The sequence below is a fragment of the Coregonus lavaretus genome, assembly GCF_964263955.1.
Source record: "Coregonus lavaretus genome assembly, contig: HAP1_SCAFFOLD_1072, whole genome shotgun sequence".
Classification (NCBI taxonomy): Eukaryota; Metazoa; Chordata; class Actinopteri; order Salmoniformes; family Salmonidae; genus Coregonus; species Coregonus lavaretus.
Genome location: NW_028162142.1, coordinates 30,994 through 103,082, shown reverse-complemented (window position 1 = coordinate 103,082; position 72,089 = coordinate 30,994). Strand labels below are relative to the sequence as shown.

Sequence of the window (72,089 nt, the reverse complement as noted above, 5' to 3'; positions counted from 1 at the left end):
TCCAGCAGATATCAGCTGTATAACTGGGTTATCATAAGGTCCGGTGGTGAAGTGCTAGTGAGTAAGAGGCCACGGCTAGCGTGTGCTACGTCCGTTTTGTTGTAGCCAGCTGGTAGCGAAGAATCCGGAGTTAAAGGTCCAGTGATTCCGGCGGAAAAACTGATATGTTCTGGGTCGATAACGCGCAGTGCTGACTGGCCGAATATCCGGTGATCAAAGTCCAGTGATTAAAATTAATCCCGCGGAAAAAAATCAAATGTTCTGGGTGAAACACTGCTAGCTGTGGCTAATAGCAAGTAGCTAGTCCAGTAGCTAGTTCAGTTTAGTGAGTAAGCGTGTGCTAACGGGCCAGGGCTAGCAGATGGATGGAATCTTCGTGGTTACGTCGTAACCACATCAGACGATTTCGTCGGCAGACCAGTCGTGTAGGATCGGCGGGGCTCCGTGTCAATACTATGTGGTCCCGTCCGGTTGATAGAGAGGTAGATAGCCGGGAGATGGGCCTAGCTCAGGTTGATTAGCCAGACCACAGCGTCCGTTTTGTTGTAGCCAGCTGGAAGCGATGAATCCGGAGTTAAAGTTCCAGTGAATCAGTGATTCCTCGGAAAAACTGATATGTTCTGGGTCGATAACGCGCTGTGCAGACTGGCCGAATATCCGGTGATCAATGTCCAGTGATTAAAATTAATCCCGCGGGAAAAAAATCCAATGTTCTGGGTGAAAACACCGCTAGCTGTGGCTAATAGCAAATAGCAAGTAGCTAGTTAGCTGGCTAGCTAGTTTCAACTGGAGATTCTAGATTCTAGATAAAGGTAAGTCAATAATAGAATCCGTTCCACATTGAGTGAGGCGGGTTGCAGGAAAGTATATCTTGTAGAAGGATGAAAAGTCTGATAGGGAAATATGTATGAAAAATGTACGAAAATAGGGTATTTACAGGCTATTTACAGACAGACGATAAAAACACAACTGCACTACTTCGCCATCTTGAATCTGCAATAGGTAAGCAGCTTGGTTTGAAGAAATCAACTGTGGGAGCAATTATTAGGAAATGGAAGACATACAAGACCACTGATAATCTCCCTCGATCTGGGGCTCCACGCAAGATCTCACCCCGTGGGGTCAAAATGATCACAAGAACGGTGAGCAAAAATCCCAGAACCACACGGGGGGACCTAGTGAATGACCTGCAGAGAGCTGGGACCAAAGTAACAAAGCCTACCATCAGTAACACACTACGCCGCCAGGGACTCAAATCCTGCAGTGCCAGACGTGTCCCCCTGCTTAAGCCAGTACATGTCCAGGCCCGTCTGAAGTTTGCTAGAGTGCATTTGGATGATCCAGAAGAGGATTGGGAGAATGTCATATGGTCAGATGAAACCAAAATAGAACTTTTTGGTAAAAACTCAACTCTTAGTGTTTGGAGGACAGATAATGCTGAGTTGCATCCAAAGAACACCATACCTACTGTGAAGCATGGGGCTGGAAACATCATGCTTTGGGGCTGTTTTTAAGCAAAGGGACCAGGACGACTGATCCGTGTAAAGGAAAGAATGAATGGGGCCATGTATCGTGAGATTTTGAGTGAAAACCTCCTTCTGTCACGAATTCCGCCGAGACTGCTCCTCCTCCTTGTTCGGGCAGGCTTCGGCGTTCGTCGTCCCCGGAGTACTAGCTGCTACCGTTTGATGTTCTCTATGTTTGTTTGGTTTTGTCTGTTTGGTGCACCTGTGTCTTATCACTTATTGATTATGTCACCTATAAGTTTCCTTTGGTTTTGTTTGTAGTTGTGTGTTGTTGTCCGCCTGTCCGTTGGGGTTTTGGATTTTGCTCTGGTGTATTTAAGTGTATTGACGCACTGTTTGCGCATCGCTTATATTTCGTGTTTTACGGACTGTTTGCGTATCGCTCACCTCCGTTGTTTGAGGCCCGTTCTTTTGTATTGTCATTTTTCTGACTAGTAAAGTCTGTTGGACTAAGCTTCTGTGTCCTGCGCCTGACTCCAACACCACATCCACTTCAAACACTGACAGAACAACACACCATCAATGGAGTCAGCAGGAGCAGCGGCGGCGACCGAGTCGCTGGAGGATCGGGTCAGCTGCCAGGACGCCAGGATCCAGCAACTCGGCTCCGCCATGCAGGAGGTCATGAACACCCTGCGCCGATGGGAAAGGGGAGGCGTGCCCACACCTCCTCCTACATTACCACCACCATCGGCCAGTCCCACCAGACCGGTTCCGGAATCCAGTGGGATTCGGCTCTCGCTCCCGAGGGCTTATGATGGCACAGCAGCCGGGTGTCAGGGGTTCCTCCTTCAGGTGGAACTCTACCTGCCCACCATACACCCGGCGCCCTCGGGATACGAGAGCGTGTCCGCCCTCATCTCCTGTCTCTCCGGCAAGGTGTTGGAGTGGGCCAACGCCAAATGGAGGGGAATAGACGCCGCCACCATCAGCTACGCGGAGTTCTCCCGCCGCTTCAGGGCTGTTTTCGATCACCCTCCTGAGGGTAAAGCGGCGGGGGAGCGTCTGTTCCACCTCCGACAGGGGAAGAGGAGCGCACAGGATTTCGCCCTGGATTTCCGGACTCTAGCGGCGGATGCGGGGTGGAATGAGAGGGCCCTCATCGAGCACTATAGGTGTAGCCTGCGAGAGGACGTTCGTCGAGAGCTAACCTGCAGGGACACCAATCTGTCCTTTGACCAGCTAGTGGACATGTCCTTCCGCCTGGATACCCTGCTGGCCACCCGCGGACGTCCCGAGATGGGGCCGTCCATTCCATTCCCCAGCACCTCCGAGCCGAGCCCAATGGAGCTTGGGGGTGCTGGCGCTAGAGGGAGAAGGAGAGAGAATCCGAGGGGGGCTGTCCCCTGCACCAGCTGTGGCCGTGGAGGACACACTGCGGCTAGGTGCTGGCGAGGGTCTCCAGGGAATCGGGACAACAGGTCGCACACTGGAGAGTCATTTCAGGTGAGTAGGCGCCCCACTCACCCAGAGCTCTCTGTTGTTCACTTTTGTATACCTGTAGTATTTCCTCATGTTGCATCTCATTCCCAGCATAAGGCGCTAGTCGATTCAGGCGCAGCTGGGAATTTTATTGATCGGAGATTTTGTTCTAGGTTAGGGATTCCCCTCCTGCCCGTTGATGCACCCTTTCCTGTCCATGCCCTAGATAGCCGCCCGTTGGGGTCTGGGTTGATTAGGGAAGTCACAGCGCCACTAAGATGAAGACGCAGGGGGGTCATGAGGAGATTATTCAGTTGTACCTAATTGACCTTCCTGCGTATCCCGTGGTGCTGGGGCTTACTTGGTTAGTCACCCATGACCCCACCATTTCGTGGCAACAGAGGGCTCTCAAGGAATGGTCTGGCCAGTGTGTTGGGCGATGTCTAGGTGTTTCCGTGGGGGCGACCACGGTGGAGAGTCCGAACCAAGTGCCCGCAATGCACATTCCCCCTGAGTATGAGGATTTGGCACTCGTGTTCAGCAAGACGAGGGCGACACGATTGCCACCGCATAGGCAGGGAGATTGTGCGATAAACCTCCAGACAGGTGCGGCACTTCCGCAGAGCCATGTGTATCCTCTGTCTCAAGAGGAGACGGCGGCTATGGAGACATACATAGCTGAGTCCCTGAAACAGGGATACATACGGCCCTCCACTTCCCCTGCGTCCTCGAGTTTCTTTTTTGTGAAGAAGAAAGATGGAGGTTTGCGCCCGTGTATTGATTATCGTAGTCTCAATCAGATCACTGTGAAATACAGTTACCCTCTTCCTCTGATTGCGAGTATGACTGAATCATTACGCGGGGCGCGGTTCTTCACAAAACTGGATCTCAGGAGCGCTTATAACTTGGTGCGCATTAGGGAGGGGGATGAATGGAAGACAGCATTTAGTACCACCTCAGGTCATTATGAGTAACTTGTCATGCCATACGGGTTAATGAATGCTCCTTCAGTCTTCCAATCATTTGTGGATGAGATCTTCCGGGACCTGCATGGGCAGGGAGTGGTAGTGTACATTGACGACATCTTAGTGTACTCTGCTACACGTGCCGAGCATGTAGCCCTGGTACGCCGAGTGTTGGGTAGACTGTTGGAGCATGACTTGTATGTCAAGGCAGAGAAATTTCTGTTTTCCCAGGAGTCTCCTTCTTGGGTCATCGGTTGTCCGCGTCAGGGGTGAAGATGGAGATTGACCGTGTGTCAGCTGTGCGTAACTGGCAAACCCCAACCACTGTGAAAGAGGTGCAGCAGTTTTGGGGTTTTGCCAATTACTACCGGAGGTTTATCGGGGGTTTTGGACAGGTAGCAGCTCCCATTACTTCCCTGCTGAAGGGGGGCACCGGTGCGTTTGCAGTGGTCAGCCGAGGCGGACATGCTACAGCTGGCCATGCTGAGGCATTTTGCTACAGCTGGCCATGCTTTCCATCTGGCTACCACTACCCCGGCCACCAACTCTGCACCCTCTGCTGCAACTTGCCCATGCCCCCCCCGTTTCTCCTTCACACAAATTCAGACAGCTGATGTTTTGAAAGCGCTGCAAATTCTGGACCCCTACAAATCAGCTGGGCTAGACAATCTGGATCCTTTCTTTCTAAAACTAGCCGCCGAAATTGTCGCAACCCTAGTCTGTTCAACCTCTCTTTCATAACGTCTGAGATCCCCAGAGATTGGAAAGCTGCCGCGGTCATCCCCCTCTTCAAAGGGGGTGACACTCTAGATCCAAACTGCTACAGACCTATATCCATCCTGCCCTGCCTTTCGAAAGTATTTGAAAGCCAAGTTAACAAACAGATCACCGACCATTTCGAATACCACCGTACCTTCTACGCTATGCAATCCGGTTTCCGAGCTGGTCATGGGTGCACTTCAGCCACGCTCAAGGTCCTAAACGATATTATAACCGCGATTGATAATAGATAGTACTGTGCAGCCGTCTTCATCGACCTGGCCAAGGCTTTCGACTCTGTCAACCACCGCATTCTTATTGGCAGACTAAATAGCCTTGGTTTCTCAAATGACTGCCTCGCCTGGTTCACCAACTACTTCTCAGATAGAGTTCAGTGTGTCAAATCGGAGGGCCTGTTGTCTGGACCTATGGCAGTCTCTATGGGTGTGCCACAGGGTTCAATTCTTGGGGCGACACTTTTCTCCGTGTATATCAATGATGTCGCTCTTGCTGCTGGTGACTCTCAGATCCACCTCTACGCAGACGACACCATTTTGTATACATCTGGCCCTTCATTGGACACTGTTTTAACAAACCTCCAAACGAGCTTCAATGCCATACAACAATCCTTCAGTAGCCTCCAACTGCTCTTAAACACTAGTAAAACTAAATGCATGCTTTTCAATCGAACGCTGCTGGCACCCGCCCACCCGACTAGAATCACCACTCTCGACGGGTCTGACCTAGAGTATGTGGACAACTACAAATACCTAGGTGTCTGGTTAGACTGTAAACTCAACTTCCAGACTCACATAAAGAATCTCCAATCCAAAGTTAAATCTAGAATCGGCTTCCTATTTCGCAACAAAGCCTCCTTCACTCATGCTGCCAAACATGCCCTCGTAAAACTGACTATCCTACCGATCCTTGACTTCGGCGATGTCATTTACAAAATAGCCTCCAACACTCTACTCAGCAAATTGGATGTAGTCTATCACAGTGCCATCCGTTTTGTCTCCAAAGCCCCATACACTACCCACCACTGTGACCTGTACGCTCTTGTTGGCTGGTCCTCACTACATGTTCGTCGTCAAACCCACTGGCTCCAGGCCATCTATAAATCACTGCTAGGCAAATCCCCGCCTTATCTTAGCTCATTGGTCACCATAGCAGCACCCACCCGTAGTCTGCGCTCCAGCAGGTATATCTCACTGGTCATTCCCAAAGCCAACACCTCCTTTGGCCGCCATTCCTTCCAGTTCTCTGCTGCCAATGACTGGAACGAATTGCAAAAATCTCTGAAGCTGGAGACTCTTATCTCCCTCAATAACTTTAAGCATCAGTTGTCAGAGCACCTTACCGATCACTGCACCTGTACACAGCCCATCTGAAATTAGCCCACCCAACTACCTCATCCCTATATTGTTATTTATTTTGCTATTTTGCACCCCAGTATCTCTATTTGCACATAATCTCTTGCACATCTAGCATTCCAGTGTTAATACTATTGTAATTATTTTGCACTATAGCCTATTTATTGCCTTACCTCCATAACTTGCTACATTTGCACACACTGTATATATATTTTCTGTTGTATTTTTGACTTTATGTTTTTTACCCCATATGTAACTCTGTGTTGTTTTTATTGCACTGCTTTGCTTTATCTTGGCCAGGTCGCAGTTGTAAATGAGAACCTGTTCTCAACTGGCTTACCTGGTTAAATAAAGGTGAAATAAAAAATTAAAAAAAAGGCGGACAGGGCATTTTGTAAACTGAAGGACCTGTTCACCTCGGCTCCGGTGCTGGCGCACCCGGACCCCGCTTTAGCGTTCCAGGTAGAGGTGGACGCGTCAGAGGCCGGTATTGGGGCAGTACTGTCGCAACGCTCAGGCACGCCACCTAAGCTCCGTCCCTGCGCTTTTTATTCTAAGAAGCTCAGCCCGGCGGAGCGTAATTATGACGTAGGGGACAGGGAGCTGTTAACCGTGGTTCAAGCCCTAAAGGTGTGGAGGCATTGGCTTGAGGGGGCTCAACACCCTTTTCTCATTCTGACCGACCATCGTAACCTGGAGTACATCCGGGCAGCTAGGAGATTAAACCCTCGTCAGGCTAGGTGGAACATGTTCCTGACCCGGTTCGTTTTTAAGATCACGTACATCCCAGGGTCCCAGAACGGTAAGGCAGACGCCCTGTCCCGGCGGTATGACACAGAGGAGAGGACCATTGAGCCCACTCCCATACTGCCGGAGTCTTGTCTGGTGGCACCGGTGGTATGGGAGGTCGATGCGGAAATTGAGCGGGCGTAACGCACCGACCCTACTCCCCCAGAGTGTCCAGTGGGTCGGACGTACGTGCCGCTCGAGGTCCGTGATCGGCTCATTTATTGGGCTCATACATCACCCTCCTCTGGACATCCAGGTATTGGCCGGACAGTGCACTGCCTTAGTGTTAAATACTGGTGGCCAACATTGGCTAAGGACGTGAGGGTTTATGTCTCCTCCTGCGCGGTGTGCGCTCAGTGTAAGGCGCCTAGACACCTGCCCAGGGGGAAGTTACAACTCCTGCCCGTTCCACAACGGCCGTGGTCTCACCTCTCGGTGGACTTTGTCACGGACCTTCCCCCCTCCCAGGGGAATACCACTATTCTGGTCGTTGTGGATCGGTTCTCTAAGGCCTGTCGTCTCATTCCTATGCCGGGTCTCCCTACTGCCCTACAGACCGCTGAGGCTTTGTTCACCCACGTCTTCCGGCACTACGGGGTTCCCGAGGATATAGTGTCTGATCGGGGTCCCCAGTTCACCTCTAGAGTCTGGAGGGCATTAATGGAACGCTTGGGGGTCTCGGTTAGCCTTACCTCGGGTTACCACCCGGAGAGTAATGGGCAGGTGGAGAGAGTAAACCAGGATGTGGGTAGGTTTCTGAGATCCTATTGCCAGGGACGGCCGGAGGAGTGGTCGGGGTATATCCCCTGGGCAGAGATGGCTCAGAACTCTCTCCGCCACTCCTCTACTAACCTGACCCCTTTTCAGTGTGTGTTAGGTTATCAGCCGGTTCTGGCACATGGCATCAGAGCCAGATCGAGGCTCCTGCGGTGGATGAGTGGTTTCGGCACTCGGAGGAGACGTGGAACGCTGACCACGTCCATCTGCAGCGGGCCATCCGCAGGCAGAAGGCGAGCGCTGACCTCCACCGCAGTGAGGGTCCAGTCTACGCCCCTGGAGATCGAGTCTGGCTCTCGACTCGAAACCTGCCCCTTCGCCTGCCCTGCCGGAAGCTTGGCCGGCAGTTTGTGGGGCCATTTAAAGTCCTGAGGAGATTGAATGAGGTGTGTTACAGGTTGCAACTGCCCAATGACTATCACATTAACCCCTCATTCCATGTGTCTCTCCTCAGGCCGGTGGTAGCTGGTCCACTCCAGGAGAGTGAGATAAGGGAGACCCCTCCGCCCCCACTGGACATCGAGGGGGCTCCGGCATACTCAGTCCGGTCCATCGTGGATTCGAGACGTCGGATGGGGGGTCTACAATATCTCGTGGAGTGGGAGGGGTACGGTCCGGAGGAACGGTGCTGGGTGCCTCGGAGGGACATTTTAGATCCATCCCTCCTGACTGAGTTCCATCGTAGTCATCCTACGCGCCCTGCTCCACGTCCTCCTGGCCGTCCCCGAGGCCGGGGTCGGCGCACGGCTGGAGCCGCGCGTCAAGGTGGGGGGGGTACTGTCACGAATTCCGCCGAGACTGCTCCTCCTCCTTGTTCGGGCAGGCTTCGGCGTTCGTCATCCCCGGAGTACTAGCTGCTACCGTTTGATGTTCTCTATGTTTGTTTGGTTTTGTCTGTTTGGTGCACCTGTGTCTTATCACTTATTGATTATGTCACCTATAAGTTTCCTTTGGTTTTGTTTGTAGTTGTGTGTTGTTGTCCGCCTGTCCGTTGGGGTTTTGGATTTTGCTCTGGTGTATTTAAGTGTATTGACGCACTGTTTGCGCATCGCTTATATTTCGTGTTTTACGGACTGTTTGCGTATCGCTCGCGTCCGTTGTTTGAGGCCCGTTCTTTTGTATTGTCATTTTTCTGACTAGTAAAGTCTGTTGGATTAAGCTTCTGTGTCCTGCGCCTGACTCCAACACCACATCCGCTTCAAACACTGACACCTTCCATCAGCAAGGGCATTGAAGATGAAACTTGACTGGGTATTTCAGCATGACAATGATCCCAAACACACCGCCCGGGCAACGAAGGAGTGGCTTCGTAAGAAGCATTTCAAGGTCCTGGAGTGGCCTAGCCAGTCTCCAGATCTCAACCCCATAGACAATCTTTGGAGGGAGTTGAAAGCCCCAAAACATCACTGCTCTAGAGGAGATCTGCATGGAGGAATGGGCCAAAATACCAGCAACAGTGTGTGAAAACCTTGTGAAGACTTACAGAAAACGTTTGACCTGTGTCACTGCCAACAAAGGGTATATAACAAAGTATTGAGAAACTTTTGTTATTGACCAAATACTTATTTTCCACCATAATTTGCAAATCAATTCATTAAAAATCCTACAATGTGATTTTTTGGAGAAAAAAAATCTCATTTTGTCTGTCATAGTTGACGTGTACCTATGATGAAAATTACAGGCCTCTCTCATCTTTTTAAGTGGGAGAACTTGCACAATTGGTGGCTGACTAAATACTTTTTTTCCCCACTGTATATATATCTAGTGTCCTCTCAGATGCTCTGCACCAGTCTGTCCCAACCCTGGGTCCCCTAGCCAATGGGCCAGCTAAGTGTAAAAATACATGCCCCACACCCAGCATAACATTTGACATTTTATCCATTTATCAGACGCTTTTATCCAGAACGACTTATAGTTAGTTAGTGCATTCAATTTAAGGTAGCTAGGTGAGACAACCACATAATCCTGATATGAACGTCTATGATAGAACGGTTGTTTATCTTTTATGACAAGACAACCATAAGAACTGAGGACATAAATACACTGAAACAGACAGACAAGATACAACACATTTAGACAAGAACAGTTATAAGCATTGCCATGGTGTAGCCTAATACAAAAAGAAATAAGGACAAAACATTGTTAGCTTACATTCCATGGCATATGGAACATTTTTCCCTTACAATAACTTATATATGCTTTAATTAATATTGTTCAATAGAACTCTAGTCGACTTTGTCAAAGTTGGTCTTGTTACCTCCTTAATCAGTCTTGGCATTTTCCTCGTCTTGAACAAAATCCTCTTCATCTTCTTCTCCTGATCCTTCAGGATCTGCAAAACCAGAGCCAACCTGGCTCCCAGCTCCATCACGTAGTCTGTCTGGATCGCCCTTTCCTCCAACCGACACTCACCCCTCCTCTATGTCAGCGTTGAACCCTCCATGTCTTCCTCTTAGCTAACAATAACTCTGGAAAATACATAACGTTGTAGTAAGTGGGTGTTGCTAACCAAATAATAATGCATCTCTTTACAATGTGCACACGTTTTCTTCCCAGCTACTTACAATTAAGCAAGTGAGAATCCTGCTCCAGATATGTTTACGCAATAGGCTTATCTGATTAACTAGTAAAAAGTTGGCTACTGGAAAAGCGACCAAGTTCAAATGAATCGATTTAGGCTGTTCTTATCATTATGTGAACAATATCCTTTATGACATCATTATTGTGATGCAAGGCGTTGCCATTGGAGATGAAAAAGCACAACACAGACTTTAAAAAGCAAACTTCAGGCTCTTTCTGTACCTTACTATTGAGCCTTATTCAACCCCTCATGTAGCTCTACTCCATATTGGGCCTGGTTCTCACAAACCACACTAATCAGTTCCATCATATCATTGAAAACACTGTGTTTCGGGTAGAAAATGACTCTATATCCATGCAGGACCTAACTTGTACAGTTTCATCTATTTTAAAAACCAAGGAGGTAAAAACGCCAGTCTTCTCTTTGAGTGCCCCTGAGTGCACCTCAATTTAAAGAGGTCTATCAATTCAACCATTTGAAATAGATGTCCATTCAATTAAGAACATATTATTCTTATTAGAAATGAATCAGCTACAAATTAGGTAGGCGTACTTGTTTTTTTACACAACCTACACATTTGGTACATATTTATTGAGATAATTGATTACAACATCTGTTGGTGATTAACACAGAGAGAGGTATTTTTTTCTGTCATCAATAGAATGCATTAGCCATTAGGCTGGCTCACTACAATTGTAACATGACATCTCAGGTGTCAGGATGAAGCATTTTCTCACAAAAAGAGGACTCAAGCAAACTATCTCTCTTCAACAGTTTCACTAGTCATGTTAGGTCTACTTAAAATGTCACATTCATACACAAGTAATTTGAAAATAAGTTATACTACTGAAACACATTCACAATAAGTTATATTACAACCTACCTCTGAAGTAAGCAGTGTGTTCTCTCACTAATGAAATAGGACATTAATAATCTGTCAGTGGTTAGTTGAATCAGTCTCTTTGCACTGTTCAGTTTGTCTGTGCAACAGGTAACCTTCCAGAATCGGAATCTTGTGATGTCACAATGGAGTCCCCATTGCCATGGTTACCCACAGCAGCTTTCATGTGTAATCAAATGCTGGCACAATTTTATTTTAGATTTTTTGTACCTATGCAGCACAGTCATACCTAATATATACAATGAATCCATATAACCAAATTTTTTATTAAAATAAAATGCTGTAACTCATATCAAATGGTTGACCATTCAAACGACATGTGTTTTGCCTAATTAAAAGTCAATATGTTTTAGATATCATAAATAGCAGCCAGGCTTACTTAGGTTGTTTGTTCGATCTCAGCCTACCACTAATGTCAATAGTCATCATCATCATCATCATCATCAATAAAATACATAGGCTACCTTACTACAGTAAAACAAGTCTTCCATAGTCTATGTCATCTCAGTAACAAAGTTCCAAAAAAGAAATGAGGGTTCAAGAAAACATCTCTCTTCAATGGCCTCAGCTATTAGCCATATGATCAACAAGGTCAAATGCAGCACTAAAATCAAGAAGCAGCTCATCCACAAGTTTATCTTGGTCAAGTGACCTGAGCCATTGATCGATTAAATCAACCAGAGCTGTTGCAGTCGAGTGATCCTTACGGTATCTTTACGGTACGCATGCTCATAGAGGGATAAAATTAGCTGGATGTGTAATTATATAGGCCCAAAAAATGATTATTTAATAAGGAAAAATAAATTATTAAATAAGGAAATCAATATCAGCTGACTATAGAACAGTATTTGTAGACCTGCCAACAGCGGCCATTGTTTAAAAATATGTTTGAACATTTTCTTATCCATGTCTTTCCAGTTGATATAACCAAACAGACAACCTTTGTTGCTCAAGAGCGTCACACATTCCTCCATTCATTCTCTATCATATTCCCCTCCATCATATTCCTCTATCATATTCCCTCTATCATATTCCCTCTATTATATTCCCTCTATCATATTCCCCTCCATCATATTCCTCTATCATATTCCCTCTATCATATTCCCTCTATTATATTCCCTCTATTATATTCCTCTCCATCATATTCCACTCCATCATAATACTCGCTATCATATTCCCTCTATCATATTCCTCTTTATTTATACAGGGAATCCCAATTGAGACCAGTGTCTCTTTTTCAATGGTGCCCAGTGTTATATCAATGAACAATCCAAACAGCTTAAATAGATAAAATTACATACAGAGCAGAAAATATATAGAGCAAATTATTAGACTTGAACACATATATTTCACAATGAACAGGTCTTGTATTTAACCAGTTGAGCTGACAACCATTTTGCACTGTTTCACTAGGGCTATAGTCATCAATCTAGCAAGAGGGCAATATTTTATTAATGTAGTGGTGTCCCTCCCCCCAGGAAGCTATGACCTTTAGCTTTCACCTGGAATTGTTCATTTATGTCTGAGAAAAAAAACACTTTTCAAACCATATGATCTAGTACACAAGAAAAGTATAATACAACCTTCTTTACTACTTTGCCAAACATTTCATGACATTAGTGATAGTCAAAATCTGTAAAATTTGTGAATGTCTAAATTAACATTTGGGCCATTTAACCAGTGTGCATCCCGCCTATAGACAATGGGAGAAGGGCTATGTAAAGGTCTCGATTTTGTCGTTCTGAACAAATGTTTGACTTCCACACAAAATTACTTCTTGACTTGTTTTAGGTTTAAGGAAGTGTATAGGTCGCATTCTTTATAGTAGAGCTATGAAAGTTATGTATTTAGCTCTGCCTGCTCGAGACAAATTCAGTGATTGCTTTGCCATGTCTGTGCCGTGAAGCATTCAAGCTGGATAAATGTTTTTCCTGGAACGCCCCTTTGACTTAACGTTGCAGTTAAGTGATATAAATGGATGTAATGATACAGCCGACCACCAGAGGGAGGCAAATACAAGTTTATTCGACAGAGGACGTTTACGTGGTCTGGATGGATGTCTTCTGAAATATGAAACGGTGGGAAATCAATCAAATAAGTCATGTAAACATTTACATATTTTTTAAAGAAATTCTAGCGCCCGATTTCGGGGACTGTCAGCCTAAGAGGTTTTAAGTCTTAAAGTGATCTAATGAAACAAATCCTCTCTGTCACATTCCTCTCAATATATTCCCTCTATCATATTCTCCTCAATCCTAATCCCTCTATCATATTCCTCTCTATCATATTCCTCTCCACCCACTCCTCCTCCTTCCTCCTCTCCCTCATCTCAGTGCAGCCCCTCTCCATCCACTAGAGCAGGAAGTCTCTGGGCTCAGTGAGGTCCAGCTCAGACTGAAGAGAGGCCGTTTTAACTCTCTTCTCCTTTAGCTGTTCCTCCAGCCTGGCAAGTACTATCTCCTTGTCAACCAAGCAACCTGATCTGGACTTTGAGATGATCTGACGTCTCTTTTGCTTGAGACATTTCTCTTTGCTGCTCATCTCTTGAGTATTCCAGCACAATAATGTCCTTCTTGAAGTAGCATAAATCTGAGGCTACCTCTTTTTTCAGATCCTCATGTGCTTCTCTTATACGTTTGAATGTGTGTCCTCTGTCGTCTCACCCATCTCTGCAGATCACAGAGATCAGCTTACTGTCCGTCTCACAGAACAGAGGCTCTCCATGTTCACAACATTCATCTCTCTACTGTTTCCTCTCTCGGCTGTAGCTCTCTGTCTTTTAGCATCTTCCTCCAGTTTCAGCTGGTAGGCCACGTTCCTGATCAGTCTGTTGATCTGGAAGATTCTGTTTCTGACCAGAGCCCTGCCCACTTGACAGAGATGGTGTCCAGCATTCAGGCTGTCTTGGAGGCATCTCTTGCAGAAGGTGTGCTGATAGCGTAGAGACACAGGCTCAGTGTAGATGTCTGTGCAGATGGAACAGCACAGGTGGTCTGCCAGGTCAGAGGAAGCTGTGGCCATAATGACTGTGCTCGTGCTCAGTGTGTGAGAGACAAAGAGGCAGTGTCCGAATACCCATATTAGAGTACTAAATAGTATATAAAAACATTTAGTTTTTTAGTATGTGAAATTTAGAAATTATGCCGCGTTCACATGCTAGTCGGACCTAGGAAACTCTGAAATGTCCGACTTGTTGATTCGTTGAATGCAGCACGTGTATAACTACAACCAGTAAGCAAGTCTGAAATGTCCGGGTTTCCAAGTTCCGACTAGCACGAGAACGCTGCAATAGCACTAAGAATGCGTCATCTTATGCGCGATTGCATTGACTCCCGTCATTCGTTCATTTCGGTACAGCGCGTCAATTTATCTGACTATCAGCTGTTGCCAAACAAGTGAGTCAGAAAATAAGAGTGAATTAGACTAGATCAAAGGCGACATTAATATGCAGTTTAAGTAAGTATTACGCTAGAATGGATATTCAGACACAGTCAGTAAGAGGTCTGTCTTGGAAAATACATGTATGTTCTTGAAGTACGCAGTCAAATTAACATTAGCTTTAAAGCCCTCATGAAGAATACTGACAGACTTCTTGTAAAGGTAGAGGCATGTGACTATCATAAAGCAAGACAGACTAAAGTTCAGTGTCAGTGACAACTTTCAGTGTGGGTGTAGGGAAAAAGCTAAAACACAAGTGAATAAAGGATGGGTTTTATTATCCATACAGTATAAATAGGAAATGTCTAATAAACAAATTATTCCAACTAATTTTTTGGATTGGAGATGACTGCTTTAGACTGTTGATGCACACATTGAGGTCAGCAAGCACCAAATAAGTGTCCAGCTTGCTCTAGTGGTTATTACAAGTAACTACACATATCACACCACAACAGCTAACATAGTGTCTCACTCCCTCTCCTCCTCTCCTCCTCTCCCTCTTGTCTCCTCTGTTCTTCCTCTATTCCTCCTCCTCTCCTCCTCGCCCTCTCAGCGGCTCCAGCTGGATAGAGTGACGGCGAGGTGACCTCCTGCCTCTCTCACTGGAGGGCGGGAGAGGGGGAACAAAGAGGATGAGGAGGAGATGGAGAGAAAGAGAGTAGGAATGGAAGAGGAGGTGGAGAGGGGTAGAGGAGGCAGAAAGCCTGGTCTAAGTATTGCTTTACAGGGAAGAGAGGGGGAGGAGGAGAGAGCACGAGAGATGGGGGGAGTGGGAGAAAGAGGGGAGGAGGGGGAGGAGGGGGAGGGCAGCTGTGTCCGACACACCATCCTTACACCTGCAACAGGTAGGCCAGGGGGCGGGACCTGTAGGTGAGACTCATAACATGATAAGGGGGGCAGGTGAAGAAGGGGTGGAGCTGGAGTCAAGGAGGGGAGGGTGTTCCTACGAGCCCCCTGCCAGCGAGACGGGGAGCAGGGAGGAAGTCTGTCCACAGAGCATTTCTGGGTCATTGGGTCGCCTCCAATGAGATTAGATCCCCCTCTACAATGTAAAGCAGTTTGAGTACTGGGCGGTTCTCTGTATAAATCCAAGGTGAAACCTCCAGGGGCTACCCTTCTCTCAGGGGAGAGTCTGCTCTGGGCTGCCTGCGAAAGGTGCTCCTCTGTGGGAAAGAGGAGAGAACAAGAGCCCCCAGAAGAGATCTCCTTATGGTAGTGATGGACAGATCAACTCTCCTTGTCATCTTCCACCTCTTCCTCTTCCTCTTGCTCGGCCTTCTCCCTCCTTTCCTTCTTACAGTCGTGATGGAGAGAACCCTTTTCTCCTTTTCCTCCTTCCTCTCCTCCCTCTTTCTCTTCCTCTACCTTCCTCTCCCTCCTTCCCTCTTGGTAGACCTTGTTTAGTCAAGCCAGACTGTGGATAGCTAGCCATGGTTCAGACCACTGTCGCTGTCTGGGAGGGGGGATACAGGACTGGTCCACTGGACTCAGCTCACATGGGGAGAACCTGCTGCTGCTGCCACTCCCCCTCTTACCTGGGATGAGATCACGTTTGGAGGAAACCTGGCACCATCCCTACGGTGAAGCATGGTGGTGGCAGCATCATGCTGTGGGGAGGATTTTCAGGGACAGGGACTGGGAACACGCCCCATTCACATCGACGGGGCTGTAGTAGAGCGGGTCGAGAGTTTCAAGTTCCTTGGTGTCCACATCACCAACAAACTATCATGGTCCAAACACACCAAGACAGTCGTGAAGAGGGCACCACAACGCCTTTTCCACCTCAGGAGACTGAAAAGATTTGACATTGGTCCCAAGATCCTCAAAAAGTTCTACAGCTGCACCATCGAGAGCATCCTGACCGGTTGCATCACCGCCTGGTATGGCAACTGCTCGGCATCCGACCGTAAGGCGCTACAGAGGGTAGTGCGTACGGCCCAGTACATCACTGGGGCCAAGCTTCCTGCCATCCAGGACCTATATACTAGGCAGTGTCAGAGGGAGGCCCAAAAAATTGTCAAAGACTCCAGTCACCCAAGTCATAGACTGTTCTCTCTGCTACCGCACAGCAAGGTCTACACCTGTTGTATTCGCCACATGACAAATACAATTTGATTTGATTTGATTTGGAGACTAGTCAGGATCAATTGAAAGATGAACAGAGCAATTTACAGAGAAATCCTTGATGAAAACCTGCTCCAGAGCGCTCAGGACCTCAGACTGGGGCTAAGGTTCACCTTCCAACAGGACAACGACCCTAAGCACACAGCCAAGACAACGCAGGAGTGGCTTCGGGACAAGTCTCTGAATGTCCTTGAGTGGCCCAGCCAGAAACCGGACTTGAACCCGATCTAACATCTCTGGAGAGACCTGAAAATAGCTGTGCAGCGACACGCCCTATCCAACCTGACAGAGCTTGAGAGGATCTGCAGAGAAGAATGGGAGAAACTCCTCAAATACAGGTGTGCCAAGCTTGTAGCGTCATACCCAAGAAGACTCGAGGCTGTAATCGCTGCCAAAGGTGCTTCAACAAAGTACTGAGTAAAGGGTCTGAATACTTATGTAAATGTAATATTTACATTTGTTATTTTTAATACATTTATAAAAAAGTCTAAAAACCTGTTCTCACTTTGTCATTATGGGGTATTGTGTGTAGATTGATGAGGAAAAAAACAATTTAATCAATTTTAGAATAAGACAAAGTGTGGAAAAAGTCAAGGGGTCTGAATACTTTACAAATGCACTCAATTAGATTTTGTTCAAAATAGTTTGTAGGGCAGCCAATAATTGTGACACGCATGTTTTTGAATAACATAATGATTTCTTGATGACGATTATTTTTCTATTTGAACAATTTTTACTCAATTAAAGGGTAGATTCATATGATCTTTTGAGTGTAAGATCAAGCTGATAGACCACAATGACATGTTTTCACAGCCTTTTTTGTTCACATTTCCTTCTGGTGCCAATAATTCAGGAAGGCACTGTACACTTCCACTCATCACTTAGAAACTGTGACGGAAGAAGTCTTCATTGTTACCCTTATCTCTCTCCCTTTGATTACCCTCATGTCAGTCATACATTAAATTACAAAATATTAAGCTTCAAAGGCAAAAAAATATGATTAGACAAATAATAATATTTATTTGAATGATACAGTATCTTACTAAATGTAAATTTAAATGAAATGTTTTTGTAATTATTACATTTTACGAAATGTAAAAAACAAAACATTAAAAAAATAAAAAAATAACAAAAGCAAGGTAAAAAGAAAAGGACACAGAAACAGATCCAGATTCCTATTGCCTTTACAAGTCGTCTTTGACCATATCCAGTTAATCACATATAGCGGTTGGTCTTTCAGTACATTTTATGAAAAATGTTTTTTTGTGTGTTTTTTTTTATCATTTCCTTGACAGTCGGCCATTCGAGTGCATTATGTAATTCTATGGAGAACATCTCATAACCACATTGCAGAACCTTTCTTGGTGCCTTATTTTGTGCTATTTGCAGTCTCTTTAGGTCACCAACACCTGCATTACTCCAGACAACAGTAGTTCATTTGACTATGGATGAGAGCTTGTGAGATTTGTTTTAGAATTTTCTCTACCTATCCCATAGTTATTAACACTGGTAATGGCTCTACCTTTCCCTCTGATAGGCTTTGTTTGCATTATTACACCTAATTTATATGTACACCTATCCAATCCTTTCAACATGTAGGAGTGCTTAGTGTCGATTTAGGATTCAACATTTAAACTCCCCAAATTTGCGAAAAGTAAACATTTTGTGTTTTAATGTTTTGTACGGTATGCCTTGACAAAAAAACAAACAGAGTAAACATTTATTTTTTTATTCTTTGTTTTTCATTGCATCTTTTCTCTCTTTCTTTTACCCAGTCTACTCATCCATCTTCAAGCTTTCATCCCTTCCCTGCTCTTCTATCACCCTCTCAGTTCCACCTCCAGCTGGCTCCCTCTTTTTCCTCTTCTCCAGTCTCTTCCTCTCCTCTTTCCTCCTCTTTTCTCTCTTCTTCTCCTCCTTTTTTTGAATCTTTCGCTCCATCTCCAGGAGCTCAGCTTGCGCTTTCTCTCTCTTTTTCAGCTCCTCAGACCACTTCTTCTCTTTCTTAAGCCTGTCTTTCATCATGGCATTGTGTATCTTAATCAGCCCCTCTAACCTCTTTTTCTCTGCCTTTTCCTTCTCTTTTCTTTCCTTCTCTCTCTTTTTCTGTTCCAACTTGTCCCTCTTTTTCTCAGCCTTCATGGCTTTCTTTTGCTCTTTCTCTCTCGCCTTCATCTCCTTTCTCTCTTTCTCGTCACCGTTCATCTTCTTATTCAGTTTCTTATTTTTCTCTTTTTCCTCCGTCTTTAAAAACGTGACTTTCTGCTTGAGGTTCATGGCCAGAAAGCCCACTCTTCCCAGGATGGTCTCTGCTTTCTCTGATGAAACCGTCCCATTGGAGCTCTTGGAATGGGCACGGTCCGCCTCACGCTTCAAACTCTCCCTCGGGCTCACCTCCTCCTTGACGCTCCTCTCTTCACTCTCAATGTCAATGCCTGTCCAATAATCCTAACAGGAAGACATTGACTCTAGATGTAATATTGTTCCAATGTGGCACATTCAATACACATTTGAGGGCTCAACATACATTGATGGCCTCATGGGGCACACAATTATGAGGACAGTAATTGAGGTAACTTGTTTATTTGTATCCCAAATCAATTTTATAATAGCCATAGATGTTCTTCCTGGGTTCACACTAAACGTAATACAAATGTTAACCCTAGTAAGGGGTGATGTTTTATACTATGAGCATAGAGTAGCAGGGTTGGGGTCAATTCCATTTCAGTTCCAGTCAATTCAGGAAGTACTTTAAAATTCAAATTCTCTTCAATGCTTTGAATTGAAATGGAACAGACCCCCAACGCTGTAGAGTAGTAGTGTAAAATAGGACACCTACCTTTGCCTCTTCCAGGGTCCAGGGCCTGGGTTCCTCATCCTCTGACCTGCATATGGATGCTCTCACTCTAACAGGCGTCTTAGTGGCCATGCAGAGCAGAGGGGTTGGCGGCTCATCATTGCAGGTTGCCAGAGTTAAGTTAGCATCTGGGACCAGCTGGTGAGCATGAGGAAAGCGATCCACCTCTTCACTAGTGCCCTTCCCTTTCTGCTCTGGCTGCTTGTGGTCCTTGTCATGGATGCATGCCAGGCTTGGAGGAAGTGCTAGGACAGGGCTTTTATCACTCATCAGTTCCTCTCTCTTGACAGTGGATGCAACTGCACTTGCCTCTGTGTTAACTGAGCACTCTGTGGTGTCCTCAACTGTCTCCTCTGGCTGCTTGTGGTCATTGTTGTTGTGAATGCATTGCAGACCTGGAGGACTTTTATCATCCCAGGTGTAAATGGCAACAGTTGCCTCTGTGTCGACTGAGCACTTTGTAGTGCACTCAACTGTCTTCCATAGCTGTTTGTGGTCATTGTTGTGGGTGCAGGTCAGGATTAGAGGCAGTGTTGCAGGTGCAGGAGGACTTTTATCAGCCAAAAACTCCTCTGTGTGGACAGTGGACACGGAAACGGCTGCTTCCCTGGCAACTGGACACTTGTTGGTGTCCTCTACTGCCTCCCCTGGCAGATTTTGGACAGTGGACACGGAAACAGCCGCTTCCCTGGACACTTGAGTCTTGGTGGTGCTCTCTACTGCCTCCTCTGGCTGCTTGTGGTCATTGTCTAGAATGTGTGGCAACTTTGAAGGCAGCATTGGAGCCGGGCTTTTATCACCCAACAGGTCCTCTCCCTGGACAATGGATGTGCCTGCAGTGATCGCTGTGGCAACGGAGGACTTGGTGGCATCCTCTTTCATCTCCTTGGTCAGTTTGTGGTCAGAGTCGCGGATACATGGCGAGCTTGGAGGCAGTGCTGCAGGGTCAGGAGGGCTTTGATCAGCTGCCATGTCCTCTTTGAGGTGAGTGGACACATCATTGTTTGTTTCACTGGTAACTGGACACTTGGTGGTGCCCTCTACTGCCTCCCCTGACAGTTTGTAGTCAATGTCAAAGACAAGTGGCAGACTTGGAGGCAGCATTGGAACAGGGCATTTAGCTGCTGATCTGTACACTCCAAAATCAACAGTAACTGTGCCTGCAGTGGTCTCTGTAGCAACTGAGACCTCATAGGTATCCTCTACTGTCTGCTCTGGTGGCATGAAGTCATCGTCAAAGACTGTTGGCAGGCATGGAGGCAGCACTGAAAGAAGACTTCTAGCTGCCCATCGATTCTCTCCCTTGACAGTGGCTGTGGTAGCAGTGGCCTCTGTGGCAACTGGGCACTCTGTGGCTGAAACAGCAGGCTGGGAGGTTTCGAGGAAATTGAATGATTTGCCAATGAACCGCTGAGCCAGGGGTGGGAGGGAGTAAGGATAGAATCTGTCCTCTTCCTCGACATTAGATATTGCCACTGGAGCAACTGAGACCTCAGTGGTGCCCTCTACTGCCTGATGTGGCTGCATGGAGTCTTCGTCAAAGAAGTGTGGCAGGTATCGATGCAGCATTGAGGAAAGATGTGTATCTGTCCATAGGTCCTCTCGTTTACCTGTAGATACATCTGCAGTGGCCTCTGTGGCAACTGGGCATTCAGCAGACTGGCAGGTTTCAGGGACAAAGTATGAAAATACAATGAACCGCTGTGCATCCTGAGCGCGTATGGCCAATGGAGAGGGGGGATGCAACATGGTTGGTATAGGCCTCTGATTGGTGAAAGCCAGTGGTGGGAGGGAGTCAATACAGGGAGCCATAAACTCAGTGAGAGGACAGTTGCTCACATCTCTCACATTCTGCGTGAGAAAAGAAACAGACATGATGAAAGTGATCACATTCAGTACATACATACATACTGTATGAGTCAGCACTATTTTCTTATACATCACATATACAGTGGGGGAAAAAAGTATTTAGTCAGCCACCAATTGTGCAAGTTCTCCCACTTAAAAAGATGAGAGAGGCCTGTAATTTTCATCATAGGTACACGTCAACTATGACAGATAAATTGAGAAAAAAATATCCAGAAAATCACATTGTAGGATTTTTAATGAATTTATTTGCAAATTATGGTAAAAATAACTATTTGGTCACCTACAAACAAACAAGATTTCTGGCTCTCACAGACCTGTAACGTATTATTTAAGAGGCTCCTCTGTCCTCCACTCGTTACCTGTATTAATGGCACCTGTTTGAACTTGTTATCAGTATAAAAGACACCTGTCCACAACCTCAAATAGTCATACTCCAAACTCCACTATGGCCAAGACCAAGAGCTGTCAAAGGACACCAGAAACAAAATTGTAGACCTGCACCAGGCTGGGAAGACTGAATTTTTATTTTTATTTTATTTCACCTTTATTTAACCAGGTAAGCCAGTTGAGAACAGGTTCTCATTTACAACTGCGACCTGGCCAAGACAAAGCAAAGTAGTGCAACAAAAACAACACAGAGTTACATATGGGGTAAAAAAAAACATAAAGTCAGAAATACAACAGAAAATATATATACAGTGTGTGCAAATGTAGCAAGTTATGGAGGTAAGGCAATAAATAGGCTATAGTGCAGAATAATTACAATAGTATTAACACTGGAATGCTAGATGTGCAAGAGATTATGTGCAAATAGAGATACTGGGGTGCAAAAGAGCAAATTAAATAACAATATAGGGATGAGGTAGTTGGGTGGGCTAATTTCAGATGGGCTGTGTACAGGTGCAGTGATCGGTAAGGTGCTCTGACAACTGATGCTTAAAGTTATTGAGGGAGATAAGAGTCTCCAGCTTCAGAGATTTTTGCAATTCGTTCCAGTCATTGGCAGCAGAGAACTGGAAGGAATGGCGGCCAAAGGAGGTGTTGGCTTTGGGAATGACCAGTGAGATATACCTGCTGGAGCGCAGACTACGGGTGGGTGCTGCTATGGTGACCAATGAGCTAAGATAAGGCGGGGATTTGCCTAGCAGTGATCTATAGATGGCCTGGAGCCAGTGGGTTTGACGACGAACATGTAGTGAGGACCAGCCAACAAGAGCGTACAGGTCACAGTGGTGGGTAGTGTATGGGGCTTTGGAGACAAAACGGATGGCACTGTGATAGACTACATCCAATTTGCTGAGTAGAGTGTTGGAGGCTATTTTGTAAATGACATCGCCGAAGTCAAGGATCGGTAGGATAGTCAGTTTTACGAGGGCATGTTTGGCAGCATGAGTGAAGGAGGCTTTGTTGCGAAATAGGAAGCCGATTCTAGATTTAACTTTGGATTGGAGATTCTTTATGTGAGTCTGGAAGTTGAGTTTACAGTCTAACCAGACACCTAGATATTTGTAGTTGTCCACATACTCTAGGTCAGACCCGTCGAGAGTGGTGATTCTAGTCGGGTGGGCGGGTGCTAGCAGCGTTCGATTGAAAAGCATGCATTTAGTTTTACTAGTGTTTAAGAGCAGTTGAAGGCTACTGAAGGATTGTTGTATGGCATTGAAGCTCGTTTGGAGGTTTGTTAACACAGTGTCCAATGAAGGGCCAGATGTATACAAAATGGTGTCGTCTGCGTAGAGGTGGATCTGAGAGTCACCAGCAGCAAGAGCGACATCATTGATATACACGGAGAAAAGTGTCGGCCCAAGAATTGAACCCTGTGGCACCCCCATAGAGACTGCCATAGGTCCAGACAACAGGCCCTCCGATTTGACACACTGAACTCTATCTGAGAAGTAGTTGGTGAACCAGGCGAGGCAGTCATTTGAGAAACCAAGGCTATTTAGTCTGCCAATAAGAATGCGGTGGTTGACAGAGTCGAAAGCCTTGGCCAGGTCGATGAAGACGGCTGCACAGTACTGTCTATTATCAATCGCAGTTATAATATCGTTTAGGACCTTGAGCGTGGCTGAAGTGCACCCGTGACCAGCTCGTAAACCGGATTGCATAGCGGAGAAGGTACGGTGGTATTCGAAATGGTCGATGATCTGTTTATTAACTTGGCTTTCGAATACTTTCGAAAGGCAGGGCAGGATGGATATAGGTCTGTAGCAGTTTGGATCTAGAGTGTCACCCCCTTTGAAGAGGGGGATGACCGCGGCAGCTTTCCAATCTCTGGGGATCTCAGACGTTATGAAAGAGAGGTTGAACAGACTAGTAATAGGGGTTGCGACAATTTCGGCGGCTAGTTTTAGGAAGAAAGGGTCCAGATTGTCTAGCCCAGCTGATTTGTAGGGGTCCAGATTTTGCAGCGCTTTCAAAACATCAGCTGTCTGAATTTGTGTGAAGGAGAAGCGGGGGGGGCATGGGCAAGTTGCAGCAGAGGGTGCAGAGTTGGTGGCCGGGTTAGTGGTAGCCAGATGGAAAGCATGGCCCGCTGTAGCAAAATGCTTGTTGAAATTCTCGATTATTGTAGATTTATCGGTGGTGATAGTGTTTCCTAGCCTCAGTGCATTGGGCAGCTGGGAGGAAGTGCTCTTATTCTCCATGGACTTTACAGTGTCCCAAAACGTTTTGGAGTTAGTGCTACAGGATGCAAATTTCTGTTTGAAAAAGTTAGCCTTTGCTTTCCTGACTGCTTGTGTATATTGGTTCCTAACTTCCCTGAAAAGTTGCATATCGCGGGGGCTATTTGATGCTAATGCTGTACGCCACAGGATGTTTTTGTGCTGGTCAAGGGCAGTCAAGTCTGAGGAGAACCAGGGGCTATATCGGTTCTTAGTTCTGTATTTTTTGAATGGGGCATGTTTATTTAAGATTGAGAGGAAATTACTTTTAAGGAACAACCAGGCATCCTCTACTGACGGAATGAGATCTATATCCATCCAGGATACCTGGGCCAGGTCAATTAGGAAGGCCTCCTCGCTAAAGTGTTTTAGGGAGCGTTTGACAGTGATGAGGGGTGGTTGTTTGACCGCGGACCCGTTACGGACGCAGGCAATAAGGCAGTGATCGCTGAGATCCTGGTTGAAGACAGCTGAGGTGTATTTAGAGGGTATGTTAGTCAGGATGATATCTATGAGGGTACCCATGTTTAAGGATTTAGTGTTGTACCTGGTAGGTTCGTTGATAATTTGCGTGAGGTTGAGGGCATCTAGCTTGGATTGTAGGATGGCTGGGGTATTAAGCATATCCCAATTTAGGTCACCAAGCAGTACAAACTCAGAGGATAAATGGGGGGCAATCAATTCACATATGGTGTCCAGGGCACAGCTGGGGGCTGAGGGGGGTCTGTAGCAAGCGGCAACAGTGAGAGACTTATTTCTGGAAAGGTGGATTTTTAGAAGTAGAAGCTCAAACTGTTTGGGTACAGACCTGGATAGTATGATAGAGCTCTGCAGGCTATCTCTACAGTAGATTGCAACTCCACCCCCTTTGGCAGTTCTATCTAGACGGAAAATGTTATAGTTGGTGATGGAAATTTCAGAATTTTTGGTGGCCTTCCTGAGCCAGGATTCAGACACTGCTAGAACATCAGGGTTGGCAGAGTGTGCTAACGCAGTGAATAACTCAAACTTAGGAAGTAGACTTCTGATATTTATGTGCAAGAAACCAAGACTTTTGCGATTACAGAAGTCAACAAATGATAGCTCCTGGGGAGTAGGAGTGATACTGGGGGCTACAGGGCCTGGGTTAGCCTCTACATCACCAGAGGAACAGAGGAGGACTAGAATAAGGATACGGCTAAAGGCTTTAAGAACTGGTCTTCTAGTGCGTTGGGTACATAGAATAAAGGGGGCAGATTTCCGGGTGTTATAGAAAAGATTCAGGGCATTATGTACAGACAAGGATATGGAAGGATATGAGTAAAGTGGAGGTAAACCTAAGCGTTGGGTAACACTGAAAGAGATAGTATCTCTAGAGGCATCAATTGAGTCGGTCTCTGAGTGTATGGGTGGAGGGACAAAGGAGCTAACTAAGGCAGGTTTAGCTAGGCTGGGGGGTCTACAGTGATATAGTACAATTAGAAATAACCGAAACAACAATAAACTAACCATGTTTGGGCTGAGGCTAAACATAAACAGGATGTAGTACCGTAAAAAGGAACAGTCCAGCAGATATCAGCTGTATAGCTGGGTTATCATAAGGTCCGGTGGTGAAGTGCTAGTGAGTAAGAGGCCACGGCTAGCGTGTGCTACGTCCGTTTTGTTGTAGCCAGCTGGTAGCGAAGAATCCGGAGTTAAAGGTCCAGTGATTCCGGCGGAAAAACTGATATGTTCTGGGTCGATAACGCGCAGTGCTGACTGGCCGAATATCCGGTGATCAAAGTCCAGTGATTAAAATTAATCCCGCGGAAAAAAATCAAATGTTCTGGGTGAAACACTGCTAGCTGTGGCTAATAGCAAGTAGCTAGTCCAGTAGCTAGTTCAGTTTAGTGAGTAAGCGTGTGCTAACGGGCCAGGGCTAGCAGATGGATGGAATCTTCGTGGTTACGTCGTAACCACATCAGACGATTTCGTCGGCAGACCAGTCGTGTAGGATCGGCGGGGCTCCGTGTCAATACTATGTGGTCCCGTCCGGTTGATAGAGAGGTAGATAGCCGGGAGATGGGCCTAGCTCAGGTTGATTAGCCAGACCACAGCGTCCGTTTTGTTGTAGCCAGCTGGAAGCGATGAATCCGGAGTTAAAGTTCCAGTGAATCAGTGATTCCTCGGAAAAACTGATATGTTCTGGGTCGATAACGCGCTGTGCAGACTGGACGAATATCCGGTGATCAATGTCCAGTGATTAAAATTAATCCCGCGGAAAAAAAATCCAATGTTCTGGGTGAAAACACCGCTAGCTGTGGCTAATAGCAAATAGCAAGTAGCTAGTTAGCTGGCTAGCTAGTTTCAACTGGAGATTCTAGATTCTAGATAAAGGTAAGTCAATAATAGAATCCGTTCCACATTGAGTGAGGCGGGTTGCAGGAAAGTATATCTTGTAGAAGGATGAAAAGTCTGATAGGGAAATATGTACGAAAAATGTACGAAAATAGGGTATTTACAGGCTATTTACAGACAGACGATAAAAACACAACTGCACTACTTCGCCATCTTGAATCTGCAATAGGTAAGCAGCTTGGTTTGAAGAAATCAACTGTGGGAGCAATTATTAGGAAATGGAAGACATACAAGACCACTGATAATCTCCCTCGATCTGGGGCTCCACGCAAGATCTCACCCCGTGGGGTCAAAATGATCACAAGAACGGTGAGCAAAAATCCCAGAACCACACGGGGGGGCCTAGTGAATGACCTGCAGAGAGCTGGGACCAAAGTAACAAAGCCTACCATCAGTAACACACTACGCCGCCAGGGACTCAAATCCTGCAGTGCCAGACGTGTCCCCCTGCTTAAGCCAGTACATGTCCAGGCCCGTCTGAAGTTTGCTAGAGTGCATTTGGATGATCCAGAAGAGGATTGGGAGAATGTCATATGGTCAGATGAAACCAAAATAGAACTTTTTGGTAAAAACTCAACTCTTAGTGTTTGGAGGACAGATAATGCTGAGTTGCATCCAAAGAACACCATACCTACTGTGAAGCATGGGGGTGGAAACATCATGCTTTGGGGCTGTTTTTAAGCAAAGGGACCAGGACGACTGATCCGTGTAAAGGAAAGAATGAATGGGGCCATGTATCGTGAGATTTTGAGTGAAAACCTCCTTCTGTCACGAATTCCGCCGAGACTGCTCCTCCTCCTTGTTCGGGCAGGCTTCGGCGTTCGTCGTCCCCGGAGTACTAGCTGCTACCGTTTGATGTTCTCTATGTTTGTTTGGTTTTGTCTGTTTGGTGCACCTGTGTCTTATCACTTATTGATTATGTCACCTGTAAGTTTCCTTTGGTTTTGTTTGTAGTTGTGTGTTGTTGTCCGCCTGTCCGTTGGGGTTTTGGATTTTGCTCTGGTGTATTTAAGTGTATTGACGCACTGTTTGCGCATCGCTTATATTTCGTGTTTTACGGACTGTTTGCGTATCGCTCACCTCCGTTGTTTGAGGCCCGTTCTTTTGTATTGTCATTTTTCTGACTAGTAAAGTCTGTTGGACTAAGCTTCTGTGTCCTGCGCCTGACTCCAACACCACATCCACTTCAAACACTGACAGAACAACACACCATCAATGGAGTCAGCAGGAGCAGCGGCGGCGACCGAGTCGCTGGAGGATCGGGTCAGCTGCCAGGACGCCAGGATCCAGCAACTTGGCTCCGCCATGCAGGAGGTCATGAACACCCTGCGCCGATGGGAAAGGGGAGGCGTGCCCACACCTCCTCCTACATTACCACCACCATCGGCCAGTCCCACCAGACCGGTTCCGGAATCCAGTGGGATTCGGCTCTCGCTCCCGAGGGCTTATGATGGCACAGCAGCCGGGTGTCAGGGGTTCCTCCTTCAGGTGGAACTCTACCTGCCCACCATACACCCGGCGCCCTCGGGATACGAGAGCGTGTCCGCCCTCATCTCCTGTCTCTCCGGCAAGGTGTTGGAGTGGGCCAACGCCAAATGGAGGGGAATAGACGCCGCCACCATCAGCTACGCGGAGTTCTCCCGCCGCTTCAGGGCTGTTTTCGATCACCCTCCTGAGGGTAAAGCGGCGGGGGAGCGTCTGTTCCACCTCCGACAGGGGAAGAGGAGCGCACAGGATTTCGCCCTGGATTTCCGGACTCTAGCGGCGGATGCGGGGTGGAATGAGAGGGCCCTCATCGAGCACTATAGGTGTAGCCTGCGAGAGGACGTTCGTCGAGAGCTGGCCTGCAGGGACACCAATCTGTCCTTTGACCAGCTAGTGGACATGTCCTTCCGCCTGGATACCCTGCTGGCCACCCGCGGACGTCCCGAGATGGGGCCGTCCATTCCATTCCCCAGCACCTCCGAGCCGAGCCCAATGGAGCTTGGGGGTGCTGGCGCTAGAGGGAGAAGGAGAGAGAATCCGAGGGGGGCTGTCCCCTGCACCAGCTGTGGCCGTGGAGGACACACTGCGGCTAGGTGCTGGGGAGGGTCTCCAGGGAATCGGGACAACAGGTCGCACACTGGAGAGTCATTTCAGGTGAGTAGGCGCCCCACTCACCCAGAGCTCTCTGTTGTTCACTTTTGTATACCTGTAGTATTTCCTCATGTTGCATCTCATTCCCAGCATAAGGCGCTAGTCGATTCAGGCGCAGCTGGGAATTTTATTGATCGGAGATTTTGTTCTAGGTTAGGGATTCCCCTCCTGCCCGTTGATGCACCCTTTCCTGTCCATGCCCTAGATAGCCGCCCGTTGGGGTCTGGGTTGATTAGGGAAGTCACAGCGCCACTAAGATGAAGACGCAGGGGGGTCATGAGGAGATTATTCAGTTGTACCTAATTGACTCTCCTGCGTATCCCGTGGTGCTGGGGCTTACTTGGTTAGTCACCCATGACCCCACCATTTCGTGGCAACAGAGGGCTCTCAAGGAATGGTCTGGCCAGTGTGTTGGGCGATGTCTAGGTGTTTCCGTGGGGGCGACCACGGTGGAGAGTCCGAACCAAGTGCCCGCAATGCACATTCCCCCTGAGTATGAGGATTTGGCACTCGTGTTCAGCAAGACGAGGGCGACACGATTGCCACCGCATAGGCAGGGAGATTGTGCGATAAACCTCCAGACAGGTGCGGCACTTCCGCAGAGCCATGTGTATCCTCTGTCTCAAGAGGAGACGGCGGCTATGGAGACATACATAGCTGAGTCCCTGAAACAGGGATACATACGGCCCTCCACTTCCCCTGCGTCCTCGAGTTTCTTTTTTGTGAAGAAGAAAGATGGAGGTTTGCGCCCGTGTATTGATTATCGTAGTCTCAATCAGATCACTGTGAAATACAGTTACCCTCTTCCTCTGATTGCGAGTATGACTGAATCATTACGCGGGGCGCGGTTCTTCACAAAACTGGATCTCAGGAGCGCTTATAACTTGGTGCGCATTAGGGAGGGGGATGAATGGAAGACAGCATTTAGTACCACCTCAGGTCATTATGAGTATCTTGTCATGCCATACGGGTTAATGAATGCTCCTTCAGTCTTCCAATCATTTGTGGATGAGATCTTCCGGGACCTGCATGGGCAGGGAGTGGTAGTGTACATTGACGACATCTTAGTGTACTCTGCTACACGTGCCGAGCATGTAGCCCTGGTACGCCGAGTGTTGGGTAGACTGTTGGAGCATGACTTGTATGTCAAGGCAGAGAAATTTCTGTTTTCCCAGGAGTCTCCTTCTTGGGTCATCGGTTGTCCGCGTCAGGGGTGAAGATGGAGATTGACCGTGTGTCAGCTGTGCGTAACTGGCAAACCCCAACCACTGTGAAAGAGGTGCAGCAGTTTTGGGGTTTTGCCAATTACTACCGGAGGTTTATCGGGGGTTTTGGACAGGTAGCAGCTCCCATTACTTCCCTGCTGAAGGGGGGCACCGGTGCGTTTGCAGTGGTCAGCCGAGGCGGACATGCTACAGCTGGCCATGCTGAGGCATTTTGCTACAGCTGGCCATGCTTTCCATCTGGCTACCACTACCCCGGCCACCAACTCTGCACCCTCTGCTGCAACTTGCCCATGCCCCCCCCGTTTCTCCTTCACACAAATTCAGACAGCTGATGTTTTGAAAGCGCTGCAAAATCTGGACCCCTACAAATCAGCTGGGCTAGACAATCTGGACCCTTTCTTTCTAAAACTAGCCGCCGAAATTGTCGCAACCCTAGTCTGTTCAACCTCTCTTTCATAACGTCTGAGATCCCCAGAGATTGGAAAGCTGCCGCGGTCATCCCCCTCTTCAAAGGGGGTGACACTCTAGATCCAAACTGCTACAGACCTATATCCATCCTGCCCTGCCTTTCGAAAGTATTTGAAAGCCAAGTTAACAAACAGATCACCGACCATTTCGAATACCACCGTACCTTCTACGCTATGCAATCCGGTTTCCGAGCTGGTCATGGGTGCACTTCAGCCACGCTCAAGGTCCTAAACGATATTACAACCGCGATTGATAATAGATAGTACTGTGCAGCCGTCTTCATCGACCTGGCCAAGGCTTTCGACTCTGTCAACCACCGCATTCTTATTGGCAGACTAAATAGCCTTGGTTTCTCAAATGACTGCCTCGCCTGGTTCACCAACTACTTCTCAGATAGAGTTCAGTGTGTCAAATCGGAGGGCCTGTTGTCTGGACCTATGGCAGTCTCTATGGGTGTGCCACAGGGTTCAATTCTTGGGGCGACACTTTTCTCCGTGTATATCAATGATGTCGCTCTTGCTGCTGGTGACTCTCAGATCCACCTCTACGCAGATGACACCATTTTGTATACATCTGGCCCTTCATTGGACACTGTTTTAACAAACCTCCAAACGAGCTTCAATGCCATACAACAATCCTTCAGTAGCCTCCAACTGCTCTTAAACACTAGTAAAACTAAATGCATGCTTTTCAATCGAACGCTGCTGGCACCCGCCCACCCGACTAGAATCACCACTCTCGACGGGTCTGACCTAGAGTATGTGGACAACTACAAATACCTAGGTGTCTGGTTAGACTGTAAACTCAACTTCCAGACTCACATAAAGAATCTCCAATCCAAAGTTAAATCTAGAATCGGCTTCCTATTTCGCAACAAAGCCTCCTTCACTCATGCTGCCAAACATGCCCTCGTAAAACTGACTATCCTACCGATCCTTGACTTCGGCGATGTCATTTACAAAATAGCCTCCAACACTCTACTCAGCAAATTGGATGTAGTCTATCACAGTGCCATCCGTTTTGTCTCCAAAGCCCCATACACTACCCACCACTGTGACCTGTACGCTCTTGTTGGCTGGTCCTCACTACATGTTCGTCGTCAAACCCACTGGCTCCAGGCCATCTATAAATCACTGCTAGGCAAATCCCCGCCTTATCTTAGCTCATTGGTCACCATAGCAGCACCCACCCGTAGTCTGCGCTCCAGCAGGTATATCTCACTGGTCATTCCCAAAGCCAACACCTCCTTTGGCCGCCATTCCTTCCAGTTCTCTGCTGCCAATGACTGGAACGAATTGCAAAAATCTCTGAAGCTGGAGACTCTTATCTCCCTCAATAACTTTAAGCATCAGTTGTCAGAGCACCTTACCGATCACTGCACCTGTACACAGCCCATCTGAAATTAGCCCACCCAACTACCTCATCCCTATATTGTTATTTATTTTGCTCTTTTGCACCCCAGTATCTCTATTTGCACATAATCTCTTGCACATCTAGCATTCCAGTGTTAATACTATTGTAATTATTTTGCACTATAGCCTATTTATTGCCTTACCTCCATAACTTGCTACATTTGCACACACTGTATATATATTTTCTGTTGTATTTTTGACTTTATGTTTTTTACCCCATATGTAACTCTGTGTTGTTTTTATTGCACTGCTTTGCTTTATCTTGGCCAGGTCGCAGTTGTAAATGAGAACCTGTTCTCAACTGGCTTACCTGGTTAAATAAAGGTGAAATAAAAAATAAAAAAAATGAAAAGGCGGACAGGGCGTTTTGTAAACTGAAGGACCTGTTCACCTCGGCTCCGGTGCTGGCGCACCCGGACCCCGCTTTAGCGTTCCAGGTAGAGGTGGACGCGTCAGAGGCCGGTATTGGGGCAGTACTGTCGCAACGCTCAGGCACGCCACCTAAGCTCCATCCCTGCGCTTTTTATTCTAAGAAGCTCAGCCCGGCGGAGCGTAATTATGACGTAGGGGACAGGGAGCTGTTAACCGTGGTTCAAGCCCTAAAGGTGTGGAGGCATTGGCTTGAGGGGGCTCAACACCCTTTTCTCATTCTGACCGACCATCGTAACCTGGAGTACATCCGGGCAGCTAGGAGATTAAACCCTCGTCAGGCTAGGTGGAACATGTTCCTGACCCGGTTCGTTTTTAAGATCACGTACATCCCAGGGTCCCAGAACGGTAAGGCAGACGCCCTGTCCCGGCGGTATGACACAGAGGAGAGGTCCATTGAGCCCACTCCCATACTGCCGGAGTCTTGTCTGGTGGCACCGGTGGTATGGGAGGTCGATGCGGAAATTGAGCGGGCGTAACGCACCGACCCTACTCCCCCAGAGTGTCCAGTGGGTCGGACGTACGTGCCGCTCGAGGTCCGTGATCGGCTCATTTATTGGGCTCATACATCACCCTCCTCTGGACATCCAGGTATTGGCCGGACAGTGCACTGCCTTAGTGTTAAATACTGGTGGCCAACATTGGCTAAGGACGTGAGGGTTTATGTCTCCTCCTGCGCGGTGTGCGCTCAGTGTAAGGCGCCTAGACACCTGCCCAGGGGGAAGTTACAACCCCTGCCCGTTCCACAACGGCCGTGGTCTCACCTCTCGGTGGACTTTGTCACGGACCTTCCCCCCTCCCAGGGGAATACCACTATTCTGGTCGTTGTGGATCGGTTCTCTAAGGCCTGTCGTCTCATTCCTATGCCGGGTCTCCCTACTGCCCTACAGACCGCTGAGGCTTTGTTCACCCACGTCTTCCGGCACTACAGGGTTCCCGAGGATATAGTGTCTGATCGGGGTCCCCAGTTCACCTCTAGAGTCTGGAGGGCGTTAATGGAACGCTTGGGGGTCTCGGTTAGCCTTACCTCGGGTTACCACCCGGAGATTAATGGGCAGGTGGAGAGAGTAAACCAGGATGTGGGTAGGTTTCTGAGATCCTATTGCCAGGGACGGCCGGAGGAGTGGTCGGGGTATATCCCCTGGGCAGAGATGGCTCAGAACTCTCTCCGCCACTCCTCTACTAACCTGACCCCTTTTCAGTGTGTGTTAGGTTATCAGCCGGTTCTGGCACATGGCATCAGAGCCAGATCGAGGCTCCTGCGGTGGATGAGTGGTTTCGGCACTCGGAGGAGACGTGGAACGCTGACCACGTCCATCTGCAGCGGGCCATCCGCAGGCAGAAGGCGAGCGCTGACCTCCACCGCAGTGAGGGTCCAGTCTACGCCCCTGGAGATCGAGTCTGGCTCTCGACTCGAAACCTGCCCCTTCGCCTGCCCTGCCGGAAGCTTGGCCGGCAGTTTGTGGGGCCATTTAAAGTCCTGAGGAGATTGAATGAGGTGTGTTACAGGTTGCAACTGCCCAATGACTATCACATTAACCCCTCATTCCATGTGTCTCTCCTCAGGCCGGTGGTAGCTGGTCCACTCCAGGAGAGTGAGATAAGGGAGACCCCTCCGCCCCCACTGGACATCGAGGGGGCTCCGGCATACTCAGTCCGGTCCATCGTGGATTCGAGACGTCGGATGGGGGGTCTACAATATCTCGTGGAGTGGGAGGGGTACGGTCCGGAGGAACGGTGCTGGGTGCCTCGGAGGGACATTTTAGATCCATCCCTCCTGACTGAGTTCCATCGTAGTCATCCTACGCGCCCTGCTCCACGTCCTCCTGGCCGTCCCCGAGGCCGGGGTCGGCGCACGGCTGGAGCCGCGCGTCAAGGTGGGGGGGGTACTGTCACGAATTCCGCCGAGACTGCTCCTCCTCCTTGTTCGGGCAGGCTTCGGCGTTCGTCATCCCCGGAGTACTAGCTGCTACCGTTTGATGTTCTCTATGTTTGTTTGGTTTTGTCTGTTTGGTGCACCTGTGTCTTATCACTTATTGATTATGTCACCTATAAGTTTCCTTTGGTTTTGTTTGTAGTTGTGTGTTGTTGTCCGCCTGTCCGTTGGGGTTTTGGATTTTGCTCTGGTGTATTTAAGTGTATTGACGCACTGTTTGCGCATCGCTTATATTTCGTGTTTTACGGACTGTTTGCGTATCGCTCGCGTCCGTTGTTTGAGGCCCGTTCTTTTGTATTGTCATTTTTCTGACTAGTAAAGTCTGTTGGATTAAGCTTCTGTGTCCTGCGCCTGACTCCAACACCACATCCGCTTCAAACACTGACACCTTCCATCAGCAAGGGCATTGAAGATGAAACTTGACTGGGTATTTCAGCATGACAATGATCCCAAACACACCGCCCGGGCAACGAAGGAGTGGCTTCGTAAGAAGCATTTCAAGGTCCTGGAGTGGCCTAGCCAGTCTCCAGATCTCAACCCCATAGACAATCTTTGGAGGGAGTTGAAAGCCCCAAAACATCACTGCTCTAGAGGAGATCTGCATGGAGGAATGGGCCAAAATACCAGCAACAGTGTGTGAAAACCTTGTGAAGACTTACAGAAAACGTTTGACCTGTGTCATTGCCAACAAAGGGTATATAACAAAGTATTGAGAAACTTTTGTTATTGACCAAATACTTATTTTCCACCATAAATTGCAAATCAATTCATTAAAAATCCTACAATGTGATTTTTTGGAGAAAAAAAATCTCATTTTGTCTGTCATAGTTGACGTGTACCTATGATGAAAATTACAGGCCTCTCTCATCTTTTTAAGTGGGAGAACTTGCACAATTGGTGGCTGACTAAATACTTTTTTTCCCCACTGTATATATATATCTAGTGTCCTCTCAGATGCTCTGCACCAGTCTGTCCCAACCCTGGGTCCCCTAGCCAATGGGCCAGCTAAGTGTAAAAATACATGCCCCACACCCAGCATAACATTTGACATTTTATCCATTTATCAGACGCTTTTATCCAGAACGACTTATAGTTAGTTAGTGCATTCAATTTAAGGTAGCTAGGTGAGACAACCACATAATCCTGATATGAACGTCTATGATAGAACGGTTGTTTATCTTTTATGACAAGACAACCATAAGAACTGAGGACATAAATACACTGAAACAGACAGACAAGATACAACACATTTAGACAAGAACAGTTATAAGCATTGCCATGGTGTAGCCTAATACAAAAAGAAATAAGGACAAAACATTGTTAGCTTACATTCCATGGCATATGGAACATTTTTCCCTTACAATAACTTATATATGCTTTAATTAATATTGTTCAATAGAACTCTAGTCGACTTTGTCAAAGTTGGTCTTGTTACCTCCTTAATCAGTCTTGGCATTTTCCTCGTCTTGAACCAAATCCTCTTCATCTTCTTCTCCTGATCCTTCTGGATCTGCAAAACCAGAGCCAACCTGGCTCCCAGCTCCATCACGTAGTCTGTCTGGATCGCCCTTTCCTCCAACCGACACTCACCCCTCCTCTATGTCAGCGTTGAACCCTCCATGTCTTCCTCTTAGCTAACAATAACTCTGGAAAATACATAACGTTGTAGTAAGTGGGTGTTGCTAACCAAATAATAATGCATCTCTTTACAATGTGCACACGTTTTCTTCCCAGCTACTTACAATTAAGCAAGTGAGAATCCTGCTCCAGATATGTTTACGCAATAGGCTTATCTGATTAACTAGTAAAAAGTTGGCTACTGGAAAAGCGACCAAGTTCAAATGAATCGATTTAGGCTGTTCTTATCATTATGTGAACAATATCCTTTATGACATCATTATTGTGATGCAAGGCGTTGCCATTGGAGATGAAAAAGCACAACACAGACTTTAAAAAGCAAACTTCAGGCTCTTTCTGTACCTTACTATTGAGCCTTATTCAACCCCTCATGTAGCTCTACTCCATATTGGGCCTGGTTCTCACAAACCACACTAATCAGTTCCATCATATCATTGAAAACACTGTGTTTCGGGTAGAAAATGACTCTATATCCATGCAGGACCTAACTTGTACAGTTTCATCTATTTTAAAAACCAAGGAGGTAAAAACGCCAGTCTTCTCTTTGAGTGCCCCTGAGTGCACCTCAATTTAAAGAGGTCTATCAATTCAACCATTTGAAATGGATGTCCATTCAATTAAGAACATATTATTCTTATTAGAAATGAATCAGCTACAAATTAGGTAGGCGTACTTGTTTTTTTACACAACCTACACATTTGGTACATATTTATTGAGATAATTGATTACAACATCTGTTGGTGATTAACACAGAGAGAGGTATTTTTTTCTGTCATCAATAGAATGCATTAGCCATTAGGCTGGCTCACTACAATTGTAACATGACATCTCAGGTGTCAGGATGAAGCATTTTCTCACAAAAAGAGGACTCAAGCAAACTATCTCTCTTCAACAGTTTCACTAGTCATGTTAGGTCTACTTAAAATGTCACATTCATACACAAGTAATTTGAAAATAAGTTATACTACTGAAACACATTCACAATAAGTTATATTACAACCTACCTCTGAAGTAAGCAGTGTGTTCTCTCACTAATGAAATAGGACATTAATAATCTGTCAGTGGTTAGTTGAATCAGTCTCTTTGCACTGTTCAGTTTGTCTGTGCAACAGGTAACCTTCCAGAATCGGAATCTTGTGATGTCACAATGGAGTCCCCATTGCCATGGTTACCCACAGCAGCTTTCATGTGTAATCAAATGCTGGCACAATTTTATTTTAGATTTTTTGTACCTATGCAGCACAGTCATACCTAATATATACAATGAATCCATATAACCTAATTTTTTATTAAAATAAAATGCTGTAACTCATATGAAATGGTTGACCATTCAAACGACATGTGTTTTGCCTAATTAAAAGTCAATATGTTTTAGATATCATAAATAGCAGCCAGGCTTACTTAGGTTGTTTGTTCGATCTCAGCCTACCACTAATGTCAATAGTCATCATCATCATCATCATCATCAATAAAATACATAGGCTACCTTACTACAGTAAAACAAGTCTTCCATAGTCTATGTCATCTCAGTAACAAAGTTCCAAAAAAGAAATGAGGGTTCAAGAAAACATCTCTCTTCAATGGCCTCAGCTATTAGCCATATGATCAACAAGGTCAAATGCAGCACTAAAATCAAGAAGCAGCTCATCCACAAGTTTATCTTGGTCAAGTGACCTGAGCCATTGATCGATTAAATCAACCAGAGCTGTTGCAGTCGAGTGATCCTTACGGTATCTTTACGGTACGCATGCTCATAGAGGGATAAAATTAGCTGGATGTGTAATTATATAGGCCCAAAAAATGTAATTGAAGAGTAGGTGTCATTGATGTTTAGCATTTTAGTTTAATAAATTATTAAATAAGGAAATCAATATCAGCTGACTATAGAACAGTATTTGTAGACCTGCCAACAGCGGCCATTGTTTAAAAATATGTTTGAACATTTTCTTATCCATGTCTTTCCAGTTGATATAACCAAACAGACAACCTTTGTTGCTCAAGAGCGTCACACATTCCTCCATTCATTCTCTATCATATTCCCCTCCATCATATTCCTCTATCATATTCCCTCTATCATATTCCCTCTATTATATTCCCTCTATTATATTCCCCTCCATCATATTCCTCTATCATATTCCCTCTATCATATTCCCTCTATTATATTCCCTCTATTATATTCCTCTCCATCATATTCCACTCCATCATAATACTCGCTATCATATTCCCTCTATCATATTCCTCTTTATTTATACAGGGAATCCCAATTGAGACCAGTGTCTCTTTTTCAATGGTGCCCAGTGTTATATCAATGAACAATCCAAACAGCTTAAATAGATAAAATTACATACAGAGCAGAAAATATATAGAGCAAAATTATTAGACTTGAACACATATATTTCACAATGAACAGGTCTTACATTTACATTACATTTTAGTCATTTAGCAGACGCTCTTATCCAAAGCGACTTACAGTTAGTGGGCCCCCGTGGGAAACGAACCCACAACCCTGGCGTTGCAAGCGCCATGCTCTACCAACTGAGCTACAGGAGGGCCTGTCTTGTATTTAACCAGTTGAGCTGACAACCATTTTGCACTGTTTCACTAGGGCTATAGTCATCAATCTAGCAAGAGGGCAATATTTTATTAATGTAGTGGTGTCCCTCCCCCAGGAAGCTATGACCTTTAGCTTTCACCTGGAATTGTTCATTTATGTCTGAGAAAAAAAACATTTTCAAACCATATGATCTAGTACACAAGAAAAGTATAATACAACCTTCTTTACTACTTTGCCAAACATTTCATGACATTAGTGATAGTCAAAATCTGTTAAATTTGTGAATGTCTAAATTAACATTTGGGCCATTTAACCAGTGTGCATCCCGCCTATAGACAAAGGGAGAAGGGCTATGTAAAGGTCTCGATTTTGTCGTTCTGAACAAATGTTTGACTTCCACACAAAATTACTTATTGATTTATTTTAGGTTTAAGGAAGTGTGTAGGTCGCATTCTTTATCGTAGAGCTATGAAAGTTATGTATTTAGCTCTGCCTGCTCGAGACAAATTCAGTGATTGCTTTGTCATGTCTCTGCCGTGAAGCAGTCAAGCTGGATACATTTGTTTCCTGGCGTTGAAACAAATGTATCCAGCTTGACTGCTTCACGGCAGAGACATGACAAAGCAATCACTGAATTTGACTTAACATTGCAGTGAAGTGATATAAATGGATGTAATGATGCAGCCGACCACCAGAGGGAGGCAAATACACGTTTATTAGACAGAGGACGTTTACGTGGTTCTAGGAAGGTCTGGATGGATGTCTTCTGAAATATAAAACGGTGGGAAATCAATCAAATAAGTCATGTAAACATTTACATATTTTTAAAAGAAATTCTAGCGCCCGATTTCGGGGACTGTCAGCCTAAGAGGTTTTAAGTCTTAAAGTGATCTAATGAAACAAATCCTCTCTGTCACATTCCTCTCAATATATTCCCTCTATCATATTCCCCTCTATCCAAATCCCTCTATCATATTCCTCTCTATCATATTCCTCTCCACCCACTCCTCCTCCTTCCTCCTCTCCCTCATCTCAGTGCAGCCCCTCTCCATCCACTAGAGCAGGAAGTCTCTGGGCTCAGTGAGGTCCAGCTCAGACTGAAGAGAGGCCGTTTTAACTCTCTTCTCCTTTAGCTGTTCCTCCAGCCTGGCAAGTATTATCTCCTTGTCAACCAAGCAACCTGATCTGGACTTTGAGATGATCTGACGTCTCTTTTGCTTGAGACATTTCTCTATGCTGCTCATCTCTTGAGTATTCCAGCACACTAATGTCCTTCTTGAAGTAGCATAAACCTGAGGCTACCTCTAGTTTCAGATCCTCATGTGCTTCTCTTATAGGTTTGAATGTGTGTCCTCTGTCGTCTCACCCATCTCTGCAGATCACAGAGATCAGCTTACTGTCCGTCTCACAGAACAGCTTCAGAGCCTCTCCATGTTCACGACATTCATCTCTCTACTGTTTCCTCTCTCGGCTGTAGCTCTCTGTCTTTTAGCATCTTCCTCCAGTTTCAGCTGGTAGGCCACGTTCCTGATCAGTCTGTTGATCTGGAAGTTTCTGTCTCTGACCAGAGCCCTGCCCTCTTGACAGAGTTGGTGTCCAGCATTCAAAATGTCTTGGAGGCATCTCTTGCAGAAGGTGTGCTGATAGCTTAGAGACACAGGCTCAGTGTAGATGTCTGTGCAGATGGAACAGCACAGGTGGTCTGCCAGGTCAGAGGAAGCTGTGGCCATAATGACAGTGCTCGTGCTCAGTGTGTGATAGACAAAGAGGCAGTGTCCAAATACCCATATTAGAGTACTAAATAGTATATAAAAACATTTAGTTTTATAGTATGTGAAATTTAGAAAGTATGCCGCGTTCACGTGCTAGTCGGACCTAGGAAACTCTGAAATGTACGGCTTGCTGTTCGCTGAATGCGGCACGTGTATAACTACAACCAGTAAGCAAGTCTGAAATTTCCGGGTTTCCAAGTTCCGACTAGCACGTGAACGTGGCAATAGTACTAAGAATGCGTTATCTAATGCGCGATTGCATTGACTCCCGTCATTCGTTCATTTCGGTACAGTGCGTCAATTTATCTGACTATCAGCTGTTGCCAAACAAGTGAGTCAGAAAAGAAGAGTGAATTCTACTAGATCAAAGGTGAAATTAGTGTGCAGTTTAAGTATGTATTACGCTAGAATGGATATTCAGACACAGCCAGTAACAGGTCTGTCTTAAAAGACATGTATGTTCTTAAATACACAGTCAAATTAACATTTGCTTTAAAGCCCTCATTAAGAATACTGACAGACTTCTTGTAAAGGTAGAGGCATGTGACTATCATAAAGCAAGACAGACTAAAGTTCAGTGTCAGTAACAACTTTCAGTGTGGGTGTAGGGAAAAAGCTACAACACAAGTGAATAAAGGATGGGTTTTATTATCCATACAGTATAAATAGGAAATGTCTAATAAACAAATGATTCCAACTAATTCTTTGGATTGGAGATGACTGCTTTAGACTGTTGATGCACACATTGAGGTCAGCAAGCACCAAATAAGTGTCCAGCATGCTCTAGTGGTTATTACAAGTAACTACACATATCACACCACAACAGCTAACATAGTGTCTCACTCCCTCTCCTCCTCTCCCTCTTGTCTCCTTTGTTCTTCCTCTATTCCTCCTCCTCTCCTCCTCGCCCTCTTGCCTCCTCTGTTCTGTTCTGACTCCCGAGTGGCGCAGTAGTGTAAGGCCACTTAATATATGTAAAATGTAAGGGGGAAACATTGTTATTCTGTATTTAATATATGTAAAATGTAAGGGGGAAACATTGTTATTCTCTGTTACAGAGTGGTCCTTGGGTCTTGAGGGTTGAATAAACAGCTGTGCCACTAGAGATCCTGGTTCGAGTCCAGGCTCTGTCGCAGCCGGCCGCGACCGGGAGACCCATGGGCGGCGCACAATTGGTCCAGCGTCGTCCAAGGTAGGGGAGGGTTTGGCCGGCAGGGATGTGGGTTCGTTTCCCACGGGGGGCCAGTATGAAGAAAAAACATGTATGCATTCACTAATTGTAAGTCGCTTTGGATAAGAGTGTCTGCTAAATGACTAAAATGTAAATGTTCTTCCTCGTCTCCTCTATTCCTCCTCCTCTCCTCCTCGCCCTCTCAGCGGCTCCAGCTGGATAGAGTGACGGCGAGGTGACCTCCTGCCTCTCTCACTGGAGGGCGGGAGAGGGGAAACAAAGGAGGATGAGGAGGAGGTGGAGAGAAAGAGAGTAGGAATGGAAGAGGAGGTGGAGAGGGGTAGAGGAGGCAGAAAGCCTGGTCTAAGTATTGCTTTAAAGGGAAGAGAGGGGGAGGAGGAGAGAGCGCGAGAGATGGGGGGAGTGGGAGAAAGAGGGGAGGAGGGGAAGGAGGGGAAGGGCAGCTGCGTCCGACACACCATACCTACACCTGCAACAGGTAGGCCAGGGGGCGGGACCTGTAGGTGAGACTCATAACACGATAAGGGGGGCAGGTGAAGAAGGGGTGGAGCTGGAGTCAAGGAGGGGAGGGTGTTCCTACGAGCCCCCTGCCAGCGAGACGGGGAGCAGGGAGGAAGTCTGTCCACGGAGCACTTCCGGGTAATTGGGTCGCCTCCAATGAGATTAGATCCCCCTCTACAATGTAAAGCAGTTTGAGTATTGGGGGGTTCTCTGTATAAATCCAAGGTGCAACCTCCAGGGGCTGCTAGCCTTCTCTCAGGGGAGAGTCTGCTCTGGGCTGCCTGGGAAAGGTGCTCCTCTGTGGGAAAGAGGAGAGAACAAGAGCCCCCAGAAGAGATCTCCTTATGGTAGTGATGGACAGATCGACTCTCCTTGTCATCTTCCACCTCTTCCTCTTGCTCGGCCTTCCCTCTCCTTTCCTTCTTACAGTCGTGATGGAGAGAACCCTTTTCTCCCTTTCCTCCTTCCTCTCCTCCCTCTTTCTCTTCCTCTACCTTCCTCTCCTTCCTTCCCTCTTGGTAGACCTTGTTTAGTCGAGCCAGATTGTGGATAGCTAGCCATGGTTCAGACCACTGTCGCTGTCTGGGAGGGGGGATACAGGACTGGTCCACTGGACTCAGCTCACATGGGGAGAACCTGCTGCTGCTGCCACTCCCCCTCTTACCTGGGATGAGAAAAGAAAGGATGAGACAGGTTCCTGAGATGTTTAACACCTTTTCTCCCTCCCTCCCTCCCTCCCTCTAACCTGATCCTCTGAAATTGAACACATTCTCTCCCTCAAGTGAGTTGGGTGAGCCCGTCTTGATGATGATGTCAGAGGGTGACATGCAGGTGACAGGTGATGCATCGGGAGACGGTAGAACGTTCAGGTAGCGCCTCGTCACCGGCCCTCCGCTCACACCCATCTCTGTGGTGATGATGATGATGTCACGGCCTTTGGCGCGGCACGCGTCCAGCAGCACCTGGGGTATGCAATGGTCAGTTATAATAATTTCACCACACACACACACACAGTCTTGTATAACTAACCTTTTGGGAACACACAATTCAGTCCCATTCAAAATCCTATTTTCCCTAACCCGTACCCGTACCCTTACCCTAAGCTTAACCCGAAAATCTAACCCTAACCCTAGCTCCTAACCCTAACCCTATTTCTAACCTTAACCCTAAACCCCCTAGAAATAGCATTTGACCTCGTGGGGACTAACAAAATGTCCCCAGTTGGTCCCCCCCCCCCAATTTTTTTTACTATTCTTGTGGGGACTTCTGGTCCCCACAAGAACAGTTAAACACGTCCACACACACACACACACACACCTCCTCCCTCCTGACCTGTAGTGTAGGCTGGTGCTGTGCATTGATAGCGTAGACCATAGCAGAAGCTCCAGAGTAGTCCTCCATACTGGGGTCAGCTCCAGCTGAGAGGAGAGTAGAGGCTATCTGAGCTCCAGCCCGCTCCATACAGGAATACATCAGAGCTGTACGGCCTGACCGGTCCTGGGCATTAGGGTCTGCCTGGGTGGGAAAAGATAGGATGGGGTTAGGATGTAGTCATTCACTCACACACACACACACACACGCAGGATGGGGTTAGGATGTATTCACATGCACACAACACACACACACAGGGTGGGCTTAAGGGTCCGCCTGTTTAGAATAGAATAGAATCCCACAAGGGAAAATTAAACCTACAGAGCTCTCCTTTAAAAGCAGACACAGACCTGGTTGTCTAGTAGGTATCTGAGCAGTTTCAGGGTTCCAGGTCCAGTGGGTTCCCCTCTCAGGGCTTTACACACAGCCAGGAGAGGAGTCTCTCCTCCTGGGTTTCTCTCGTTGACCTGAGCACCCCCCTCCAGGAGCAGCCTGACGAGGCGAAGCTTCCCCAGCTTCGCTGCTCCAATCAGGGGACTGCTGTCTGGCAGGAGGCCCTGGGGGACCGACATGGTCTGGAGGAGAGGAAAAGGTAGAGAGATAGAGATAGTAAGAAACAGAGAGAGAGAGAGAGGCAGTCAAACAGACAGGTGAAAGTTTAATAGTGATTTAGCATCCAAACGTACCTGGGTTGTTGGAGGTCCTGGATTGATTGTTAGGGTTTCACTCCAGACCAAGTGGAGTTCCACACATCACATATTGGCAACAGACAACTTCGGCAGACTGGACACTGATACACATCCTCTTCTCTGTCCCTCTTCCTCTCCATCTCACTCCGTTCTACCTCTCTCCTGTACCAGGAGCGTGGGTCCTGTCTCAGGTGAAGGGCAGGCGTGGGTAGCGGTGAGCGTTCAAAGTTGTCAATGGTTTTCAGCTCTAAATGTCACCTGATGCTGAGTCTCCACACTACAAAGGCACTGGGAAGGACTGATAGAAGTCAGCTTTGAACGGCCATCATCTGGCAGACCACCGCCTGAGTTCAAACAGCCCAGAGGAGGGGTGGGTGTGTAGAAACGGCACTCTAAATCAAATTGTATTGGTCACATACACATATTTAGTAGATGTTATTGCGGGTGTAGCGAAATGCTTGTCACGAATAAAGAAAATACTGCAAAGTTGCTTAGGAGCTAGAAGCAGAGCTGCCATCTTTGTCAGAACACAGACTTGTGAATATATAGAAATGTTTTGAAGCTCTCTGGTAATGATTTTGATAACCCAGCAGTATTTTACTGGCTGTTCTGCCTTTGGGTAGGCCTGTAAACACACACACTTCCTTTTCTCCCTCCCACACTGCTGCCGACGATGGCAAACTCTAATTGAGGTGATGGAACTAGAATCCTCTAATAAAACGTGTTGAAAGAACCAAATGTCTTGGCAGAAGTAGTGAAGTCATTTTATTAGTTTTTTGATGTATCTACAACAAAGAGAGGGACACAGGCAAAAACTGACGACTCGATGAAAACCCCAAAACAAATGACATTTATTATTGATGCAAGATTTCCCACCTTTTTTCAATAAGCAACTTTTTATCAGTCTCTAAAGAAACTTTATTACAACATAAAGAAAACGTACGAATAGGAAACGTTTTATTACTACACAAGACATTTAGGAGCTGAAACTAGCCTATCAGGAAATACAAAGCAAACCCAGGAAGCAGTTCTTCACAATGTTTAATCCAGATTGGCATGATACCGTGTTGCCCTGAACCTGAAAATGGCAATTTTCCAACCAAATGTCATGGGATCATTTATATACAGCATATGATGTGGTGTCACTCCAAGAGATAGGTCAAATTTCTCTTTCAGTTGGATCTAAAATCAAGAAGGCACCCAATCTAAAGGGGTTAACAGAATTGAACACAACACAGGATCATTGTAATGGACTAAATGTACTGGAAAAACTGGCCCCGGGACACAGACTGCCTCATATTCAATACTGCTTTGTCATCAGAGAAAAACATGGGCTGCATCTCAATAGTCTAAAGTGGCTTCCTCTCCTCACGTCATCCCCTTCATCTGCACTGATCCGGCTTCTTTCACGTCAGTGCAGATGAAGGAGGAGACGAGGACGCTACTTTAGACTATTGAAATGGATAGACCCAAGGAACAGAAATCTTTCCTTTCCCTCTGTCCCCTCCTTTCAACCCTCCCAGAATGATCCATTATTATACATCACCATAGAAACACAGAAATGACCAAAAATGTGACAACGTTGATTTTACATACAGGACAGGCGTTTGCACCGGTGCAGAGTTTGACACCTCTTATGATCAGAGGGGAAGAACTAGGGCCAGGAGGTTTCCCTGGACAGGTCACATGGTCAGGGAACACAACTTGAAAACGGTAGAGCCATAGAGAATGATAGAGGCCCCTAATGGCCAAAATGCCATTTTAGCATGGGCAGCCCCGTTGAAGGCTTCCACCATACTTCCGCCAGTTTAATGTAGTCAACTGGATTGGGATTCCTATGGGTTGTAGCCTCAATGGCGCTGCCCATGCTGTCACAGACACTATAATGGCACAGATATAAAGATGAGTCCTCTATCTATCTCTATGGGCAGAGCGGAAAGGTCACATGAAGGTCATGAGCAGGGCCATGAGTTTTTCCTGAGCACATGAAATGACAAGGGCCACAGGAGGTTGGTGGCACCTTAATTGGGGACGGCGGGCTCGTGCTAATAGCTGGAGCAGAATCTGTGAAATGTTATCAGATACATCAAACATGGCTCCACGCTCCATTCCAGACATTATTATGAGCCATCCTCCCCTCAGCAGTCTCCACTGACAAGGGCACATAAACTCCTAGCCCTAGTTATGGTAAGTAAATATATCTCAAATTGTGAAACAGAAACAGTTTCACGGTTTGTTTTCCAATTTGGATCATTTTCTGACAATAACAGAAACACTTTGCACTGGTGCAAACTAGGGTTCGTTCTAAATGGCACCCTATTCCCTATGTAGTGCACTACTTTTGGCTTCAGTAGTGCACTACATAGGGTAATTGGGTGCATTTCAGATTTGCCCTTAGTGAATATGGTAGAGAGGATGGGTCAGAGTTGAATCTATACAACAGTATCTCAAAATACACCAGAGGCCATTCCCCCCCTTTAACACCATCTCTTCACATCATTAAGAACCTGCGTTATTACATATTTTCTCAATTCAAATACATAAAAATCCTTAATAGAAAACATTTTATTTTCATCTATCGTTACTAGGGACAGGAGATTTCCCTAACAGCTTGACCTGACCAGGAAATACTCTGGACCCTAACGTTAGTTGTAGTTTATAACTAAGTAATGATCCAATAAAGAGGGTTCCTCCTGGCCCTAGTTGTGTCTGAGTTAAACAGTGAGGCCCTGTAAAAACACACATCGTCTCTTTAAAACCCAGTTGGTCTGAATCAACTCATTTCTCATCATTCATTGGTTGTGACGGAAATATCAAAACATGTCATGATATCAAAATTCACTTTACAGTATTTACAAACACAAACCAAAGACAGATGGAGACGTCACAAAATGAGAGAGAGGTGGTTGGGGAGGTGGATGGTGTAGGTGGGCCGATTGGTTGTGTGTGTGTGTGTGTGTGTGTGTGTGTGTGTAAGGACAAACATTGTCCTCTGGGGGATCTTGACAGTCAGTCACTATGGCAATTGCCACGCCGCCTCCTGATTGGCTCAGCTCTGTTATAAGAGTCCTTTAAGCATCCAATCAGAATCATCATTTCACAGAGGGTCAGAAGAACTGCCCTCTGGGTAAAAACCACAATTAAAACAAAAACCAGACACTTCCAAGATGTCTTCCTCTAGAAGATGGTTGCTGATTGGTGCAGAGTGATTCCGGAGTGTGCAGATGGAACAGGTTGACAACAAGTCTGTCTCAATGGAAAATTAAACAAATAAATACAACTGTGCATCCTCTGCATGTTCAGGGTCACTTAGTCTACTACAGAGAAAACGCCTTCTCAGGGGAATGGAGAGGGACATTACTATGGGAATTACAATTTAAAGTACCATGATGGACCAAGGTGATGTTCTCTGACTGGGCAAAGAGGGGGCAGTAGATAGTGTATATCCTGTGGGTTTTCCTTAAGGAGACTAGTGAAGGTTCACCATCCTCTGAAGTTACTAAGGAAGAGGTCATCTGTGTGTGTGTGTGTGTGTGTGTGTGTGTGTGTGTGTGTGTGTGTGTGTGTATATATGCCCTTTCAACAACAAAAAAACCCAGAAATTAAATCCTACATTTTAAAATAACCATAAATCATAACAATATTATTAATCATAATAACAATAAAAGAATATAAAAGAATAGCAATAATACATTACATACAGAGTAATGGAAAACATTCATCGATCAACATCACAACACCTCTGTTTTTTAAATGTATACAGAGTGAACTAGGGGGGAGGGGGATGGACGACTCTTCCATGTCTACGTCTCAAATGACACCCTATTCCCTCTAAAGTAGTGCACTACATAGGGAAAAGGGGATCATTCGAGATTCGTTCCCTGTTCCACCCCTGTATCCATTAGAAACACAATCAAATCCATTAGAAACAATCAAAACAAATAAAAGTGAATTCAAATCCAATGTAATGTTTGTAGAGCTTCCAGACAGCTATTGACAGAACCCTACCATGCTGTGTCCTGAAGGGCGTCCATGTTATCCAGTCTCTCCTCCTTTCTCTCTCTCATCCCACTCTCATTGTCCAGACCCTGACAAGAAGTCAGAGAGGCAGGGGGCGGGGTCAGAGAGTAGGGACTTCCTGTGTCTCTGTTTCCTGTCTATGCCACACACAGCGTCGGGAAGCTCCAACTTCACTAGAGGCCCAGCATGCCCCAGGACTGTCCTAGAAGCCTGGTTAGCGGCGAGAGTTCCGAGGGGGTGGAGGTAGGGTTGAGGTGGGAAAGGTAGAATGAGTCCGATCCAAGGTGAGGGGTGTGGGGTTGGAAAAATCCAGGTGGAAAGGTACAAAAAGAAAATAACCAAAAGAAAATACAAAAATAAAGAAATTAAATTACACACTCATCGTCATGTTGGGTGAATACTGTGAAGAGAGAAAGGGAAGGGGGGGGGGAGTGGTAGAGATGAGTGAATATGTAAACGCTACAACATTACATACCAGGTCTCCCACCCTGGTTCTTGAGGGGTCAAGGTTCAAGGCTCAGGGGTCATCGGCCAGCAGTACTCACACTTTCACTTTGGAATGGGTTGAGGAAGTTCCCACCCATTTCTCCATCGTCCCGCGGCGTCCCGGGAGGGTTGCTCATACCCCCCATGTTGTTAGGAGAGTTCTAGAGAGAGGGATAGAGAGGGATAGAGAGGGATAGATAGAGAGAGAGAGAGAGAGAGAGAGAGAGAGAGAGAGAGAGAGAGAGAGAGAGAGAGTAAGATAACCCTACAAATACGTAAAACAAACATGCATGAGTACCACAAGTTATTTGTCCAGCAGCACCAAGACATGTCCCTTTGACCGTAAACCCTCCGCCTGTTTGAGAGATTGAAGTAAAAAGTTGTAGAAAAGGGGAATTATATTCACCTTTGGCAACCCGTCCATGTCCCCAGAGCCTGAGAGACAATGAGAGAGAGATGAGATTCAAACAGTTAATCCATGCACTGAACATTATGTCACCCTTAAGACTGCATTATTACAGGTGTTCATAACCCTGTCATAGCACCCACCTAGTGATCCGTTCATGTGGTGTGGTTCCATGGCTCCCATGGCCCCCATCGGTCCATCGGGCCCTGGGCCCATAGGGAACTGGGAGAGAAAACACACACACACACACACACACACACACACACAGTCAGAATGACACACACACACACACACACACACAAAGATGTCTCAGTGATACTGGATCTTCAGACTGGTTTTATGGCCTTATCTAATCAGCAGGGGGATAAAGTCATACTGTGTTATAACGTATTGTGGTGTCACGTTGTGTGATGTCATGTGGTGTAACAGGACATGTAATGTGACTCACGTTGGGTCTGTTTCCTCCTGGTCCTATAGGGTTCATCATAGTGTAGATGTTTTCACTGGAGTTGTTTGAGTCTGCGGGAGACGAAGACAGTAGTACAACATTAGTCCACAGAGAAAGGCAACACAGTGCCTAAATATAGTACTGGTGCTGGGGGGCATATTTAAGAGACGCACCACCTGGGCTGGGCATGATGGGAGTTCCAGGCGGCCCCCCTCCTCCTGGAGGACCCTGGGAAACAGATAGTTCAATAAGGTCAATAAGAACAGTGCACACAATTTCCCATTTCTACATCTAAGGAACAGTTTTAGGAGTGAGATGTTATTGAACACAATGACGGTTGGCTACTCACCACATAGTGGCCTGGAGATGAGGAGGAGTATTGTATCTGTGATGAGAGAAGGGAAACTACAGGTTAGGGGTCATAGTTCTTTCCTCCAGCAACAAGAGGTCAGTACAGTACCTTTTCAAGCCACCTGTTTAATAATAACAATCATCGTAATGCATCATCTAATCTAACAAATAGAGGAGGAAACAAAGTGACTTACTGAGTTAGCATTGGGACCAGGCCACGGCCCTCTACCACCAGGACCCCTGAGAGAGAGACAGAGAGAGAGAGACAGAGAGAGAGAGACAGAGACAGAGAGAGAGACAGAGAGACAGAGAGAGAGAGACAGAGAGACAGATAGAGAGACAGAGAGAGACAGAGAGAGATAGAGAGATAGAGAGACAGAGAGACAGAGAGAGGGAGAGAGAGAGACACAGAGAGAGACACTATAAGTACAGGGAAATACTGCCATAAACCAAGAAAACAACAGTTCAACATTCATGATGTCGGGGCCTTAGATATTCAATCATGAAGCTGGTGCTATGGGATAGACCGTATTACTCCCTATGGAGGGAACACTTACATGTTCATCCCAGGCATAGGACCACCCATGGAGTTAGGAGGAGGTCTCATACCCCCGTAGTTCTACATAGAGAGAAGAGATACAGTGTCATAACCATAGAATGCATGTATGCATGTATGTACAGTGGGGAAAACAAGTATTTAGTCAGCCACCAATTGTGCAAGTTCTCCCACTTAAAAAGATGAGAGAGGCCTGTAATTTTCATCATAGGTACACGTCAACTATGACAGACAAATTGAGATTTTTTTTCTTCAGAAAATCACATTGTAGGATTTTTTATGAATTTATTTGCAAATTATGGTGGAAAATAAGTATTTGGTCACCTACAAACAAGCAAGATTTCTGGCTCTCACAGACCTGTAACTTCTTCTTTAAAAGGCTCCTCTGTCCTCCACTCGTTACCTGTATTAATGGCACCTGTTTGAACTTGTTATCAGTATAAAAGACACCTGTCCACAACCTCAAACAGTCACACTCCAAACTCCACTATGGCCAAGACCAAAGAGCTGTCAAAGGACACCAGAAACAAAATTGTAGACCTGCACCAGGCTGGGAAGACTGAATCTGCAATAGGTAAGCAGCTTGGTTTGAATAAATCAACTGTGGGAGCAATTATTAGGAAATGGAAGACATACAAGACCACTGATAATCTCCCTCGATCTGGGGCTCCACGCAAGATCTCACCCCGTGGGGTCAAAATGATCACAAGAACGGTGAGCAAAAATCCCAGAACCACACGGGGGGACCTAGTGAATGACCTGCAGAGAGCTGGGACCAAAGTAACAAAGCCTACCATCAGTAACACACTACGCCGCCAGGGACTCAAATCCTGCAGTGCCAGACGTGTCCCCCTGCTTAAGCCAGTACATGTCCAGGCCCGTCTGAAGTTTGCTAGAGTGCATTTGGATGATCCAGAAGAGGATTGGGAGAATGTCATATGGTCAGGTGAAACCAAAATATAACTTTTTGGTAAAAACTCAACTCGTCGTGTTTGGAGGACAAAGAATGCTGAGTTGCATCCAAAGAACACCATACCTACTGTGAAGCATGGGGGTGGAAACATCATGCTTTGGGGCTGTTTTTCTGCAAAGGGACCAGGACGACTGATCCGTGTAAAGGAAAGAATGAATGGGGCCATGTATCATGAGATTTTGAGTGAAAATCTCCTTCCATCAGCAAGGGCATTGAAGATGAAACGTGGCTGGGTCTTTCAGCATGACAATGATCCCAAACACACCGCCCGGGCAACGAAGGAGTGGCTTCGTAAGAAGCATTTCAAGGTCCTGGAGTGGCCTAGCCAGTCTCCAGATCTCAACCCCATAGAAAATCTTTGGAGTTAGTTGAAAGTCCGTGTTGCCCAGCGACAGCCCCAAAACATCACTGCTCTAGAGGAGATCTGCATGGAGGAATGGGCCAAAATACCAGCAACAGTGTGTGAAAACCTTGTGAAGACTTACAGAAAACGTTTGACCTGTGTCATTGCCAACAAAGGGTATATAACAAAGTATTGAGAAACTTTTGTTATTGACCAAATACTTATTTTCCATAACAATTTGCAAATAAATTCATTAAAAATCCTACAATGTGATTTTCTGGATATTTTTTTTTCCATTTTGTCTGTCATAGTTGACGTGTACCTATGATGAAAATTACAGGCCTCTCTCATCTTTTTAAGTGGGAGAACTTGCACAATTGGTGGCTGACTAAATACTTTTTTCCCCCACTGTATGTATGTATGTATGTATGTATGTATGTATGTATGTATGTATGTATGTATGTATGTATGTGTGTGTGCTTACCTGTGGACCCATGGGCCCCATTCCTCGCGGAGCGTTCATTCTCATTGGCCCGCCCATATTAGGATGTCCTATAGTAGAAAAGATTACAAGAACACAGTCTTAACACCAACACACACTGGTAGTTAACATGAAGATACTATGGGACGGTCTAATATGGATCATTCCATCACTTAGCAAATGCTTTTATCCGATGAGGCGGTCATCTCCACACCTAATCCACATATGGCCAGTCTATGGCAGGCAACAGACTAAACTCTCCTCTAATCTCATTAACTGGGACCCCTGTTGGGTTAAACAGTCATCTCTAATCTGAACCTGTAATCTCAAGACAAAACACACCCGATCATATCTTCTACCCAGATGACCCCCACATCTGTAGGGTCCTGGGGGACGCTGGCGTCATCAATGGTTATCCAATGAGAAGTGCGGAATGCCACTTGAAACACTACATTTACATAAACAAATTAAATCAAATTCTATTTGTCACATGCGCCGAATACAACAGGTGTAGACCTTACCGTGAAATGCTTACTTACGAGCCCTTAACCAACAATGCAGTTCAAGAAATAGAGTTAAGAAAATATTTACTAAATAAACTAAAGTAAAAAATATAATAAAAAGTAACCCAATAAAATAACAATAACGAGGCTACATACAGGTGGTACACCGGTACCGAGTCAATGTACGGGGGTACAGGTTAGTAGAGGTAATTTGTACATGTAGGTAGGGGTAAAGTGACTATGCATAGATAATGAACAGTGAGTCAATGTAAATAGTCCGGGTGGCCATTTGATTAATTGTTCAGCAGTTTTATGGCTTGGGGGTAGAAGCTGTTAAGGAGCCTTTTGGACCTAGACTTGGCGCTCCGGTACCACTTGCCGTGCGGTAGCAGAGAGAACAGTCTATGACTTGGGTGACTGGAGTATTTGAAAACATTTTGGGCCTTCCTCTGACACCACCTAGTACAGGGCTGCCCAACCCTCTTCCTGGAGATCTACCGTCCTGTGGGTTTTCAGTCCAACCCTAATTTAAACACAACTGATTCTACTTATTAGCTGCTCAACAAGACCTTAACTAGCTGAATCAGATATGCTAAAAACCTACAGGACAGTAGATCTCCAGGAAGAGGGTTGGGCAGCCCTGGCCTAGTATATAGGTCCTGGATGGCAGCAAGCTTGGCCCCAGTGATGTATTAGGCCGTACGCACTACCCTCTGTAGCGCCTTACAGTCGAATGCCGAGCAGTTGCCATACCAGGCGGTGATGCAACCGGTCAGGATGCTCTCGATGGTGCAGCTATATAAATTTTTGAGGATCTGGGGACCCATGCCAAATATTTTCTCCTGAGGGGGAAAAGGCGTTGTCGTGCCCTCTTCACGACTGTCTTGGTGTGTTTGGACCATGATAATTTGTTGGTGATGTGGACACCAAGGAATTTGAAACTCTCGACCTGCTCCACTACAGCCCCGTCGATGTTAATGGGGGCCTGTTCGGCCCTCCTTTTCCTGTAGTCCACGATCAGCTCCTTTGTCTTGCTCACATTGAGGGAGAGGTTGTTGTCCTGGCACCACACTGCCAGGTCTCTGACCTCCTCCCTATAGGCTGTCTCATCGTTGTCGGTGATCAGGCCTACCACTGTTGTGTCGTCAGCAACCTTAATGATGGTGTTGGAGTCCTGCTTGGCCACGCAGTCGTGGGTGAACAGGGAGTACAGGAGGGGACTAAGCACGCACCCCTGAGGGGCCCCGGTGTTGAGGATCAGTGTGGCAGATGTGTTGTTGCCTACCCTTAACACCTGGGGGCGGCCCGTCAGGAAGTCCAGGATCCAGTTGCAGAGGGAGGTGTTTAGTCCCAGGGTCCTTAGCTTAGTGATGAGCTTTGTGGGCACTATGGCTTTGAACGCTGAGCTGTAGTCAATTATTTTATTATTTTTATATTAGTCATTTAGCAGGCGCTCTTATCCAGAGCGACTTACAGGAACAATTAGGGTTAAGTGCCTTGCTCAAGGGCACAGACAGATTTTTCACCTAGTCGGCTCGGGGATTAGAACCAGCGACCTTTCGGTTACTGGCACTAAGCTACCTACCGCCCTATTTAACAGAATTCTCACATAGGTGTTCCTTTTGTCCAGGTGGGAGCATAAAAAATGTGTGTACACACACAAACGCGCATGCACACACACACACCTACCTTGTGGTCTGGTGGGGTCCATGCTGTTTGGCAGGAGAGGCTGAGAACCAGGGATTACCCCTGGAGGCTGAGGGAAACAGACAGATGAGAGAAAGTGTGATAGTGAGTATGGACCACCAGCACATATTACCTGAAAGTATGTGTTCAGCTGTATAGGTGAGTGTGTGCTCCATACCTGATTTGGCATTCGGAGTGAGGGGCGGGGTCCACCTGGAAACCGTGGCGACATGAAAGGCTGAGAGAGACAGAGAGAGAGTTTTTGTCATTCCCACTGAAAAGGAGTTGAGCAGACAGATGATGGACAGTGTGTGAATGGAGGATGAGGATGAAGGGGGTGAGAACACAACACAGCAATGAGCAGACACCAAAACAACGAGCAGACACCAAAACAACGAGCAGACACCAAAACAACGAGCAGCCACCAAAACAATGAGAAGGCTCATTCATGAGATGTATTTTACAGAGGAAGCTTGTCTTCAAGGATTTAGCCTTTGCTCTCCTCCCTTAGCCTTAGTGTTACATGTGGATCATTGTGTGTGTCTTGTCTGTCCTGCGCACATATGCATCGGTGCACTCAGTGTGTAGGTCAACAGCAGCTCATCTTTTGTTTTATTGATGAGGTGTTGGTGGAGTGTTTGTGTGTGTGTGGAGACTAGAGCTCCAACCCCCGAGAGCAGCTCCAGAGGAGAGTCAATTATTTATGTGTGTGTGTGTATATATATATATATATGTGTATGTGTGTGTGTGTGTGTTACCTGTCCGTGTGGTCCCATGCCGTGGGGGGGCTGTGCGTGAGGAGACTGCTGGGAGCCTGGCGGACCCTGAGAGAAGAGAAGAGTGACATCAGAGAGAGGGAGGAGCTAACACAATTACACCTGCAGGAGCAAGCCAATCAGGGATGTGGAAGAGAAGCTAGCCAGTAGCCAATCAGAACACAGAGAGGGAGAGGAGCCAGCCAACCAGAACACAAAGAGGAAGAGGAGCTAGCCAATCAATCATTCTGACTATCCAGTCTGGGGGTTGATATGGAACAGGCAGTTTTCCTAATCCATCATAAGAAGGTGTCTTCACCACTAGAGTGCAATGTTGACACAGCTAAAACGCACAGCTCAGAACAACACTGGATCCGAGGAGCCTACAGCATGGTTGGTCACTGTCCATCCCACACTGGTCAACATCAGGACATGAAGCTAGACTCGAGGAACTGTTTGAACTGTAGAGAATATGCATGTATGACTTCAGGTTTATTTTGTGTGTGTGTCTTTCTATAAAAATGTAAAATAAACTCATTAGCGAACAAACACCACACACACACACGATAACAGCAACACAGGCATATTTGCAGCAAACAGCTCTTGCTAATGATAAGGCCACTTGTACAAAAAGGACAACACAAGCACACACCCCCTCCTCCTCCTCCCCCACTTGTGTTATAAATAGCACTTCCGTGCGTCTCCCTCTCCCTCTCTTTTCTCGCTCCCTCACTATTCTCTTGCCATCTCCCACTCTCACCTACTTCCTCTCTCCCATTCTAGCTCTCCCTCTCTCTCTTGCTCTCGCATTTGCACTCTCTCTCCAGTTCTCTCTTTCGCTCTCTCTCTCTCTCTCTCTCTCTCTCTCTCTCTCTCTCTCTCTCTCTCTCTCTCTCTCTCTCTCTCTCTCTCTCGAGACAAACAATGAAGTGGTAGCCACAGAAACAAACACATTGAGGCCCGTCTCTCTCTACCTCTCTCTCTCCCTCCCTCCCTCCCTCCCTCCACCTCTCTCCGTTCCACCTTATCATCCCTGCTGCCAAATGCCAGGGCTGTCCATCACACTGTCTGGCCGTGTGTGTGTGTGTATATATAGAGAAGAGGAGAGGAGTGAGGGATTATTGGAGGTCTAGAATAGAGAGGGAGGTGAAAAAAAGGAGTGTGAGAAGGAGATATAGGAAGAGAGGGAGTAAAGTAATGGATGGTGAAGATACTTGGAGGAGTGGTGGGAGTAAAGAGATGGATGAATAGAGGTGTATTACCTGGAAGAATCCAGGCGGCATGGGTCCTCCTGGCATGCCATCGTTAGGAGGCATGTTCCCCATCACAGGACTGGGGGCTGCTGCCGCACTCTGCAACACACACACACACACACACGTTAAAAGATGAAGCACACAATCACACACACTAATAGATGCACACACACAGAAATGTACACACACACAGAAATGTACACACACACCATCCACCCTAAACCCTGCCCTTCCCACTTTCTGTTAAACTGATACACACACCATCCCCCTTGTCTTTATGCTAATTCTGCCCATGAACAGGCCACTGAGTCCCTGGGGACAACATAGGGTCTTCCTCCATACTCCTCTTTCTCCGGCTGATTCCCCTTAACCCTCTCTCTATTCCCAAACATCTGTACTCCTCCTCTTTCTCACCTCTCTCGCATCCTTCTCTCCCCTCCCTCCCACGGCCCTAACCTCTCCTCTCTCGCATCCTTCTCTCCCCTCCCTCCCACGGCCCTAACCTCTCCTCTCTCCCATCCCTCCCTAACCTCTCCTCTCTCCCCTCCCTCCCACGGCCCTAACCTCTCCTCCCTCCCACGGCCCTAACCTCTCCTCTCTCCCATCCCTCCCTCCCACGGCCCTAACCTCTCCTCTCTCCCCTCCCTCCCTAACCTCTCCTCTCTCCCATCTGTCTCTCCCCTCCCTCCCACAGCCCTAACCTCTGCTCTCTCCCATCCCTGCCTCCCTCCCACGGCCCTAACCTCTCCTCTCTCCCCTACCTCCCTCCCACGGCCCTAACCTCTCCTCTCTCCCCTACCTCCCTCCCACGGCCCTAACCTCTCCTCTCTCCCCTACCTCCCTCCCACGGCCCTAACCTCTCCTCTCTCCCACGGCCCTAACCTCTCCTCTCTCCCCTCCCTCCCACGGCCCTAACCTCTCCTCTCTCCCCTCCCTCCCACGGCCCTAACCTCTCCTCTCTCCCCTCCCTCCCACGGCCCTAACCTCTCCTCTCTCCCATCCCACTCTCCCCTCCCTCCCACGGCCCTAACCCCTCCTCTCTCCCCTCCCTGCCTCTCACAGCCCTAACCGCTCCTCTCTCCCCTGCCTCACTTCTTCCCCCCCCTCTCTCACTTCCTTTTGCTCACTCCTTCTCCCTCCCTCTCCCACTCCCCCTCTTCATCTCTCTTGCAGTAGCTAGTGGAAGCTGTTGCTATGGAGACGGGTCCTTTGCTCCCTGTCCCTCTGGCATCCCCCTCTCAGAGCGAGAGAAGAGAGAGAGAGGAGTGAGGGAGGTAGGAGGAGAGAGAGACAGAGAGAGACCCGTTTCAGTAACAACCTCTAACCAGGCCTTAGCCACGTGTGGATATGAAATCATTGGATAGATCTAGGCAATATGGTGAGAACGCCACCTATCATACCAGAGGGGAAAGTTCGTATAGAAATACCATTAACCAGGCTACTGGCATCATGCTTGACATATTGACAAAACACAGACAAATCCTAAATCCTACACATCACCGACAAATAACTGTATATCAATACATCTACATGGTTGACTCTCACTCACCCACACAAACAGCAATAAATGTCAACACACACGCCATCCCACACACACACTGACAGGAAGCACCACAGGGAGGTTAATGTCTGGCTCAGCCTATAGGAATCCACCACCATGAATAATTAATCAACAAACCAAAACTGATGATTTGATTGGGCGATGTGGCTAACCGATACTGAATGGAATTGATCTATCCAGCCCCCCCCCCACACACACACCACTAAATGGACAGATCAATGGTGCTCAACACATTATTGACCTTTTCCTTGTACCTTTTCAAATGGTAAGACACAAACAAACACTGGAAGATGGAGAGAGGGACAGAGAAATAAAAAGAGTGGAGGGGAGAGAAAATGGGAAAGAAAGGGGGAGAGAAGAGAGTGGTAATCCCGCCCCCCCCCCCCAAAAAAAAAGAGAGATGAGAGTGTGCAGGGGGCAGAATGAGAGAGAGAGAGAGAGAGTAAGGCAAATAGAGAGTTACAGAAGAACTATAGAATTAGCTTTCTATGACTTATATCCATGTCTGAGCCCACAGACACAGACAGACAGACAGAGATGCACGCTCCCCCTGCCAGAACACTAGACATGGATATACACACACCTTGTGTGTTCGAGTGCCCATCTGGTCCTCGAGACTGGCAAACTTGGCGCTTCACTCACAAACAGTTGCCAGCCAAGGCAGACAAGACAGAACATACACACAAAGCATGCACACACACACACACACACACACACGGTTAACCAGCTCTCTCTGGCACTGAGGATGTGAAAGCCCCCATCGCTCTGGGCCGGATGCCAGGGCTGCAACACACACACATACACACCCACAAATCCCTGGCTTAGCCCCGGCCCAGTGCTGGGATTAGTGGATTAGGACCTCTATTCCATTATCTCCACACACTGACGATAGCAACACACACACACACACACACACACACACACACACACACACTACCCTAGGCCAAAGGGAAGAGATGGGATGAAGACACACACTTGGGGCCTGTCACTCACGTAATCATGGAAGGCCTTGGCCTCGCTGGAGTGTTCGCAGTTCTCCCTTCTGTCCGGCGCAGCGCAATACAAATCCCAGAATACACTGCAACAGGAAATAGAGGAAGAGGGTTAATATTAGGGAGCACCTGATGAGCCAATAGATGCGGTAAAGAGGTCAATCGAACTCCACCAAAGCAATAGAATTGCCATGGAAACGCATTGAGGAAAGTGCCGTGGGGGAAAGATCCCGAATCTCCTCATTGCCCCCCAGCAAAATTATCCCACATTTAGGCTATTGTTTATTTCACACTATGTTGAGGTAGAAATCGCAGTATAATGCTTGTATGGATGTCAACCCCAACACATGTTCATGTCATCGGTACCAATCAATCGCATTACAGTTAAAAAACGACTGACTACCACCACCGGTTTCTGTATGCTAGCTATGCTAACCAGCTTCTACGAACGGGAGTTAGCATTTAGCAGTCACTTCTAAACCTGAAAAGGGACAACTTCTACATGTTATGCAGCGAAAACAGCCAAATATATCCAAATCGGACTAAGTAACCACATTGTGGGCCTGTTACAATACATAAATCATGACGGATTTGATGAATGTCCACTTTGTTAGATCAGATTTGTTGAATGTGTGCCAATCTGGTCAATGGAACGTCTGCGTTCCATTGACTCCTTTACCGCATCTATGGACAGTATATCAGTCATTCACGATCCTACCCTCACTTGCCATCTATCACACTCTGACATGCGCTCTCACACACTTATGTATCTGAATGGAAATGATATGGAGTGGTGATATTCTAATGGAACACACACACCTGAACACAAGAACATACGCACACACACACACACACATGGCCTAGATACTCACCACCACCATGAGTGCAGGAATCCAGGAGGCTCCCCTAATGTAATATTCTTTTCCCATCGTATCTGAAAGATAGACAGAGAGAGAGAGAGAGAGAGAGAGAGAGAGAGAGAGAGAGAAGAGAGAGAGACAAAGCAACATGATGTGTAGTTCTAAACTCAGTAGGAGAGGAGACGGTCAGTGTGTGTGTGGAGGGCCGAGTGTCTGCGGGTTTTCACTCCTCCCTTGTACTTGATTGATTAATTAAGGTCACTGATTAGTCAAGAACTCCCCTCACCTAGCTGTCTAGGTCTTAATTGAAAGGAAAAACCAAAAAATGCGCAGACACTCGGCCCTCCATGGAATGAGTTTGACACCACTGGCCTAGAGGTTAAGAACACATAATCAGTCCGTCTCAGCCAGTCAACGCTGTTCCGCTTTCTCGACCGCGCTCTCTCTCCCCCTCTTCTTTCCCTACCTCTCAGTCAATGCCCTCTGAGACACAGTAAACACATCGTTCTACCTCTGTCAACTCCGTCCTTCCCCCTCGGTCTCCCTTCCTCTGCCACTGCCTCCATCTAGGCTCCCGCTCCCTGTCCAAATCTCCCTACCTCAGTCTCCCTCCGTCAGTCTCCACCTTTCTCCCACTGTCTCACTCTAGTCCCTTACTTCCTGGGAAGGAGCTAAGTTGGAGACCACTAGGCTAGAGGTAGGACGACGTCGTCGGACAGAAAGGTGTGTGCGTCTTACCTCTGACAAGAAGGTCTGTGCAGACTTCTGTGCTCCTACATGCAGCAGGTACTCATATACGTACAGCGCTAACCTGCAACAGAGGAGAACAGGACTTTGCATTAGCAAATCTATAGAAAAAGCCATAGGCGTTAGCATTAGCAAAGATCTGGTTGAGGATTACACAAACCTACTAGAACAACAAGGCTGACTGTGTGTGCAGGGCCGGCTCCAGGCATAAGCAGTCGCTTAGGGCCCTAGGCTGCTAGGTTGTTTTTGGGAACTCAGTCGGGGTCTCAACTTACTATTGCGAGTTAGAATAGTAGAATACACAAGGTGCAAGTTCGAAATTTGGTTGTGCATCAGCAATTTTTCTCTTGTTATGTCAGTCACTGACAGTCACTCAATTACCCATGTCAGCTAACAATTTTTAGATTGGTAAATTAATCTAGCCAGCTATCTAAATTTGTAGTAATCATGGCCGAATACCGACCAGGTATGCAGGGCACGTGCCTATGGTCCCCGATTGATTTTGTTAGTCTTTCTCACTCAGATATCATTAAAACCCTTCCAGCCGGAGCATTCTAATTTCGTAATAATAGTTACGATGGTTTAAAGCCTTAATAACACTGCCGTCCAATCACCAAAATGTATTTCTGTAAACTGCCATTTACACATGACAACATGAGATACAAATAGATATAATTGGTTTAGGGCTTTATGGGTGGGATTTTTTTTTTTACTTCAACGAAAGGTCACGGAGCAAATCCTCCATTTGCCTCAGTGCCCTGGTAGATGACTGGAAGGAGAGTGGATCGAGTGCTATTTTGACAGCTTCAAAATGGAAACCACCAGGTGGATCAGTTGAGGTAAGAAAGTTGTTAAATTGGTTATGACAATGTTTTATCAATAATGTCACTTTAAATACTATATTGTTTTCTTTCAAAGTCTGTAATTGCAGTGGTGAATGTTGGTTGTAATGCTGCTTGAAGAGGCAGCAGCTAGCGTTAGCTATTGCTATAGCTAGCTAGCCTCTCCTTCCGTTTCTGAATAAATGTTTGGCTATTTCTTTCTAGCTGGCAAAATAAGTGAGCAAGATTTTCTTTGTGTACTGTCGATAACATAGCTAAGTTGGTCGCTGGTATGGGCTAGTAAAATAGGCAGGTAGACTAGCGGTTAAGAGCGTTGGGCCAGTAAGCGAAAGGTCGCTGGTTCGAATCCCGGAGCTGACTAAGTGAAAAATATCTGTTGATCTGCCCTTGAGCAAGGCACTTAACCCTTACTGCTCCTGTAAGTCGGTCTGGATAAGAGTGTCTGCTAAATGACTGAAATGTCAACTAAACCAGATTGACCACTGTGCCCACACTGGTTTCACTTCACTTGCAGTGAAACAGAATGTGAGCTTGCCAGATCAGGCTGGTTTAGGGCGGTTATAGAAACACAGTATGCTTGATGCCAACTGATGCCTGTCCCCCTGCCCCCACAGGTTTAAGACACTCCCCAGCTGCCCAGCATTACGCCCCTCCCCAGACCGCATCCACTCTTGCCTCTACCCTTCTTTCCCCCTCCGCACCTCCTTCTGGTCCTCCCCCACTGGCCTTGCCTCCTTGTCCTACCAGCCACCGGCTGCACTCCAGGTCCACCGCAGCTACTCTGAGATAACCGACTCGTGCATGTTCCTCACCCTTGTATATGTTTTCCTTTCCTTATCCCATACATCCTGCATGCCAGCCTGCCTACAGGTTACTGTAAGTCGCTTTGGATAAAAGCGTCTGCTAAATGGCATATTATTATTATTATGTTTGAGTCATGACTCTCATGGCCTTGGAGATGTAAAGGACTTGTAAAGACTGTAAAATAATGTTGGGCTTTTAAATTGTTCCCGGTCTGACTCCTCACGTGATAGGCTATTGTTCTAGTGTAATGGATGTATAGAAGAAATTACCGTTGTAAAAGCCAATTATTGTTATTATATGCCTTTCTTATTATATTATGTAATTCCAGATCGATTTTGATGACAATATCCCTGCGATGAATGTTGTATATAATGTTATGGCTATGATGGCGATAACTTGCACTTTCTTTTTTTACAAGTTTGAATGAGACAATGTATTCCCTAACATTATTCTTTCAATAAAGTTATTGTGTTATTAATATTATGTTACTTGTTTATGTCTTTCCTTATCATATGTAAGACTAAATGCTATTTGTAATTTGTTTTGGTGCAGATGTGTTTAATATACTATCCAGATAATAAAGTGTCTGATCAAGGAACATTCCATATACAATTATTATCATTTTTTAAATACCATTGGTCACTAAAACAACTAACTAGTTCACAGTCAAATGTATTTGTATTCTGATTTCAGATTTTCAACCCTTACAAAACAAAACACTCAATATGCTCTAAGTTTTTCTCTATCCTCATTAGAAAGTGTTGTAAATGGCAGTTATTTTTTGGGGAAAGCATTGATTTTCATATATAAAAGATACATTTTCACAGGTGTTCTTTCTTGACTGATTATTGTCATTTGAAAGGGCAGTTTCTCAGCTTTCAAAATAGGTATCATGTTTTTACACCAGCAAATTATACTCATTAATGCACGACAAGGTCATGATCCAGTAAGAAATGGAACATTCCGCTCAGGCTGAAAGGGGTTAACATGGCATAAGTCATGACAAAATATGTAGAACTGCAGGAAATTTGCTTCTAAGCTACAATATGTAACTTTTTGGGCAACCCGACAAAATTCACATAGAAATGTGAGTTATAGATCTGTCATTCTCATTGAAATCAAGTCTAAGAAGCGGTAGATCTGTTGTATGTATGCTATGTCTATGCCTCCCATTTTTAAGTTTGGTTTTTGCGCCTTTTACTTTTACTTTTGGTTTTGTACACCAGCTTCAAACAGCTGAAAATGAAATATTTTTGGTTATGGAAACAATATTTCACAGCAGTTTAGATGGCACAATGATTCTCTACACTATACTTGCTTGTTTTGTCACAAACGGAAATTAGGCTAACTATTAGAATTTTAAGAGCAATTTCTGCATAGTGCATCTTTAAAAAGGCAATAATTTCACCCCATGGCAAATGGGTAGAATTGCTGGAAAGTAACTAAAACCGTATTTTATTTTTTTTTCATGGCAAAATTAGTAGAACGGTATGAAATTTGTTATAAAATTGCATAAATGTTCGCCCCATGGCAAAATATGTAGAACTGCAGGAAATGTACTATATAACAACAAAGTGTTATCCTGCATCAAGAGAGATTCCACTCATTTGAATTCAATTACTTTTTGACAGCATCCCCTTTGATTTAAACAAAAAACTTTCCATACATATTTGACCATGACCGAAATGGTCAGAAAGTGAAAAGATAAAGGTGCTCAAATTTGACCCATTTTACACACCATGAGACAGCCATGTCTTCATCACTGGAAAATATCATTTAAAAAGCTTACAAAACAGGGTTGTCAAACTATTTTAAAATTTGAAAACAATTATTTTTACAAAAATGGTAAACTCCACTTTTTTATTTCGCATATGTTGTAGCTTAGCCCTTTCATCATCTGAGGTGTTTGTGTTGTGCCTGCCAACAGTTGAGACGCAACAGCTCGTGAATACAATACAAGTAGTTGATTCTGACCATATTATTCGAAAATTCTCTAATACACAGAAAATAAGTATTGAAATAAGTATTAATAAAATACACATGTATTTCAACCCAGGTCTGGTGTGTGTGTACAGTCGTAAGGGCTGTCTCACAGGACAGGGTCATAAATAGCTGAGGGGTGTTCCCATCCTGTGATCACACCGATAACAACTGGTAAGACAGGACACACACTGCCAGAGAAGAGTCCTAACCCTCTTAAGAGCAGGAGGTAATTGTGAGGTTGCAGCTCTTCAGACAGGCGAGCTTGTGATTTATGAGCCAGGATGTCAGAGGTAGTGGTTCTATCACGCACAACTCTCTGAGGCTTCCTGGTTGTGTAGTGGAGTTTACTGTCAGTCTTGGGTCAGTTAGGCCTCTCTCTCACACACACACCTGACAAAATGTAGCAATGTGAGACTGCTGGTTTAGAGTGTGGGTCTCTCGACACACACAAGTACCACACACACACACACCTTAGTCAGTGATGTAGTGGTAAAAAAACAGGTGGGTAAACTGATCGGCGGTCACGGTGAATAAAGAAACGCTGCCTATACTTTCAATGCATTTTTCCCCAAAAGGTAGGGAAATGTAGCCATGACACCGGGGTTAACACCCCTACTCTTATGATACGTGCCATGGGATCTTTTAGTGACCACAGAGAGTCAGAACACCCTTTTAACATCCCATCCGAAAGATGGCACCCTACACAGGGCAATGTCCCCAATCACTGCCCTGGGGCATTGTGATCTTTTTTTAGACCAGAGGAAAGAGGGCCTCTGCTTAGCTTCAGAGGCAAGCCAGAAGTGGGATGCAGGGTGGGTAAACTGCGTTTACCCTCCACTACACCACTGACTTTAGTTAGTGTAGGTCTACTCTCACACACACGACACACTCACCATGTCTTCTCCTGACCGTTTACAGGATGCTATGGTTAACTGGATCAAACTGCTGATCGCCCCCACGAGGGCACTGATGAAATGTTTATGTGTGATGGGAGGCCTGTCTGTGTGTGTGTGTGGGGGGCTATGTGCACCTGGTCTGCTGCATTATTTAAAATCACGCATTGAGAGGAGAAGAGTTTCTTGAGCTGCAACACTGGGGAAATGTTGTGATGGGAAGGTAGTGTCTCTGTGCACACGCACACTTCTTCAGTCAGCAAAGGGACAGCTCACTCCTCCCTCATTCTCTTTCACACAAACTTCCCCCCTGATGTACGCCACCAGTACACCTGACATCCTGCCTGCGGCTGCAGACAAAACCCCTCTTTAAACATGGATAAGCCAGCCCACCGACACACACACACTCTCTCTCTCTCCTTCTCACAGACAGAGAAACACACACATTGCGCCAGATCAGGGGCGACCGCACACACACACCGCTCCAACTCACAGCGAGAGCAACCGCTTCAGTCTGACACTCAATAATTCAACACAGAAGAGGGAGATGAGGACTTGGAAGAGAGGAAGGGAGAACTGAGCATTGGAGAGGGGGGGAAGAAAGGAGAGGAGACAGAGGGGAGGTAAGGAGGCAGAATAATAGAGAGACGGAAAGGGGAGGAGAGGAAGATCAACAAAAGTTTGTCTTCTGAGCTAAGCGATGGTCTGCCCTGAGCTCGTGCTGAGGTTGATTCATAAAATCAGTTAGGCTAGATTGCAGAGATAATCAGTTAGGCTAGATTGTAGAGATGAACATACTCATATCAAGCACAACACAGACATAGACAAAAGGAACAGACAAATGCTTTGACAATTTATTTGCACATCTAAGGGACAAGGCTTGGAACAGCTTTTATTGAAACATGGACTGAAGTGTGTGGTAAAAAGCATGGGCAAATAATGAGGTATCCGGCTTTGTTGACATTTGGCAAGACACGGGAAAAAGAGCCATCTACAGCTTGTAAGTAAAGTTCAAATAAATCAGTATGAATAGCCTAGTAGTTGTGTTGTTCACAGTGCATAATTATGGGTATCTGGTTCTGCAGGTTATAACATACAAATTTGAAGTCTCAACACATGTTGCGAGACAAACATGATTAGGAACGAAACATAAATGCAAAAACACAGTAGCACAGGGTGGATAATATAGTTACTGTCGTACTAGCTGCCAGTTCCTACATCAGCGGACCAGCATCCTTCACAGACAAAACGGCATCCGTAGCTAGCAGACAAAGGGATAGGTAAGCTACAGCTATCTGAGCTAGCACACTACCTAGTTTATAACTCAACTATTTGGCCAAATGCTCAGCATAGGGCCAATTTTAAATTACAGCAAACCTCGTTTTATAAAGTACACGTAATTTACTCTTTGATAAGGCCTAAACAAACGGTTTGGACACAAAGTTGTCATACTTGCCGCTAGCTAGCTCCTAGCCTACCTATCAGTAGCTCGCGTATGAAAGAACACACATTGATACAAGCGAGTGAGTTCGAAGAGTTACTTTTTGGAACGTTGGACACTCCTTTGTTACACTGAAACAAAACCTGTTACATTGGTTTCAACTTTGTAAAAGCTATCAGTCGGCTACGTTATTTCACCATAAGCTAAATCACAGGATTCCTGAAACAACACACAAGCATCTTTACGAATGCATTGTTCCCAATACCCAGAGAGGTAGGGAGAGGGATTCTCTATTTTGCACTAAATTCTAAAATGCAACATATTGCACATAGTTTTAAAACTAACGACTTTGCCAATGTTGCTTAATATCTCCAACATCATACATGAAGTTAATAATCTACTGTACCGGATGAGAATGAAACTGGTAGGAATGGATAGCTTGGTAGTTAGCTAACGTTAGCTAGGCTAGCCATCAACTCCCAATAACTGCTTGCTTGTTAGGGAGGGCTACAAGACTTCACCGATGCAAGAAAACAACCTGAAAAACAAAGAACCAAAACAACTACGAAGAGAGAGCATATCGTATCCTCATCTGCACACTTTATATGACAACAAGCTAGGTGGTGTATGTGAGCGTTGGAGATAACAGTAGATATCCTAGCTTTAGTGTCTCTAGCTAGTGTTTTTGTGACAGTGCACTATTCCCACTTACTTTTCTCTTGCTTGGTTATCTGAGGGCACAACAGCACCTTTCCCCTTGGCGTACATCCTTGAAGCTGGTTTCGATACTTTTTATTCAGTCCTGTTCCGACACCTGTCAAAGAAAGCGACCACTTACGATCTCCATAGCTACACAGCAGTAGTGTTCTCTCTCTCACTGTGCCCCGGTGTCTTTTTTTTCTAGCAGGTTACATCCATCCTCAACATTGCCGATCCGAACAGGGGCTGCTGCCGTCGGGGGGAGCTTGAAACCGTCTGTTGGTGATCTTTTTTTTTCTTCAGTCGCTGTTCCAGGATTGTACTCACGCTCCCCCTGTTGTAGAATGGTGGGGGCTTCTTAAAGAAATAGAGACCACGTTTTGGTTTATTTGCCTAACTAAATTATGATAGACTGGACAGTGTTCTTCATTCCTGGGCTTGGAGACCCACATGGGTGTGTGCAGGGTTTTGATCTAGCACAGCACTAACATACCTCTTTTAACAGTGTCCCACTGTGCCCACATGTAACTGTGTGCTCTGTAAGGTGTGTTTCGGCCAGGAATGGTATATAAAAGCTCTGTGTGTCCTGTTTAGAAATAGTTATGTGGCTGTGTTTACACAGGCAGACAAATTCTGATCATCTTTCCACTAATTGGTATTTTGGCCAATCACAGCAGATCTTTTCACATCAGATATTTTTCAGATCTGTTTTTGTGAAAGGACCAATTTAGTGAAAAAAAAAGATCAGAATTGGGCTGCCTGTGTGTCGTGAGGGAATTATTCATAAAATGTGTACATGTATACCAGGTATGAAGTTGAGGGACGTGTGTGTGTGTCCTGTCCCTTTAAGAATGCGTGTGAGTGGCGGTGCAGTGCAGTGGCGGGGTGTGTGTGTGCAGGAGCGAAGTGTTCTGTTTAAATGTTGCTCATCTGTGGGAAGGACACACTGACTGCATGCATGTGTGTGTGCGCATGCATGTCATTCTTGGGGTTAACCACCTCCACTGTTTTCTACAGGACACACATAAGCAAACACATTGTCCAAAAAAGGGGGAAAGCGAAGAGAGAGTGCAAAGAGCTAGGACACACAAACACAATCTAGCTAGGCAGAGCTGTCCGTGTGCTTGTGTTGCTCCATGGGGAAGAGAGAGAGGGAGAGTGTGTTTGTATCTACTCAGCTCTAGACCACAAACTCTATCACTGTCTCATCATAGCATCAGTATCGATTGGTCTGAGCCCAAATACATCTCAGAACACACACACTGTTGAGGGAGTGTGTGTGTGTATTTCTGATAGGGTAAGATGGTTCGTATGGTTTGTTAGGGTAATTATAAATCAACTCCACTCCTGGAATTCAGAGGTATTCACCCTAATGTACACACACGCACACACACATCTCACACACACTCCAAACAGGTTGTGTTCAATCGAGCCAGACCTGTATTTTCAATCACTCCAGAAGAGGACCTCTCAGAATATTACATTCACATGTTTCATCGCTAATTGAATGAGCCTGTTTGACTCACCAATTAGGCTGTTTGTTGGATTTCTGGATGAGTATTCACTGGATTCTTATAGAAGGCATCATCTCAAAGACTTGGGCCCCGTTTCAACGCTGTAGTAAGAAAGGAAGAAGTTATTGGAACAGGGCTCTGACATTAGCATGTCAATACCACAACCTAGCTAGTAGTGTGTGGTGGTTTGAGTAGTAGCACATTTAATCAATGTGGTTAACTATTTTGCTTCTCACACTACACTTCCTGATACCTGATAGTTCTACTATCTCTCAGGATAGCAGTTACCTCTAAGTACAGATCTAGGATCAGGTTACCCAACCTCACATTCTAATCATAACCATTAACAGGACCAAACAAGTGTCTGACTCGGGACCAGCTAGGCTGCGTTCACACAGGCAGCCCAATTCGGATAATTTTTCCACTAATTGGTCTTTTGACCAATCAGATGAGCTCTTTTGGAAATAATTGTGCAGAAGATCAGAATTGGCCTGCCTGTGTAAACACAGCCTTAGAGTTAGGGGAACGTCTACCTGCTCTTGTATCTCTCTAATCTCTGTTCTCTCTGAATACTTTCTATTTCTATAGACATGTAATCTCTCTAAAGATCATACTGCCTGGTTTCTTTACGCCCCTATTTTCACTCTGTCTGAGGGGAAAATCCCAGACAAACACTGCCTCTGTTTGACGCTGCCTCTCCTTGCTTTTTCACCCTCATTTTCTCTCCTCCTCTTCTTTCCTCTCCTCTTGTCTCCCATTCATTAATTCTTCCACCCATCTTCTCCATCCTCCCCACTCCTTGTGCAAGCTGCAAACAGGTATATCAGTTGTAGGGGTTTTGCAACAATGTGTAGCTGGACTTTATTTACACCCTACCTGCTCATGCTAATCACTTGCTAATGATTACCTGCTAATTACCATGTAAGTACATGGGTTTTAACACCACAACATATAGGGGGACCATATTTCCAGAAACTATAATGGCAGGCTTCAGTTGTTTTAATCTGAACAAAAATATAAACGCAACATGCAACAATTTCAAAGATTTTGCTGAGTTACAGTTCATACAAGGAAATCAGTCAATTGAAATAAATTCATTAGGCCCTAATCTATGGATTTCACATGACTGGGCAGGGGTGCAGCCATGGGTGGGCCTTGGAGGGCATAGGCCCACCCACTTGGGTACCAGGCCCACCCAATGGGAAGCCAGGCCCAGCCAATCAGAATGGGTTTTTCCCCACAAAAAGGGCTTTATTACAGACAGAAATACTCCTCAGCACCCCGTCCCCCTCCTCTCAGACGATCCCGCAGGTGAAGAAGCCGGATGTGGAGGTCCTGGGCTAGCGTGGTTACACGTGGTCTGCGGTTGAGAGGCCGGTTGGACGTACTGCCAAATTCTCTAAAACAACGTTGGAGGTGGCTTATGGTAGAGAAATGAACATTGAATTCTCTGACAACAGCTCTGGTGGACATTCCTGCAGTCATCATTACAATTACACACTCCCTCAAAACTTGAGACATTCTGGCATTGTGTTGTGTGACAAAACTGCACATTTTAGAGTGGCCTGTTATTGTCCCCAGCACAAGGTGCACGTGTAATGATCATGCTGTTTAATCAGCTTCTTGATATGCCACACCTGTCAGGTGGATGGATTATCTTGGCAAAGGAGAAATGCTCACTAACAGGGATGTAAACAAATTTGTGCACAAAATTGGAGAGAAATAAGCTTTTTGTGCGTATGGAAAATTTCTGGGATCTTTTATTTCAGCTCATGAGACATGGGACCAACACTTTACATATTGCGTTTATATTTCTGTTCAGTGTAGATATGAATGGTATCAGCGTGGTTGTTAGCAGCCAGTGGAAAACAAAGGGGATTCAGAGGGAGAGAAAGAGAGAGATGTGGGAATTTGAGTTAGTTGACTAGTATTCTGAGAGATTAAAGGAGAGAAAGAAAGAGAGAGAGATTGTGTGTGTCTGTATAAAGAGGTCAGACTGGGCTTATGAAACTGTCTATGACCTAACCTGCCCTATTTCAGACAGAACACAACCCTGTACAGTCATCATACCCACAGGCTTTGGGATCTGAATGTCAAATATCACCACTTCAACCTAAGTAACGTTTTGATACTGTGTGTGAATAATGGCAAACATTTAAACAGTTGGAGCAGAGTCAAGTACATCTGACCTAAGAGCCCTGAAATAAAAACACATGTTCCATGGATGTTAAATAGGATCCAGATTGCATGTCCTCTTAAAGAAGGGTTTTAAGAGCTGCCCGCACTCACACATACGTACACATGCACACGTGCACACACACACGGAACACAGTTTTTTCATTAAAGGAACACAGACTGTGGTGTGTTCTGCTACAACACGCAGACAGTACACTGACGTTCTCAGCTTTTAACATTTTTATTTATTTAAATGTTCTGCTGAATTCAATCAAACTCTTGCTGCAATGGTTATGTGGTAATGTCTTGATATTGCTTTATTCCCCAAATCAAAACAATTAATGGTTTTAGGTAAAATGACCAAATAACTACTTTCACAGGTATGTTTGTTGACTGCATAAATAATGCTCTCTATTCTATCCCCCCTCCGAATCTCTCTAAATGTTCTCTCTCTTTACCGCTTTCCCTCTCTCTGTCTCTTCCCTCCCCTCCCCCGCTCTCTCATTCTCCTTCTCCCTCCCCCTCTCTCCCCTTCTCCCTCCCCTCTCTCCCCTTCTCCCTCCCCCTCTCTCTCCTTCTCCCTCACCCCTCTTTCTGCCTCCCCCTCCCCCTCTCTCTCCTTCTTCCTCAACCACTCTCTCCAGTAGAGAAGATTCTGCTTGGCATTATGCTTGTCTTACCTCTGCTGTTGGTGTCACGTGCAGTGTTATGTACGCACACACACACACACACACACACCAAAAACAGGGGCTGTGCGTGTGTATATGGAGTGTGTTGTCTGGGGGTTTTGATACATGCGTTGTTGACAGTCTCGCCCCTCGGCCAGAACTACAGGGCCCCTCTACCCCTCTGTGAGCCTCTAAACCTCTCTTTCTCTCTTTCTTTTCTCTCTGTGTCTTTCTTTCTCCTTCTTTACCGCTGTCCCTCTCTCTCTGGGTACTCCATACCTCCTGCTCTCTCTCTCTCTCTCTCCCTGTCCCTTCTCCCCTCTCCCTCCATTCACCACCTCCTATCTCTAACACACACGGTGGCAGGGCTGTACTCTACCTCCCCAAGGAGTAGTGTTTAACTCACTGACGAGGGGTTTAAGGCCGAGGATGTGTATGTGTGTGTGTGTGTGTGTGGAGGGGGGGGTGGGAAGAGTAAATTGTTTAGTGTTTCTGTGCTGACTCCACATATGATCCCCATTAGCTAACGGGGGTACACGCACACACACTCAGGGTAAAGGATGATGTTAATCCAGTGTTAGCCATAATGGGTCCATTCTAGCTGTTCAGCAGTATCTACTGCAGACGTCACAAAGCACTTATACAGTTGAAGTCGGAAGTTTACATACCAAATACATTTAACCTCAGTTTTTCACAATTCCTGACATTTAATCCTAGTAAAAATTCATTGTCTTAGGTCAGTTAGGATCACCACTTTATTTTAAGAATGTGAAATGTCAGAATAATAGTATAGAGAATTATTTATTTCAGCTTTTGTTTCTTTCATCACATTCCCAGTGGGTCAGAAGTTTACATACACTCAATTAGTATTTGGTAGCATTGCCTTTAAATTGTTTAACTTG

The 72,089-nt window shown here is 46.0% G+C and overlaps 2 protein-coding genes across 4 annotated transcripts; both read right to left on the bottom strand.

The window, feature by feature from the left end:
• Positions 1 to 40,731: 40,731 nt before the first annotated feature.
• On the bottom strand, positions 40,732 to 43,630 carry LOC311119541 (uncharacterized protein; the record flags this gene model as incomplete). Its single annotated transcript, XM_084194213.1, has 4 exons — positions 40,732 to 42,351; positions 42,433 to 42,649; positions 43,020 to 43,202; positions 43,409 to 43,630. 4 exons carry the CDS (start codon positions 43,628 to 43,630, stop codon positions 41,339 to 41,341), a joined length of 1,635 nt encoding a protein of 544 aa, XP_084050339.1. The 3' UTR covers positions 40,732 to 41,338.
• An 869-nt stretch (positions 43,631 to 44,499) lies between these two features.
• Positions 44,500 to 67,093, bottom strand: LOC311119544 (single-stranded DNA-binding protein 3-like). 3 transcript variants are annotated; one of them, XM_084194219.1, is made up of 18 exons: positions 66,844 to 67,093; positions 60,160 to 60,232; positions 59,434 to 59,495; positions 58,563 to 58,647; positions 56,018 to 56,107; positions 54,759 to 54,824; positions 54,179 to 54,238; positions 54,004 to 54,070; positions 51,815 to 51,882; positions 50,016 to 50,077; positions 49,653 to 49,698; positions 49,457 to 49,492; positions 49,281 to 49,335; positions 49,108 to 49,178; positions 48,803 to 48,881; positions 48,660 to 48,688; positions 48,313 to 48,414; positions 44,500 to 47,977 (listed from the first exon to the last, which is right to left on the bottom strand). In XM_084194219.1, the coding sequence occupies exons 1-18, from the start codon at positions 66,897 to 66,899 to the stop codon at positions 47,822 to 47,824; spliced, it is 1,263 nt and encodes a 420-aa protein (XP_084050345.1). In that variant the 5' UTR covers positions 66,900 to 67,093; the 3' UTR covers positions 44,500 to 47,821. The 3 variants fall into 3 exon arrangements, with proteins under 3 accessions (XP_084050345.1, XP_084050343.1, XP_084050344.1); XM_084194217.1 differs by lacking the exon at positions 44,500 to 47,977 and adding an exon at positions 48,048 to 48,167; XM_084194218.1 differs by lacking the exon at positions 44,500 to 47,977 and adding an exon at positions 48,048 to 48,167 and having other exon boundaries at positions 49,284 to 49,335.
• Between the last annotated feature and the right edge of the window lie 4,996 nt (positions 67,094 to 72,089).

Coding starts and splice junctions, on each gene's coding strand:
- LOC311119544 (XM_084194219.1), bottom strand. CDS start 66,899: ATGTACGCCAAGGGGAAAGGTGCTGTTGTGCCCTCAGATAACCAAGCA. Junction 49,336..49,456: donor CATCTCCAGGCCACTATGTG/GTGAGTAGCCAA, acceptor TCTGTTTCCCAG/GGTCCTCCAGGAGGAGGGGG. Junction 49,179..49,280: donor CATCATGCCCAGCCCAGGTG/GTGCGTCTCTTA, acceptor CGTCTCCCGCAG/ACTCAAACAACTCCAGTGAA.